At 41.6% G+C, this 71914-nt stretch overlaps 2 protein-coding genes across 2 annotated transcripts; one reads left to right on the top strand and one right to left on the bottom strand.

Moving 5' to 3' along the window:
* Positions 1-30470: 30470 nt before the first annotated feature.
* On the bottom strand, positions 30471-63401 carry LOC309796257 (nuclear RNA export factor 3-like; the record flags this gene model as incomplete). The annotated part of the gene is made up of 18 exons (XM_082609303.1): positions 30471-30689; positions 31390-31571; positions 32107-32179; positions 32883-32925; positions 33021-33136; positions 33245-33303; positions 33410-33517; positions 33661-33716; positions 33802-33870; positions 34236-34272; positions 35151-35260; positions 35425-35532; positions 36074-36154; positions 36279-36383; positions 36491-36574; positions 37196-37349; positions 37570-37726; positions 63383-63401. 17 exons carry the CDS (start codon positions 63399-63401, stop codon positions 31409-31411), a joined length of 1542 nt encoding a protein of 513 aa, XP_082465429.1. The 3' UTR covers positions 30471-30689; positions 31390-31408.
* A 249-nt stretch (positions 63402-63650) lies between these two features.
* LOC309796745 (melanoma antigen preferentially expressed in tumors-like) lies at positions 63651-66428 on the top strand (the record flags this gene model as incomplete). Its single annotated transcript, XM_082610059.1, is given in 4 exon segments — positions 63651-63940; positions 64395-64997; positions 65831-65984; positions 65988-66428. Coding segments are annotated over 4 exon segments (1401 nt in total). The 3' UTR covers positions 66342-66428.
* Positions 66429-71914: the final 5486 nt, after the last annotated feature.

The raw sequence follows: 71914 nt of genomic DNA, 5'->3' as shown, positions 1-71914 counted from the left end.
AAAAAGTAGATGGGCAGATAAGCTACCTAACACCTACAGTGACCCCCAGACAGAAAAAATCATATGTGTAACCAGTGCTAAAGCCAGTGGTGTGCTGATAAACTAAATGTTAAACAACTGGATTTCCAGTAAACTATGTGTAGTGTTAGTTTATCTCCATTGTGTAAATACTCCTATTACAGCTGATTTTCAGCTACTAACATGATGTCACTTAATGCAAAGTTCAGAAGAGATATGTATAATTAACTGTCCTGAGCCAGTAAGAGCTGGCTTTAGCACACCACTGGCTGAGAGCTTCCCTTATCAAGGTGGATAAAACAGAGACAATACTATGCAATGAAAATGAAAGATAAGAATGGGAAAAGGAAATGTGTTTTGGAAAGGAGATGTAAGATGAGCATAAAGGAGAGAAAGATAAAAGAAAAAGAAACAGGGGCTTCCCTGGTGGCAGAGTGGTTGAGAATCAGGGGACACAGGTTGGAGCCCTGGTCTGGGAGGATCCCACATGCCGCGGAGCAACTAGGCCTGTGAGCCACAACTACTGAGCCTGCACGTCTGGAGCCTGTGCTCTGCAACAAGAGAGGCTGCAATAGTGAGAGGCCCGCACACTGCGATGAAGAGTGGCCCCCACTTGCCACAACTAGAGAAAGCCCTCGCACAGAAACGAAGAGCCAACACAGCAAAAATAAATAAATAAAATATATTAATAAATTCCTACCCCCAACATCTAAAAAACAAAAAAGAAAAAAAAAAGAAACAGAGGATAAGAGAAAAAGGACTAGAGGAGTGTGTGTGTGTGTGTGTGTGTGTGTGTGTGTGTGTGTGTAGAGAGAGATAGAGGGAGGGAGATTGGTAGATTACCTAGACATGGATACTCCTAGGCGATTTAAAGGAGTGTTTGTAAAAGCACAGACTGGAGTCAGGCAGACTTTTGTTCAAATATTGGCAACATCACTTACAAGTTTTGTGACCTTAAACAAAGTTGGTCAACCTCCCTTAATTTCATTTCTCTCATTGGTAAAATGTGGAAAGTGTTTAGCAAGATGCCTGTCATATACTAAGCTCCCAGTTAATGTTAGTTGTTAATGTTATAACACATGTAAAATGGAAAAAAAAAGGTTTAAGTCACCAAAAATGAGTAGCCTAATGTTTCAAAGTTAATAAAATTAGTGGATTTTTGAAAGTATGTATTGATCCCAGTACTCAAAAGTTGGCATACAAAGGATTACATTTGGTAAAAACAATTTGTCGCACAAGGTGCTGTTCAATTTTTGAATCATTATTGATAATTAATAATTGAGAAATTGCACAAGAAAATCCAGAGTTTAAGTTTCCATGAAAACTCAGTAAATCTGTCAACCCTGAGCCTGCATTCCCATGTTGCACCAATTGAATAGAAGGAGCTAGTGGTGGCTTCAATTCTTTAGAAAGACACGTGCTTCAGTTTAACTTTTTGTACCCAGATTTTCTTATTCAAATTATATAGTTCCTCTCTGGCCCTTAGAGGCACTTCAGTTTGTAGCCCCTAATCCATATCAACTGCATTTCAAAAGTAATTTGAAGCAGTGGTTCAGCAGATGAGTAGGATTTAGCCTAATTTGGGACTCAAGACATGTTTATGTTCCAAGTCTGCAGTGTCCAATATGATAACCATGAGCCACGTGTGGCTATTGAGAACTTGAAATGTGATTAATGTAATCTGAGACAGGTAAAAGTGTAAAGCACACACAGGATTTCAAACACATAGTATAAAAAAAGTATGTAAAATATCTTATCAATAAGTTTTATATGGATTATATGATAAAATGATAGCATTTTGGATATACAGTGTTAAATAAAATATACTTTAAAATTAATTTCACCGGTTATTTTTTCTTTTAAAAAATCAGATTACTAGAAAATTTAAAATTAGATACGTGGCTCACATTATCTTTATATTGAAACACACCATTCCAAATCATTTTTAAGATACAACACATTTTTTAATTAAAAAATAATCTTATTTTTTAAATTTCTGATAGCAAATGACACAGATTCATTTCGGAAAACACAAAGGAGCATAAAGAAGAAATTTTAAAAAATCACCTTAATCCTGCTAAACTTTGTTAAATATTTCAGTTTCTTTTCTTTTAGTCTTTTTTCTACACAAAATATTCACCAATGAAATCTAGTTTTATAAAAATTGAATAATACTGTATACACTGTTTTGTATGCTCCTCTTTCACGTAACATTTTAAGATAATCCTTTTCCACTATCCTTAAGTATTATTTGAAACAAAGTTGTTACTTAAATGGATTGCCAAATTGAATATAATAATAACAGAACTGGTAGAAAATAGATGATTATTTAACTTAAGCATGCTAAAGACATTTCTCAACATATAACCCAAGGCTGAAATTATGCAGAAAAATAACTTTTATTACTTTAAAAATAAGCCTTTAGAGACCTTCAAGATGGCGGAGGAGTAAGACGTGGAGATCACCTTCCTCCCCACAAATACATCAAAAATACATCTACATGTGGAAAAACTCCTACAGAACACTTACTGGACGCTGGCAGAAGACCTCAGACTTCCCAAAAGGCAAGAAACTCCCCACGTACCTGGGTAGGGCAAAAGAAAAAAGAATAAACAGAGACAAAAGGATAGGGAAGGGACCTGCACCAGTGGGAGGCAGCTGTGAAGGGGGAAAGGTTTCCACACACTAGGAAGCCCCTTCACTGGCAGAGACGGGGGTGGCGTGGGGGAAGCTTCGAAGCCACAGAGGAGAGCACAGCAACAGGGTGAAAAGGGCAAAGCAGAGAGATTCCCACACAGAGGATCGGTGCCGACCAGGGCTCACCAGCCTGAGAAGCTTGTCTGCTCATCCACCTGGGCAGGCGGGGGCTGGGAGCTGAGGCTCGGGCTTCAGAGTTCAGAGCCCAGGGAGAGGACTGGGGTGGGCCATGTGAACACAGCCTGAAGCGGGCTAGTGCACCTCAGCTAGCCGGGAGGGAGTCTGGGAAAAGGTATGGAGCTGCCGAAGAGGCAAGAGACTATTGTTTCAGGGTGCGCAAGGAGAGGGGATTCAGAGCACTGCCTAAACGAGCTCCAGAGATGGGTTCAAGCTGCAGCTATCAGCGCAGACACCAGAGATGGGCATGAAATGCTAAGGCTGCTACTGCAGCCACCAAGAAGCCGGTGTGCAAGCACAGGTCACTATCCACACCTCCCCTCCCAGGAGCCTGTGCAGCCCACCACTGCTAGGGTCCCGTGATCCAGGGACAACTTCCCAGGGAGAACACACGAAGCACCTCAGGCTGTTGCAACATCACACCGGTCTCTGCCATCGCAGGCTGGCCCCACGTTCCATATCCCTCCCTCCCTCTGGCCTGAGTGAGCCAGAGACCCTAATCAGCTGCTACTTTAACCTCGTTCCGTCTGAGAGAAGAACAGACGCCCTCAGGCGACCTACACGCAGAGGTGGGGCCAAATCCAAAGCTGAACCCTAGGAGCTGTACGAATAAAGAAGAGAAAGGGAAATATCTCCCAGCAGCCTCAGGCGCAGCGGATTAAATCTCCACAATCAACCTGATGTACCCTGTGTCTATGGAATACCTGAATAGACAACAAATCATCCCAAAATTGAGGTGATGGACTATGGGAACAACTGTAGACTTGGGGTTTGCTTTCTGCATCTAATTTGTTTCTGGTCTTATGTTTTTCTTAGTTTAGTATTTAGAGTTTATTATCATTAGTAGATTTGTTCATTGAATTGGTTGCTCTTTTCCTTTTATTTTAATATATATATATATATATATATATATATTTTCCTTGTTCTCTTTCTGTGAGTGTTATGTGTATGCTTCTTTGTGTGATTTTGTCTGTATAGCTTTGCTTTTAACATTTGTCCTAGGGTTCTGTCTGTCCCCCCTTTTTTTTTAATATACTTAATAGTGCTTGTTACCATTGGTGGATTTGTTTTTTGGTTGGTGTATCTTCTTTCTTTCTTTCTTTTTATTACTTTTAAATTTTATTTTTAATAATTTTTCAATTTTTATTTTAATACATTTATTTTATTTTATTTTATTTTGTTCTTTTTTTCCACCCTTTTCTTCTTAGCAGTGTGGCTGACAGGGTCTTTGTGCTCCAGCTGGGTGTCAGGCCTGTGCTTCTGAGGTGGGGGAGCCAAGTTCAGGACATTGGTCCACCAGAGACCTACCAGCTCCACATAATATCAAACAGTGAAAGCTCTCTCAGAGATCTCCATCTCAGCACTAAGACCCAACTCCACTCAACGACCAGCAAGCTACAGTGCTGCACACACGATGCCAAACAACTAGCGAGACACAAACACAACCCCACCCATTAGCAGAAGGCTGCCTAAAATCATAATAAGGTGACAGACAGCCCAAAACACAACACCAGATAGAGTCCTGTCACCAGAAAGACAAGATACAGCCTCATGCACCAGAACACAAGCACCAGTCCACTCCACCAGGAAGCATTCACAACCCACTGAATCAACTGTACCCACTGGGGGCAGACACCAAAAACAATGGGAACTATGAATATGCAGCCTGCAAAAAGGAAACCCCCAAACATAGTAAGTTAAGCAAAATGAGAAGGCAGAGAAACACACAGCAGATGAAGGAGCAAGGTAAAAACCCACCACACCAAACGAAGAGGAAATAGGTAGTCTACTGGAAAAATAATTCAGAGTAATGACAGTACAGATGATCCAAAATCTTGGAAATAGATGGAGAAAACACAAGAAACGTTTAACAAGGACACAGAAGAACTAAAGAGCAAACAAACAGTGATGAACAACACAATAAATGAAATTTAAAATTCTCTAGAAAGAATCAATAGCAGAATAACTGAGGCAGAAGAACAGATAAGTGACATAGAAAATAACATAGTGAAAATAACCACCACAGAGAGGAATAAAGAAAAACGAATGAAAAGAATTGAAGACAGTCTCAGAGAACTCTGGGACAACATTAAACACACCAACATGCGAAATATAGGGTTCCCAGAAGAACAAGAGAAAAAGAAAGGGACTGAGAAAATATTTGAAGAGATTATAGTTGAAAACTTTGCTAATATGGGAAAGGAAAGAGTCAACCAAGTCCATGAAGCACAGAGAGTCCCATACAGGATAAATGTAAGTGGAAACATGCCAAGACACATAGTAAGCAAACCATCAAAAATTAAATAAAAAGAAAAAATATTAAAAGTAGCAAGGGAAAAACAACAAATAACATACAAGGGAATCCCCATAAGGTTAACAGCTAATCTTTCAGCAGAAACTCTGCAAGCCAGAAGGGAGTGGCAGGACATATTTAAAGTGATGAAATGGAAGAATCTACAACAAAGATTACTCTACCCAGCAAGGATCTCATTCAGATTTGAAGGAGAAATTAAAACCTTTACAGACAACAAAAGCTAAGAGAATTCAGCACCACCAAACCAGATTTACAACAAATGCTAAAGGAACTTCTCTAAGCAGGAAACACAAGAAAAGGAAAAGACCTACAATAACATGTCCAAAACAATTAAGAAAATTGTAATAGGGACATACATATCGATAACTACCTTAAATGTAAATGGATTAAAGGCTCCAACCAAAAGACACAGACTGGCTGAATGGATTAAAAAACAAGACCCTTATATACGCTGTCTACAAGACACCCACGTCAGACCTAGGGACAAATACAGACTCAAAGTGAGGGGCTGGAAAAAGATATTCCATGCAAATGGAAATCAAAAGAAAGCTGGAGTAGCAATTCTCATATCAGACAAAATAGACTTTAAAATAAAGACTATTATAAGAGACAAAGAAGGACACTACATAATGATCATGGGATCAATCCAAGAAGAAGATATAACAATTGTAAATATTTATGCACCCAACACAGAGGCACATCAGTACATAAGGCAAGTGCTAACAGCCATCAAAGGGGAAATCGACATTAACACAATCATAGTAGGGAACTTTAACACCCCACTTTCACCAATGGACAGATCATCCAAAGAGAAAATTAATAAGGAAACACAAGCTTTAAATGATACATTGAACAAGGTGGACTTAATATTTATAGGACATTCCATCCAAAAACAACAGAATACACATTTTTCTCAAGTGCTCATGGAACATTCTCCAGGATAGATCATACCTTGAGTCACAAAGCAAGCTTTGGTAAATTTAAGAAAATTGAAATCCTATCAACTATCTTTTCCGACTACAACACTATAAGACTAAATATCAATTACAGGGAAGAATCTGTAAAAAAAAAATACAAATACATGGAGGCTAAACAATACACTACTAAATAACCAAGAGATCACTGAAGAAATCAAAGAGGAAATCAAAAAATACCTAGAAACAAATGACAATGAAAACACGATGACCCAAACCTATGGGATGCAGCAAAAGCAGTCCTAAGTGGGAAGTTTATAGTAATACAAACCTACATCTCCAATAAACAACCTAACCTTACATCTAAAGCAAGTAGAGAAAGAAGAACAGAAAAACCCCAAAGTTAGCAGAAGGAAAGAAATCATAAAGATCAGATTAGAAATAAAGGAAAAAGAAATGAAGGAAACAAGAGCAAAGATCAATAAAACTAAAAGTTTGTTCTTTGAGAAGAAAAGCAAAATTGATAAACCATTAGCCAGACTCATCAAGAAAAAGAGGGAGAAGACTCAAATCAATAGAATTAGAAATGAAAAAGGAGAAGTAATAACTGACACTGCAGAAATACAAAGGATCATTAGACATTACTACAAGCAATTATACGCCAATAAAATGGACAACCTGGAAGACATGGACAAATTCTTAGAAAAGCAACCTTCCGAGACTGAACCAGGAAGAAATAGAAACTATAAACAGATCAAACACAAGCACTGAAATTGAGACTGTCAATAAAAATCTTCCAACAAACAAAAGCCCAGGACCAGATGGCTTCAAAGGCGAATTCTATCAAACATTTAGAGAAGAGATAACACCTATGCTTCTCCAACTCTTCCAAAATATAGCAGAAGGAGCAACAAACCCAAACTCGTTCCACAAGGCCACCATCACCCTGATACCAAAACCAGACAAAGATGTCACAAAGAAAGAAAACTACAGGACAATATCACTGATGAACATAGATGCAAATATCCTCAAGAAAATACTAGTAAACAGAATCCAGCAGCACATTAAAAGGATCATACACCATGATCAATTAGGGTTTATCCCAGGAATGCAAGGATTCTTCAATATATGCAAATCAATCAATGTGATACACCATATTAACAAACTGAAGGAGAAAAACCATATGATCATCTCAATAGATGCAGAAAAAGCTTTCGACAAAATTCAACACCCATTTATGATAAAAACCCACCAGGTAGTAGGCATAGAGGGAACTTACCTCAACATAATAAAGGCCATATATGACAAACCCACAGCCAACATTATTCTCAGTGGTGAGAAAGTGAAACCATTTCCTTTAAGATCAGGAACAAGACAAGGGTGCCCATTATCACCACTATTATTCAACATAGTTTTGGAAGTTTTAGCCACAGCAATCAGAGAAGAAAAAGAAATAAAAGGAATCCAAATCGGAAAAGAAGAAGTAAAGCTGCCACTGTTTGACGATGACATAATACTATACATAGAGAATCCTAAAGATGCTAACAGAAAACTACTAGAGCTAATAAATGAATTTGGTAAAGTAACAGGATACAAAATTAATGTGCAGACATCTCTTGCATTCCTATACACTAACGATGAAAACTCTGAAAGAGAAATTAAGGAAACACTCCCATTTACCATTGAAACAAAAAGAATAAAATACCTAGGAATAAACCTACCTAGGAAGACAAAATACCTGTATGCAGAAAGCTGTAAGGAACTGATGAAAGAAATTAAGGGTGATACAAACAGATGGAGAGATATACCAAGTTCTTGGATTAGAAGAATCAACATTGTGAGAATGACTATTACCCAAAGCAATGTACATATTCAATGCAATCCCTATCAATTTACCACAGGCATTTTTCACAGAACTAGAACAAAAAATTTCACAATTTGTAAGGAAACACAAAAGACCCAGAATAGCCAAAGCAATCTTGCGAAGGAAAGACTGAGCTGGAGGAATGAGGCTCCTGGACTTCAGACTATACTGCAAAGCTACAGCAATCAAGACAGTATGGTACTGGCACAAAAACAGAAATATAGATCAATGGAACATGATAGAAAGCCCAGAGATAAACCCACGCACATATGGTCACCTTATTTTTGATAAAGGAGGCAATAATATACAATGGAGTAAAGACAGCCTCTTCAATAAGTGGTGCTGGGAAAATTGGACAGCTACATGTAAAAGAATGAATTTAGAGCACTCCCTAACACCATACACAAAAATAAACACAAAATGGATTAGAGACCTTAATGTTTTGCCAGTCACTATAAAACTCTTAGAGGAAAACTTAGGCAGGACATTCTATGACATAAATCACAGCAAGATCCTTTTGGACACACCTCCTACAGAAATGGAAATAAAAACAAAAATTAAAAAATGGGAGCTAATGAAACTTAAAAGCTTTTGCACAGCGAAGGAAACCATAAAGAAGATGAAAAGACAACCCTCAGAATGGGAGAAACTATTTGCAAATGAAGCAACTGACAAAGGATTAATCTCCCAAATATACAAGCAGCTCTTGCAGCTCAATATCAAAAAAACAAACAACCCAATCCAAAAATGGGTAGAGGATCTAAATAGACATTTCTCCAAAGCAGATATAAGATTGTCAACAAACACTTGAAAGGATGCTCAACATCAGTAATCATTAGAGAAATGGAAATCAAAAGTACAATGAGATATCATCTCACGCCGGTCAGAATGGCCATCATCAAAAAATCTACAAACAATAAATTCTGGAGAGGATGTGGAGAAAAGGGAACCCTCTTGCACTGTTGGTGGGAATGTAAATTGATACAGCCACTATGGAGAACAGTATAGAGGTTCCTTAAAAAACTACAAATAGAACTACCATACAATGCAGCAATCCCACTACTGGGCATGTACCCTGACAAAACCATAATTCAAAAGAGTCATGTACCACAATGTTCATTGCAGCGCTATTTACAATAGCCAGGAGATGGAAACAACCTAAGTGTCCACTGACAGATGAATGGATAAAGAAGATGTGGCACATATGTACAATGGAATATTACTCAGCAATAAAAAGGAATTAAATTGAGTTACTTGTAGTGAGGTGGATGGACCTAGAGTCTGTCATATAGAGTGAAGTAAGTCAGAAAGAGAAAAACAATTACTGTATGCTAGCACATATATATGGAATCTAGGAGGAAAAAAAGTTCTGAAGATCCTAGGGGCAGGACAGGAATAAAGACGCCGATGTAGAGAGTGGAGATGAGGACACGGGGAGGGGGAATGGTAGGCTGGGACGAAGTGAGAGAGTGGCATGTATAAATATATACTACCAAATATAAAATAGATAGCTAGTGGGAAGCAGCCACATAGCAGAGGGAGATCAGCTTGGTGCTTTGTGACTACCTAGAGGGTTGGGATAGGGAGGGTGGGAGGGAGTAATATGCAAGAGGGAAGAGATATGGGGACATATGTATATGTATAACTGATTCACTTTGTTAGAAACTAACAGACCATTTTAAAGCAATTATACTCCAATAATGATATTTTAAAAAAAGAAAGAAAAGCAGTCAAGAAACAATAGTGCAGTGATAAAGCAGAGTACTAGTTTCTCTGCAAGGGATAACAACTTCATACATATCTTTGAGCTGTTATGCAGAAACTAAGATCCCCTGCCCAGGTGGAGGATGGTGACTCCATGCTGACCACAAGCACACTGACCCCAGACTGGTTAGAACCAGAATGCTGATGATTAAGATCCCTGAAACAGCACCCTGTTTCCTCACCAACAAACAATCAGAGGAAAGTCATGCACTTCCCTGAAAGTCAGCAGGGAGTTAGAGTCTTCTGAACACAAGCAGCCAGTTCTCCTTGCTTGGCACCCAGAAAACAAACACTGTACTTTCCTTCACCGACAACCCAGCGTCAGTAGATTGGCTTTGCTGTGCAGCAGGCGAGTGGACCTAAGTTCTGTCCTGTAATGCAACTGTAACTCTTTCACCATTGTGTGCCATGGAACACTATGATTCATCCTCTGTTACCAACTGGGTCCTTACTATCTTCAGATCCACCTAGACTGGATAACCTATCCCCGATCCCCACTTCCTTCAGGGCCCTTTGCTTGAAACCAGTTTTGGTGTCAAGTACTCTATTAATCAAAGTCCCCACTTCCTTATGCCAGATATTCATTCTAGCTATTTTATAAAAATAAGACATCTTTAATAAAACATATCACACAGCTTACAAAAATTCTGTGAGGGGCAGAAAAGTGGGCTTGGATGCTGCACACCCAGGAGAAGCCCCCTCATGCCGTGGGACTGGTATAGCTGAAACACCCCTGCTGCCTATGAGCTCAGCAACATGTATGACAGAGACTGAATTCCAGGCACTCTGCTGTGGCCGCCCATAAAAACCAGAGACCTCTCCCATCATATGTAGCTGATCCTGCTTGTGGCTCCCACATTACTCAGTTCTACCTCCAAGTTTCACTATGGTGCATAGGCTTGATACACAGAGGTCTTCTTTGGGACCCTAGACAAAAGGGGTTCTAGAAAACATACACACACACACACACACACACACACACACACACACTAATGTAGGTCTCCATTCTTGTTTTTAGCTTTCCAGTTCTCCACAGTACAAGAAAACATGTAAGAGTGTTTATGAGTGTTGGAATACTTGCCAGCTGAGCCAACTTGAGGTATATTCCACAGGACCAATTTTTTTGCTATCGTAAATGGTATATTAACAATGAAAATATTATTTTCTATTTTGTGTATATTAGTCTTACATCCAATAAACTGGTTAATCACTATTATTATAATTTTCCATAGATCCTCTTGAGTTTTATATGAAGACAATTATACTCACAGTTTTGTTGCTTTTCACTTTTACACATGTATTAATTAATGTACGTATGTATTTTGGCTTACTGCAATGCCTAGGAGACTCAGTAAGATGTTGAACAGAAGTGATTATATGAATCATCTTTGCCTCTTATGATTTAGAATGGAATGCTTTCTTTGTTTTTTGCAGTATGCGGGCCTCTCACTGTTGTGGCCTCTCCCGTTGTGGAGCACAGGCTCCAGACACGCAGACTCAGCGGCCATGGCTCACGGGCCTAGCCGCTCCGTGGCATGTGGGATCTTCCTTGACCGGGACATGAACCCGTTACCCCTGCTTCAGCAGGCGGACTCTCAACCACTGCGCCACCAGGGAAGCCCAGAATGGAATGCTTTTAATGTCTCACTATTACGTATGGTGTGTGTTGTAGATTTTTTAAAGTAAACATTATCATTTTAAATAAATATCTTTCTATTCCCAGTTAGCTAAGAGTTATTTTTGTCGTTGTTTAATCTTGATTGGTTGTTGAATTTTATTGCATGCATACTTTTTCTGGAATCTTTGTGACAATCATCCTTTTCTTGCTCCTTTATCCTATGAATGTGTTGAACTACATTTTGAATCTCCTAATGTTAAACCAACATTGCAAGTTTGGTATAAACACAACTTTGCCCTGCTGTATTATCTGTTTTAGCCATTGCTGGATTAAGTCTGCCATTATCTTATTTCTACTTTTTGCATTTTTATAACTAATTAAGATTGACCAGTATTTTGCCTTCTCATGCATGCTTTGACAAGAATAAGCTTAATGTTTTGTTTCCCCAATATAATGTTCTTTTTTCTAGAATTTACCCATTTAGTATTAATTTTCAAATTATCAGCATATCTTTTTCATAATATTATCTTTTAAATCTTTACTGTACATACAAGCAAGACACTTTCTTCAAAAGTGCCTTATCTGTGTCTTCTAAATTTCTTGACCCATATTGCCAAAGGTTTCCTTATTTTTTATATTTTGAAAGCACTAACATCTAGCATTTTTATTCAACTCTTCCATATCTGTTATCAATTTCATTAACTTTTGCTCTTATTTTTATTATTTTTTTCTTGCCAATATGGAAATGCATGAGATGATTTTTATCAAGTATGTGACAAATCCACAGTCTTTTCATCTACCATCACGTTTTCTTTTATAATTGCTATCCTCGAATAGCATGGATATCCAAATATCCAGCACATTCAATTACTTGGAAAAGACCTGTGGCTTACCGATGGGGGGGTTTAACTAAATCCATTGTTGGAATATCAGATGATTAAGGGAGATGGAACTGCAGCATTGAAGCAAAGAAACTTCTATGATAAGTACATATGAACGTCATTGAAGAGGACAGCATACAATATAGAAAGGAGTAGGAACAGAAAGAGGACGGACTTTGAAATCTTATATCCAGAATGTGCTATGTCCCTTACTGTGTATATGATTTTAGGCGAGTATTTTACCTCTCTGAGCCTCAGTTCCATCATGCGGTAGTGCTGTTTGCCATGTGTTTCCATTTGTCCCTGTTCCGGCGAACTGGAAGAGCTGTACTTCTTGACCTCCTTGGTTTGGGCAGGGCTGTGTACATGGCTGGTTCTGGCTAATGGGTTGTGAGTGACATGTGCTATTTCTGGGCCAGAACATATGGTTGTTGGATTGAGACCTTGCAGGGTCCTCTTCACCTCAGGCACAGGGACTGACAACTATCTAGATGATGGTTGCTCTGTCACTTTGGGTCTCCAAGTCATTCCAGTAAGAATGGCTCAGACCCCCAAAGTCCACCATCCTGTGAGGGGCATGCGCCTGCCATGGACATGTAGTTGAAGTGAGGAATAAGCCCCTGAGATACGGGGACTGTCTATTACCACAGCATAATCTAGCCTATCTTGATTCTTGTATCTTATCTGTAAATTAAAATAACATCCTCTCAGGATTTTTCTGAGGATTAAATGAGAAAACTGGTATGACAAGGTTGCCACAGTGCTTGACATATAATAGGAACTCAAAAAATGGCAGCTATAATGATTAAATAATAATAGAAAACTAGTTTTGAAAAAGTGTGGAAAATTGCTATAAAAGGAGAGCTATTTCATCCACTCATCCTTACGGGTAAGTTGTATTATCTTTTCAAGAGTGGGGCATTTTATTTTATTTTTAAGACTTCCTAATGACTAGCACTTATGCACTTATTTCTTGCCATCATGATATCAGAAACATAAATTGAGGTTATATGTAAAGAATGAAAAAGTGGAAAGATTAAGCAAAAGAGAGAATGACTAATGACATAAGATAAAATGAGTTAGCAATAAGTAGTTTCTCAATGAGAAGAACAGATTATAATTATTAGTAAGCATACATTCTACTTAGTAAACAAAGGTACAAGGAATTAATGTGGCAGAAGAGATTTAGTTTGAACAGGCTTTCCCAAAATGTTTTCTGAGGAACACTAGTACTTCCAGTGGACTGTGGGAAAATGTTCCATCCCCATATAGCTTGAGGAAACTACCTGCTACAGACTGACTGTTTATGTACCAACCTAGGCTCCAAGGTGACAGTATTTGCAGATAGTCTTTGGTATGTGAACAGGTCATGAGGGAGGTGCCGTCATGAATGGGATTAGTGCCTTTATAAAAGAGGACCCAGAGAGCTTCCTTGCCCTTTTTGCCATGTGAGGACACAGCGTGAAGACAGCCCTTTATGAACAAAGAAGCAGGATCTCAACAGATACTCAACCTGCTGGTGCCTTGATTTTGGACTTCACACTCCAGAACCGTGAAAAATAAATTTTTGTAATTTATAAGCCACCATGGTGTTCTACTACAGCAGCCTGAACAAGCTAAGACACTACCCTTCTGTTTGAGATACAAGTGGCATATTATCTAAAAAATATGACAATACAGAAATCCTTTTTACCTTCATTTTTGTATGTCCCATATTTCTTCAATGAATAAAAGCATTTTTGTTGTTGCTGTCTCTCATAGTGTCTTGTAGAACAAACCGGAAACTGCTGAAATGAGAGGAAAGAAATGGCTATTATATAATTTAAAAAATATGTCACCCATTTAACCGTCTCTCAAACAATATTTTAATCCCTCACAAATGTGAACACCTTATTTTACTTGCTGCATTTTACTCATTAAGTACCATCTACGTGATTTTTATGAAATGTATCATCTATAATTTTACTTAATATGGTTTTCTTAAGTAAATTCACTGCTTTTTCCCACCTGAAGGAAAGGGGAGAGCTTTCAAGGAATGTAACAAGGAATGATTAGAAAATCAGGAGGAAAATCAGAAGCCAATAGTGTCTGGCTAGACTAATTTAAGCCGTTTAGAGAGTCCAAGCAGAAAAAGATTATGGCATCCCACCCCACACACACTTTGAAGAGTCCTGATCGGCAAAGCAAATACAGAAAACAAATTCTGACCTTAACGTGCTGGCTACTTTCACACTTTTACTGAAAAAATATCAAATTAAAAAAAGTCTCTCTCCTTGCCTCTCTCCACAGAACAAATTAAGAGACAGAAATTCAGATCAGATTTGAAATCATCGATAGGAAGTGGCATCTAGGAGTTCTCTGCTGTTCCTAATAACAAACGTGGTCAGAGGAGCGCAGAGGACGCCATCACATGGCAGGTAGTGAATACAGATAAGAAACAGAGATAAGCAAGAGTAGGGCTTTAATGTGGGGGTTGGGAAGGAAGGGGGCAGGGAGGGGTCCACCCAGTTTCCCGAGCCTAGCTGCCGAAAGCAGCCCATGAACGCCTGCCGCCCGCTGTCCCGCCGATTCTGACTGAACCTCTAGTACTAGCGGTCGCCCCTCCTCCACAACTACCGCCTACCGTGTCAGAATATGAATGTCGGTGGAAACGTTGGCATCGGAGCCAGAGCCTCATCAAGTTCCCCCTCAGCCAGGACAAGTACCTTAATTCTAAAGGTCTTCTTCACCTCTCGGTCTGACTCCTCAGAAGGCTAAGCCGAGCTACCCACCGTTCAGCAGGCTCTCTGCACACTATAACGGCGCCTCCCTAGGTCGCGACCTTACGGCGTCACATGACTGCGGGAGCTACGTAACGTAACGCGCCGCTGTGGGGCCCTACCTGACTTCCAGGGGCTTGGCTGGCAGAGGCCACAGAGTAGAAGGATGCATGTGACGTCAGGATTCAGGAGCCCTCAGTTGTGAACTGTGACCGAGAGAACTGAGCCGCAGGAGACCACAGCATGTCCCATGACCGTAGAATATACACGACCAACAGCCGAAGGGAAGGTGCGGTGTTCACATGATGGCAGGCGCTTTGCCTGCCATGTGATGGTAGCGGCCACATCCCTGTTGACTCAGGGATCTGAAGATTCTGGTAGGCAGCAATCTTCACGAGATAGAGATGGCTGAGCCTGATGTGTGACCAAGGGGGATATGTGACGGACCATAACATCCATACAACTCTCAGAAGCACGTCACCTTTGTGACTTGGAGGGCTGAGGCTGCCACATGCCACTAGCTCCTGAGGGCCACATGACAGGATGAATCCACATGATGGGCAGGGTTTAGGAGTCTGCCATGCTCTAGTGACTTGAAAAGCTGGATCTACCACATGATCATAGTGGCAATAGGTCCAGAGAGACTACACGAGCTCAGGGTTTAAGGGCTCATGGTGCTGACATGGCCAGTAGGTCTGGGCCTGCCACATAACTGTCTGGGCCTGCCACTTGATGGCCGCATCCATGTGAACATAGCCATAGGAGCCCACGGTGCTCAAAAGCTGCGTCAGCCTCCTGAGTGTAGCACAGTGACAGTAGGGTTCTCCCGGCTGCGTGTTTCAGGAGCCCGTTCTCTTCACGAGAGCTGGAGATCTGAGATTGCCCACATTCCTGGGCTTCCCGTTGATGGTGGTGCCTCCGGATGATCTTCCTCAGAACACAAGCTGGCTTCACCTGCCCCAACCCCTTTTTAATGTGCTAATGTGCTTCTTTCATGTGTTAATTATTTTTCCTAATAACACGTGAAATTTAACACATAAATTAACACATAGCAATGAACTAGGTCCTCCCTAAATCCATAACAATTGCCATATTTTAGGGACTACTTCAAAAACCTAAGCGGTGGGTACAGGTAAGCTCTGTTGCCATAATTTCATGCACGTCTAAGAGAAATTAAAGCAAACTCAGTAAGTGAATTTTAGCTGTTAATTTGAAAAAAATATGTATATAATGATTACTATGTGTCAGGTACTTTAAAACGTCAACTCCTTTAATAGTGGCAATTCTATAAACTAGGTACTATGATTATTATTCAAGTTTTCACAGATGAGAAAGTGGAAGCACAGATGTGTTAAGTCACTTGCCTAAGAGGTAACTGAAACTATAGGTGCCAAACCAGGATTTACTCCCAGGCACCCTGGCTCCAGACTTTGTGTTTGGATCACCCACAACAGTCTCCAAAGAAAATGAAGAATAATTCAGTCTTCCTTATTCAGACTAACCTGAAAGCCATCCGCAGTTACTGAAAAGTTGAGATCATAGAGGACCTCTTTAAAGTGCCATTTAAATAATTTCCAGTACTGCCAGTAATTAGAACTAATTGAAGCTGAAGCCAGTTAAGGCCCTCAGGTTCATTTTAAGGTATAAATATAAACTTATCCTTAATAAGTGAAGTATATGTGTATATAAAAGGTTGTATAAAATGCTAGACGTTAGTTGAAAACGTTTCCTTCTTTTATTTTTAAACACTCTAAAGAGAAATATTTCAGATTTTATGGCTCTTTATGGAATTCCAAAAGTTAAAAGTAAGCAGAATCTAAATTAGATATTACTGCACTTATATTTTGTTTGCATCTTCCTAGAAAGGACAGAGAAAGGGAAAGGGGAATATACAATATAGTTTTTTTTTTAATTGCAGTTTTACAAACACCTCTTTTGCTGATTTGTGTGGAAAACTGAAGATCTGTCTGTATATCTAAAAGAGGTTTGATGTGATCTTGCCCGTTTGCTGGCTTAGGCAAACTTAATGCTATACAAGCGGTGCGATTATTTTGCTGGCACCCTGCAACGTGGCATGGCTACATAAATAAACTGAAGAAAACACAAGAGACCAAATTTTGCACCATGGTTAAATTTGAATATACTAGTAAGGACAACAGACTGTGTTTGTAATTCTAAGCTTATTGAAGGAAGTAGTGATTTTTTGGAGTGACTCTGTTTGGGCACATTGGTGTTACTTAGATAATTTTGGTAAATTATTTATGGGACACATGTAAATGCAGGGAATGAAAATGGAACCACGTGGTTACAATAGAGCCTATTATGAAACCTCAGGATGGATTAAGGAAGTATCGGTATAAAATGACAGGATGGAATCCGCCATCAAGACCTGATGTCTGCCCCAACTGTAGCTTCTGTAATGGACAAATCCACTAATGGTGATTGAGGTCAACTTCTTTCACCAAAAGGCAAACCCTGGAGTTCTAATTATAACTTTTCTTGGGAAGGGTCAGATATTCTCCTGTCAGAACTAATGGTCGTATCATTTATTCTTGCCCTGCGATGATTACCAGGAGCTATTTTAGGATTAAAAAATATATTTAGTTACACCAGTGGGTGCCTGTCAGGTCTTCCTTACATACATTGGGGAAGGGACGCTAAGGCTATGGATAAACACCTGTATGAACACAGCTTATGTGAGCTAGGCAGTTTAGGCACTGCATGTATCAGGTGCTGTGTCTGTTTAGGTGAGGTAGTCTGATAAGCTATTCTTCTTGAATGTTGTTTGGCAAGGTTTACTGGGAACAACTTTTACTTCTTTTATATTTCTGTTTTGGGGTGGACGTTTTGGAGGTCAGTGCTAGTGGCTTTGTTTAACACAGAGAAATGGGAAAGGAGAATAGCAGACATTTGTGATGCTGCTAAATTAAACACAAATACACAAATGCTTTTGGTTCAAACACAAATATGTACAACTCAAGTAGAGGTCCTATGTGAATTTACTTTCAGAAAGTAAAATTGACGTAATCTGGTACCATTATCCAAGAGAACTTATCAGATATTGCTGTACCTTTATAGAAATGGTAATCAAAACATGTTTTTCTTTGTTCCTTTAAGAACCTCGTTAGTTAACTAGAAGTGACTTTACTGTCAGTGTCAAGCAATGGGAAAGAAGAGAAACAATTGTAGATAATGCTCCCTGTCAGAGTACTCAGTGTGCTCCCTTCCCCCAGCACAGTGTAAATTTTAACAGCTCTAGGTGATGAGCTCATTCTTGGGGACTACCACAGCGTGGAAACAGAAAATTACATCCACAGTGAAAACTTCTTTTGAGGCCAAAGGATGGAAAGGGGCGAGAAGGCAGGGATTCTTTACACGGTTATTGCTCATAAACTCTGTCATTTGTGATGGTATGATTCTCTGGTACTGTTTGAAAATCCCATCCACGTGAAGACCATTTAAAATTTAAATAAGTGTGTTTCAAGGCTTTAAAAATTATTAGACAGGGAGAATTGAAGTGGTCCTAGCTTGGCTCTTGTTATCCACTCATTGTAACTATTTTTTTGCCACATCCCCCAAATAATTCTAACTGTAGTCTTTAAAAGTATTGTGAGATGGGTTTTTACGTAAACAGACACATTGTTTTCTTGTTATGATATCACACTGCCATCTACTGCTGGTGGATATGTTCCCATATGATGTAAATGAGTGACCTTTGCCAGTTTCATTTAGAATAAAAGCAGGCTTTGAGGACTAAGTTATATCAATGAACTTTGCATTTCCATAACATCACCAGATGATGTTATAATTATCTACTTCATATAGCCTGTTTGGGTCCAAAAAGCATTTAAAATGTACATAATTCTCTACCTTTTTTTGCCACAAAATCTGGAAATACATGGCATATCCTGTGCTCTCTAAAAACTGACAGGCACTAGAAATAGTTGACTATCACTGGATTCTGAAATTCTAATTTAGTCTAGTGTACCTGTTTTTATATGGGACACACTGATGCAATTCAATGTCTCCCAAATAGGGAGGGGGATCAAGATGGTGGAGTAGAAGTATGTGGAGCTCACCTCTCCCCACAAAGACATTAAAAATACCCCTACATGTGAGGCAATACTCACAGAAATCCAACTGGAAACTGGGAGAAGATCTCCTACACAACCAAAGCTGCAAGGAATATCTCTACATATCCAGGAAGGACAGAAAAAAACTTTTAAAGACATGAGGACGGTCCTGGCGCCACTGGGAGAGATTATAAAGGAGGAAAGGTACACACAGGCAGACCGTTGCCCCGGGGAGCCCCATTGCCTGATGGAAAAGCCGCTGGGATAGATGGAGGGGCTGGAAAAGCCTAAATTCTACTCACAAGGAGTACATGCATGCTGGCTTGCTAACAATCAGGGCAGAGAGAGACTGGCACTGTCGGCTGTTTCCTTGCTGCACTTCCCAATCCAAAGCACACACAAGGTGGTGGGGCCACAGATGCACACAGCAGCTGAGCATTGAATCTTAGGTAGACAGGTCCAGGAAGAGGACTTGATCTAGATGTGTGGAGACAGCCCGGAGGGCCTGGGGTATGATCTGGGCCAAACCAAGGAGCCCATTGTCAGCCTGAACATAGTGGGGGTAGGTCCTGCCACAGTGCCCATTGTCAGTGTGCTCACAGTGGGGGCAGGTCTGGCCATGGTGGACTTCGCCAGCACGTGCACCAGATGGCACCATGGAAAGGCACAGCAGCTGGGCACTGCATCTCAGTTGGACGGGCTCTGGGCAGGAGTATGCAGCCGCTCATTTCATGGTGGGAGCACACTGCCCTGCTCACTCTACCCCATAGCTTGGAGCCAGATCTGGAGCTGACAGGTCCTGGGAGAGGTCTGACACAGAGGCAGCCCAGGTTGCAGGCAACGGCACAACCACCTCAATTCCTGCTACCACAGGTCCCCAGCCCCCAGCACCAGCCTACTCCACACCACAGCCCAGCACTAGGTCTGGGGTGAACACAACAGAGAAAAGGATGCAACCTTGGGCTACTTCTGGGCAGAACCATGGATGCCTGCACGGGAGGCACGTAGGCTTGCGGTGACCACACGGGCCACATTAGCTTCAGTGGTCACCTCCTTTGCATCAGGGCATGGGCTCAGGGGCAGTGGAACCTGACTGAACCTGACCCTCAGGGCTTCTACTCCAACAGCTGGGAGGAAGACCCCAGCCCCAACAGGGCTGTGACAGCCATAGAGCAAAGAGCAGGCCCCAGCCAACAACCAGTGCAGGCTCTGGTCAACACAACTTCAAACACACCCCCTATGAAGGGAACAAGGGCCAGCACACTTTAAGGAAATACGTGGCAAGCACCCACACCAAAACCAGCCCATGCACCAAAAATATTGGACTCATACCTTCTACACAGGGATCCTCCAACCTAAAAACACTCCCTCAAGAACACAGTAGATTCATGCTTCTCCTAAATTCAGAGACAAAGAAAGTTAATTAGAATGAAAAACAGAGGATCTATTCCCAATGAAAAGAACAAGAGAAATCCCCTGAAGGAACAAATAATGAAAGATACCTCACCAGTCTACTAGACCCCAGATTCAGAAAGGAGGTAAGAAAAAGGCTAAAGAAATTAAGGAAGATTATTGATAGAAATGCAAATCACTGCAACAAGGAACTAGAAAATATAAAGAGAAATCAATCAAAACTAGACAATTCAATTTCCGAGATAAAAAGAAAACTAAAAGTAATCAATAGCAGACTAACCAAAGCAGAAAAATAAATAAGTGATCTGGAAGATAGAATAATGGAAATCACCACATCAGAATAGCAGACAGAAAGATAAATTTTTAAAATGAAGAAAACATATGAGATCTATAGGATAATATAAAGCATACGTAATATGCATAATCATATGCATAATGGGCACAGTCATATGCATAATAGGGGTACCAGAAGAAGACGAGAGAGAAAAGGGGATAGAAAATGTATTTGAAGAAATTATGGCTGAAAACTTCCCAAACCTAAAAAAGAAAACCGATATCCAGATACAGGAAGCACAGAGGGTCCCACCCAAGAAGAACCCAAATAGAGGGACACCAAGACATAGCATAATTAAAATGCCAAAAGTGAAAGATATAGAGAACTACAAAGTCAACTGGAAAACAAGGTTTAAAATGGCAGTAAGTACATACTTATCAATAATTACTTTAAATATCAGTGGACTAAATGGGCCCATCAGAAGACAGAGTGGCTGAATGGATTAAAAAAAAAAAAACCCAAGAACCTACGATATGCTGCCTATAAGAGACTCACTTCAGGGCACAAGACACAGACAGATTGAAAGTGAGGAGATGGAAAGCTATTTCATGCAAATGGAAACAACAAGAAAGCGGGGTGAGCAATACACATATCAGACAAAATAGACTTAAAACAAAGTCCATAAAGACAAAGAAGGACATTATATAACGATAAAGGGATCAATAAAGAAGAGGATATTACACTTGTTAGCATATATACACCCAATATAGGAGCACCTAAATATATAAAGCAAATAGTTACAGACATAAAGGGAGAAATTAACAGGAATACTCTAATACTAGGAGACATTAACACCTCACTGACATCAACGGACACATCTTCCAGACAGAAAATCAATACGGCAACAGAGGCCCTAAATGACACAATAGACCACTTGGACTTAATTTATATCTACAGGACACTACATCCCCCAAATAAACAGAATACACATTCTTTTCAAGCGTGCAAGGCACGTTCTCTAGGAGAGGCCACATACTAGGACAGAAAACAAACCTCAACACATTTAAGAGGATAGAAATGACTTCAAGCATCTTTTATTATCAAAATGTTATGAAACTAGAAATCAACCACAGAAAGAAAAATGGGAAAAGAATGAATACATGGCGACTGAACAACATGCTACCAAAAAACCAGTGGGTCAATGGGGAAATCAAAGAAGAAATCAGGAAATACCTCAAGACAAATGACAATGAAAACACAACCTTCCAAAATCTATGTGATGCAGCAAAAGCAGTTCTCAGAGGGAAGTAAAAAGCGATTCAGGCCTTCCTCAAGGAAAGAAAAATCTCAAATAAACAAAAAGAGAAAAAGAATTAGAAAAAGAAGAACCAAAAAATTCCCAAAGTCAGTTCTTTGGGAAAGATCAGATGGAAAGAAATAAAAGAGATAAGAATAGAAAAGATCAATAAAACCAAGGGCTAGATTTTTGAAAAGACAAACAAAACTGACAAACTTCTAGCCAGGCTCACCAAAAAAAAAAAGAGAGAGAAAAGGCCCAAATAAACAAATTAAGAAATGAAACAGAAGCAACAACCAATACCACAAAAATACAAAAAAAAATAAGCCCACAAAAACCAAAACACATAAGAGAATCCTATGAACAGTTAAATGCCAACAAATTAGACAACCAAGAAGAAATGGACAAGTTTCTAGAAATATACAGCCTGCCAAATTTGAGTCAAAAAGAAACAGATAATTTGAACAGACCCATCACTAGAAGTGAAATAGAATCTGTAATTAAAACAAAACAAAAAAACCTCCCTGCAAACAAAAGTCCAGTACCAGACAGCTTCACCAGTGAATTCTACCAAACATACATATAACTTATACCTATACTTCTCAAATTCTCCCAAAAGATTGAAGAGGAGGGAACAGTCCCAAATTCATTCTATGAAGCCACCATCACCCTGATACCAAAAGCAGACAAAGACACTATCAAAAAAGATAATTACAGGCCAACGTCTGTGAAGAATATACATGCAAAGATCCTCAACCACATATTAGCAAACCGAATCCAACGCTACATTAAACAGGATCATACACCGTGATCCAGTTGGATTCATTCCAGTTGCTCTGATAGCCTTATGGGAGTTCCCTTGTATGTTATTTGTTGCTTTTCCCTCGCTGCTTTTAATATTCTCTCTTTACCTTTAATTTTTGCCATTTTAACTCCAGTGTGTCTTGGTGTGGTCTCCTTTGGCTTGACCCTGTTTGGGATCCTCTGTGCTTACTAAACCTGGATATCTCTTTCCTTTCCCAGGTTAGGGATGTTTTCAACTATCGTGTCTTCACATATGTTCTCTGCCCCATTCTCTTTCTCTTTCTCTTCTCCTTCTCAGACCCCTATAATGCAAATGTTAGTACACTTGCTGTTGTCCCAGAAGTCTCTTAAACTGCCCTATTTCTTTTTCTCTTTTTTTCTTTTTTCTATTCTGCTTCAGTTATTTCTACTACTCCATCTTCCAGCTTGCTCGTCCATTCCTCTGCATCATTTCATTTACTGTTGATTCCATGTAGTGTATTTTTCATTTCCGATAGTGTTCTTCTCTGTGTGGTTCTTCCTCATATTTTTGAAATCTTTGTTAAAAACTTCTCACTCTGTTCATCCAATCTTCTCCTGAGTTCTTTGAACATCTTTATGATCATTACTCTGAACTCTTTATCAGGTAGATCTCCTATCTGCACTTCACTTTGTTCTTCTTCTGGGGTTTTATTGTGTTCCTTTGTTTGGAATAGATTCCTCTGTTGCCTCATTTTGTCCAATTTTCTATTTTATTTCTCTGTGTCTGGTAGGTTGGCTATATTTCCCAAACGTAGAGAAGTGGCTTTTTGTAGGAGACGTCCTGTGTGTCCCAGCCGAGCTCTCCCCTCTGGTCACCAGAGCTATATGCTCTAAGGGTGCCCCCTGTTAGGGCTGCGTGTGTCCTTCTGTTGTGACTGGCACACTACTGTGGGTGGTGTGGTAGGTGTGGCTGGCCCCTGGTCCAGTTGGTTGCCAGGCCCTGCGAGGCCCTGACTGTGCAGAGGCTGGTGGCCACTGGCGAGTGAGGCTGGGTCATGAGGCTGCTGGCTGCAGTGCCCCAGGACGTCCCGGGATTAGCGCTGGCCCACTGGTGGGTGGTGCTAGGCTCTGCAGTGGGTGGTGGTGGGTCTAGACGTCCTATATCTAGTGTCAGCCTGCTGGTGGGCAGGGCCAGTTTCACATGGCTGGCTGCCGGGTTTGCAGGTGTCCAAGAGCTTGTGTTGGCCCACTGTTGAGTGGGGCTGGATCCTACGGCAGCTGGCTGAGGGGTCCAAGGTGTCTTGGAACTGGTATTGGCCTGCTGGTGGGTGGGGCTGTGGCCCAGTGAGTCCTGGAGCTAGTGCTGTCTCGCTGGTGGGCACAGCCAGGTTCCTGGGTCTCTGGCTGCAGTTCCTTGGAGTCCTGAAACTAGTGTCAGTTTGCTGGTGTGTGGGGCCAGTTCCTGACATGGCTGAGTATGGGGTCTGGTGTGTCCCAAAGCTGGCGTCATCCCACTGGTGAGTGGGGCCAGAACCAGGAGCAGCTGGTTGAGGGGCCCAATGTGTCTCAGAGCTTCTGCCAGCCTGTTGGTGTATGGGCTGGGTCCTGGTATGCCAGGCGGCAGGGCTGCCGTGGTTCTTGGGCTAGTGTTCCCAGAGCAATGCTCCTTTTTACATATTTACAAATATGTACATTAACAGAAGATGTTCTTTAATTTTATTACCTTTTTATAAGACTGAATTTCTTCTAAAAGCTTGAAGGTTTTTTTTTGCGGTATGCGGGCCTCTCACTGTTGTGGCCTCTCTCGTTGTGGAGCATAGGCTCTGGACACGCAGGCTCAGCGACCATGGCTCACGGGCCCAGCCGCTCTGTGGCATGTGGGATCTTCCCGGACCAGGGCACGAACCCGTGTCCCCTGCATTGGCAGGCGGACTGTCAACCACTGCACCACCGGGGAAGCCCCATTGGTATTTTTTACCATCACTTTATTTTCATCCTTTCTGACAGTCTACTCTACCTGCTTCGTGACCTACTGAAACACGTTCATAATGTCTGTATTAGACTGTTCATACTGCCACAACAAAAATACCACAGACTAAGTGGCTTAACAACAGAAATTTGTTTCTCACAGTTCTGGAGGCTGGAAGTACAAAATCAAGGTGTGAGCAGGGGTGATTTCTTCTAAGGCCTCTCTCCTTGGCTTGAAGATGGCCATCTCCTTGCTTCTTTTTCACATGGTTGTCCCTCTGTGTATACACACTTCTGCTGTCTCTCTGTGTGTCCTAAACTCCTCTTCTTATAAGCACACCAGTCAGATGGGATTAAGGTATCCCGTAACAGCCTTAAATTAACTTAATCCCCTTTTAAAGGCCCTATCTCCAAATCCAGTCACGTTCTGAGGCACTGGTAATTAGGGCTTCAGGATATGAATTTTGGAAGAACACACTTCAGTCAATAACAAAACCTAATGTTAAGATGACGTTACCATAGAAAACAAGAGAGCAGAGGCAGGAGCAATGATGCGGAGCAGGCAGGAGGATGGCATGTTAGGCTTTCATTTTCCTGTAGCTTCTCCAGTTCCTAAAATTCTCTAATGGCCAATGAATCCCAGGCCTTTGACTGGGAAACTTGCATTGCTACTACCTCAGCCTGGACCTAAAGGATGGGAACTAGTCATCCACACTAGTTAAGAGCTCACAGCTTAAAATCTAACACTTTCCTATTATCAGTAGATCTGCTGTTTTCTTCCAAGATACTTGACCCTTCTTAACCTCAGCTTATTAATTAGCCACAGAGACAAAATAATTACTCATACAACTCCAACTGTGAGAATTAAATGAAATTGAGATCTACTTCTACACATCATCAGGGCTGTTTGCTGGGTGGAAGGTTTGGAAAGCTGTTTCCTCAGCCATTTATGCACAGCATGTTCAGGCTCATTCTATTCTAACAGCTCTATATTCTAGGTCATGCCACAGCATTGTGTATGAGACACGCAGAAGGGGAAGAGTTGTGTCTGTACACTGGGGTTAGACCTTTTGGGGGCCCAATTATCTCACCAAATACCTCCCTTACTATTTAGCAAACAGAGCCATTTGCAGTTCTCTATTTCGACTCCTAAACTTCAGGAAGACAGAGACATTGTCTGAATTTTTTCATGGTCCTATCTTCCCTTCTTAGCACAGTGCTTGACATGCACTAGGGGCATGAATGAATGAATAGGTGGGTGAATGATAGTTATATTCCAGACATACATCTTTCTTCTCTGACACTTAGTAGCCCCTGGCAGGCCAGAGCCTTAGCCTTATAGCTAAGTCCAGTGGTTACGACTCGGCACTCTCACTGCATTGGGCCCAGGTTCAATCCCCGGTTTGGGAACTAAGATCCCGCAAGCCGCGCAGCACAGAAAAAAAAAAAAGATGGATGCATTATGTTGAACATAAATTATAGCTCAGTGAAGTTGGTTTTTAATATGTCGTTGTATCCCTTCCAGAATCTAGACCTGCGTCATGCTCATATGTGAAATCAACCTGTATTTTCAGATTGAACTGTACAGTTGGGTTTTTCATTTGTTTGCTTGCATGCTTGTTTTTTTGTTTTGTTTTGGGTTTTTCTTTTTTTTTTGCCACAACCAAAAATATTCTCAGGATCTCCTGACTTATACATCCAACCACATGCTCCCCAACCAGATTTTTCATAGGCTCCACAAACGACATGGTCAAAACAGAACTGTCAGTTTCCTGGCATTGCACTGAAGCTGGTCCTCCGTTCATTTCCCCATCGAAGAAAACCGCCCTAACCCAGCTGCCAAAATCTACATTGCAAGAGACACACTTACTTCCTCTCTATCCCTTACCACAAACGTGGACTTCATCAACAAGTTCAGTACTTCCAAGATACATATCATTTCACACCCATCTCACCCCTTCCATTGCTACGACTGTGGTCTACGAGACTGTAACCTCTCACTGTCATGTGTGTCGTAGCCTCCTAATCTTGTCCCTTGATCTTACAGTTGCTCTAGTTCAGTCTGTCCTCCAAGGAACATTTAGAATGAGCTTTAATAAAGTAGATTATAAAAATAATTTCCCTTCCTTTCAGAAAGCACCCAATGGCTCCATCATAATAAGATCAAAAGCCAGAGTCCTTACCATGGCCCACAGGACCTTCTGTTATTGGGCCTCTCCTACCATTCTCACCTCATTTTCTAACGCTGTCCTCCCAATATACACTGGCATACAAGCTGTTCCCTAAAACTGCCAAGCTTGCCCATATCTTAGGGCCTTTCGTCTTGCTCTTCCCTCTGCCTCGAGGGCTCAGCTCCGATATCTTCCCACTGCTGACTGTGTACTTCTTGTTATTTGAATATTAAATCTAAGTTACGCCTTCAGAAAATCCTTCCTTGCCTTCCCCACCCTAGTCATTCTCTGTCACATTTTCCCATATTATTTTCTTAATGGCTTTTAAATCTTGAGTGAATCAACCCCTGTAGAATGTGAGCTCCATGAGAACCATGACCCTGTCTCTCAGCTTCTCTGGTTTATCTCCAGTGCCTATCACAGTGCTTCACATATCATTGGTAACCAATAAATATTTTTTGAATGAATGAATGAGTGAGTGAATGACGTAGATTAAGCACACTAAGTTGTGAGGACTCAGGCATGGTCTGGGACATGGGATTTGGGGGGATGGGAGAGGGACCGCAGGTGTCTCTGAAGCCGCAGTTTTGTTTGAACCCATGAAATCTGTGGTTGGAATACTGGGTAGAAAGGACATGATAATTGAGGTAGTGCTTCTAGCTGCCTTGGGTATGAAAGTGTAGCATGTGTTCTATACCAATTCTCCTTCTTTCTTAAAAAAAGAATCCCACATTTATTTGGTACAGTAATATTTCCAGTAAAAGAACATATTTATAGCCTCCTTTGCAGGCAAGAATGGTCACATGACCAACTTCTACCTAATGAGGTGATGGCAGAAGTGTTGTATAGTAGTTCCAGGAAGGTGGCTAAAAGGGAGACGAATTTCCCAGGCCAAGGTATTTCTTTTTTTTCTTTTTTTTTTTTTTTTGCGGTATGCGGGCCTCTCACAGTTGTGGCCTCTCCTGTTGCGGAGCACAGGCTCCGGACGTGCAGGCTCAGCGGCCATGGCTCACGGGCCCAGCCACTCTATGGCATGTGGGATCTTCCCAGACCTGGGCACGAACCCGTATCCCCTGCATCGGCAGGCAGACTCTCAACCACTGCGCCACCAGGGAAGCCCAGACCAAGGTATTTCTCATACCATCTACTGTGGACTGAACTGTGTCCTACTCAAATTCATATGTTGAAGCTTTAACCACCAGTACCTCAGAATGTGACTGTGTTTGAAGATAGGGCCTTTAAAGAGGTGATTAAATTAAAATGAGCCCCTTAGTGTAGACACTAATCCAATATAATTAGATTCCTTATAAGAGGAGTTTAGGACACATAGATACCAGGGTGTGTATGCACAGAGGGACAACCATGTGAAGAAGGACTAAGAAGGAGGCCATTTGCAAGACAAGAAGGGAGTCTCAGAAGAAACCAAACCTGTGGACACCTGGATCTTGGACTTCCATCCTTTAAAATGTGAGAAATAAATTTATGTTGTTTAAGCTACTCAGCCTGTGGTATTTTGTTATGGCAGCCATAGCAAACTAATACACCATCAGATAAGGTTTTCAATTTTGACATCTGATTAGAATCAACTGAGGTGAACCTTGAAGATCCTGATGACTGGGCTTATCCCTAGAGGCTCTGATTCAGTTGGTTGAATCTGCGCATTAGAGGGGATCCTAATGGATATCCAGAGTTGAAAACCACATGTCTAGCAGAAGAGTTTTGTGCACTCCATTGAGCAGGCTGAGAGTGATGAATCCAGCATCATTTAGAAGGCATCCCCCTGTATCTCCCTCCTTCCACTGTTCTTCCTCTCCCCCATATCCCCCTTCTTTTTCTGACCTATCCAGATCTCCACAGATGGACCCAGAGATGCCCCCACCTCTTAATCCTGTTCCATATCCAAGTTCAGTCCTAATTTGAGGAACATTTAATAGCTTCAGCCCCACTTCTGCCCTCCCTGTCAAGAAAAGTGAGTCTCGAGGGGCCTCACATTCTCTTACTCTGCCTGTTAGCCAGAGCCAGGGCAGCTCTCTAGAGGTAACTTCTTGCCTCTTAATCCAATTATAAAATCGATGAAAGACATGAACAGAGGGCAAATAGGCTTAGGAAAAGCTATTCAACATCTTTAGCCCTCATGCAAATGCAAATTAAAAGCACAATGAAATGTTAAACCCACCTATCCAAATGGCTGAAAAAAAGTGACAAAACCAAATGCAGGCGACACTGGATAAACTGAGTCACTCATACATTGCCAAAGGGAATGCAAAATGGTACAGGCCGTCTGGAAAACAATTTGGCAGGTTTTTCCAAACATGCAATTACCATACGGTACAGCAGTTGCACTCTGGGCAATTTACCCAGAGAAATGAAAATTTATGTTTACACAAAAACCTTTACATGAAGTTCATCACAGTTTTACTCACAATAGTTAAAAAGTGGAAATAGCCCCGATGGCTTTCAATGGGGGAATGGCTAAACAAACTGTGGTACATTCACACCATGGAATCCTATTCAGCAATAAAAAGGAACAGACTATAGACACACCTTACAACTTGGATGGATCTCAGGAGAGTTATGCTGAGTGAAAGAAATCCATTCCTACAGGTAATGTACTATAGGATTCCATTTCTATGACATTTAGGAAATTATACTACTGTTTGACAGAGTTCAGGAATGTGGGATCAGGAAGAACGTGGGTGTGGCTATAAAGGCTAACATGAGGGAAACGTGTGGTGATGAAACAGTTTTTTATCTTGTTTGTGGTGATAGTTAGAACACTTACACAGCTGGTAAAAGTGCATGGAATTATATATATAAGTATTATACACAAGTGTTCTAACACACAAATGAGTGCATGTAAAATGGCAAAATTATGGTAAACTCAGTGGATTGTACGAATGTCCATTTCTTAGTTTCGATACTGTACTAAAGTAATACAAGCTGTTATCATTAGGAGAAGGTGAGTGATGGGTATACATGACCTCTCTACACATTTTTTTGCAACTTTTGGTAAATCTATAATTATTTCAAATTTAAAAAGTAAAAAAAAACAGCACAGGATTTGTGGGGAATACAGTCTTAGGTACAGAGCCTAAGAACCTAATAAAAATGTTAACAAAGCTTTAGACCTGTTAAATGATTAAGAAACCCATAATTATTGCAGTAAATATGGTACTTTACTTGCTAAATACATTATATTTGTTTATAGAAGTGAACATCAGAACGGTCACAACTTGTGAGTACTGAAGTGGTGGAGAGAAGGTTATCAGGAGGCAAAGTGTGGATTTTAGGGTAGTCCAGGAATGGAGTTGTTACTGTATAATTTTCAAGCACTGTGTAGGTCAGATATAAATGCTAGAGACTGCCAGGGATGATGTGGGAGATGGGACCTTTTGGTCCTGGCCCCACTAACTCATGGTTGGGTCAGGGGAAAAGCAATCCAAGACACACAACATATAATGTGCAATGTTACTCTTTAATATAAAGATAAACAAGGATCATGCGTGGGAAAAATATAGAGCAACGGGCAGGCCTACATGGTAAACTTTGGCTTCGTGATTAGCTGGACTGCAAGCTAAGTCATGGATATGGCTTCAGTTAAGAGAAGAGAGGTAACAAATATGATGAGGATGAAAATGACATCTAAAGGCTCATTTGCAGAGTTTTGTTCTCAAGATCCCAGGTCAGTGGATGAGGGTCTCATCTGGAATTTTGCCCTTGGACTGAAGAAAGTAAAGAGAAAGAATTGGGATGTCAGCAGAGCCAGCAGCCGTGAGTGTCAACCCCAGGGCACCTGACTTCTGTCCGCCTTCACCTTCCTGAAACCCTAGAGGTCTATTTCGTCTTATCTCTGAATTCTCAGAATTCACTTTTTGATGAGTAAAGAAATGTTTAGTTCTGGTATAGTCTAGTCATTGTACTGAAAGCACCTGTAGTGGGGGAGGATAGATGACCTCCCTTAGGACCAAACTGGAGACACTTGACCACACAACTTCACTGCTAAATCTATGCTACAAGAGCAAGCCTTCAAGTTTACCAACATGTATGTACCAGAATGAGCAGATGCCATTGCATGTAATGCTGAAAAAGAGGCGAAAAGGTAAATGGCTCTCAATAGTAGCTTATGGCTTCCAGGAATTCAATTGTTTGATATATTGATCTTAGAAAGAGTAATGTAGCTTCACATATACTGAGAAGAAACTATGCTGGTACTAATAATAAAAGAAGTTTCAAAACAGTATATAAGATAGGAAACCTATATTTTATAGTACACGGAAATGTATTAGTGTGAAATTAGGGACTTTTTCACAAGTAAACATTTGTAAGAAAAAATAGATTTAAAATAATGACCTGAAAATTCCCTTTAATCCCTCCTCTACTCGTCCCAGCTCCCTCCTATCCCCATGCAAACTCAGCACTCACTTCTGAGACCACTAGAGGTTCATCTCAGATGGGGTGGAGGATGCCTGCATGATGTCCTGCTGCAGCTGGGAGAGGGTATACATGGAGCTGGAGGTGGGTGTAGGCACTGGGATGCAGAACACCGCTGGGTCTCACTGGGGTTGGCATCCCTCACAAACAGCTCGTCATTCACGATGCACAGACTGAAGGAAAAATGGACCCCCAGACAACTGATGGATGGACACCCTCACCCCCAATACTGACTCTGCTCCCAGTGGCACTCAGCAACCAGATTCCTTCCACGTCCCTCCTGTGTCTGTCTCCCAGGTTCCTTGACCGGTACCTCTGCCCCTCCCCACAGAGCCCACCTTTGGAGAGACTGTCTACCACCTTCACTCGATTTATAGGTTTATCCCCAACTCACGGGCAATTTCACATTTACCCTTTACCACAGCCCAAGGGCTGGACACTCTGATCCCCATTCTCAGAAGAAGACACTGAGTCACACAGAGGTCATATGACTTGACCAAGGACACAGCGAGTGAGTGTTGGGGAAGGAGTGAATGCATAGGCCGATTTCAGAGCCCATACTCTTCTTAACCACTAGGCTAGACTGCTCCTGGGATCTCACTGCTGGCTTTCCACAATACCGAGTAAACCTAAGGTCTGTGCCACCACATTCCCACGCCCCTGAGCCCAGGCGAGGATGGGTATTCCCACCCACGACAGGGCTCTCACCTGCAGTAGCTGGCAGGGGTAGCGATGAAGGTCCGGGTGAAGGCACGCACACAGCCCTGAGAACTTCCTTCCACTTCAACAGCAAACAAACAACAGTACCCCTGAGAGCCGCACGTGCTGTACATGCTCACACGGCGGTCCCCAGTCAGGGAGTGACTGGACACTCATGCTAAGAGGGCAGTTGTTAACGGGGGCCAGGGTGTCGCGAATGGGGAGGGCAGCTATAGGAGCAGACTGCGCCCAGTGACATGGCCGCTGACAACCACTACACAAGTTCACGGGATGCATTCTTCACAGCCGCCCAAGAGGTGGATACTTCTACCCCATTGTGCAAATGAGGAAACTGAGAGGTTCAATAGCGGCCCAAGTTCTCACAGTAAGGATCTGGGATGAGAGGCACCAAACTCCACAGCCTATGTCCCCAACGCCCAGGGTGTGCAGGGCAGACAAACATGGACACAGCTCAGACCTGGGTTGTCTGTGGGAAGCCTGAGGGCTGGAGAACATAGTGGGGGAGGGGAGGGAACGGAAGGGAATGGAAGGGGAGGGAAGGGAAGAGAAGGGGAAAGAAAGGGGAGGGGGAGTGGAGGAAAGGGAAGGGATGGGGAGGGGAGGGGAGGGGAGGGGAGGGGAGGGAAGAGAAGGAGAAAGAAAGGGAAAGGAAGGGAAGGGAAGGGAAGGGGAAGGGGTCAGGGAAGCTAGGTGGTTCTGGGAGTGAGCCTGGCCAGGGGGAGGCAGCAATGAGACATCAGGGGTGGGGGTCTACACACACTTACGTTCTTCGAACACCCCGCTGACGGAGAAGCAGAGCATCGTTTCCTGAAAGGGAAGAGCCCAGGCGCCCAGTCACCACCTCCACCTCCTACCCACCTGTGGCTTCCTGGGCCCGCCCGAGGGAGGAAGCAGGCGCTCACCATCTGGAACCAAATGTCCACCACAAAGGAGCTGAAGTCATGCTGAGTCTTGGGCAACCCACAGAGGGTGTGCACAATGACACGTTTTGTGTGCTTCAGCAGCTGGACCCGCAGGTCTGTGAGGGGAGGGGAAGCGAACAAAGGTCAGGGGCTGCCACGCCCTGGGCCCTATGACTGACCCCTTCACTGCCCTTTCCCACCCAGTCTTCCCATCGCACACTCACAGGGGTCCTTGAGCTTCTTCATATTCCTGCTGTCCTTGAAGTACTCGCACAAGCTGCTTCTAGGAGACAAAGAGCAACAGTGGGTGGTGGGTGTTTGCAGGAGCTGGCCTGTGTCTGCTGGGGAGCCACACGGCCCAGGAGCAGAGCCTGTGCTGTGATACTCACGGGGCTGGGTCCTCGGGGTGGAAGGGAATGGTCATGGAGAAGCAGGCCTCCTCGTGATAAGCCCCTGCGAGAACCTGTCGGTCTCCGTAGTCATGGATCAAGTAGTACCTAAGGGGGGGCAGTGAAGACAGTCTATCTCTGTGGTCTGGACCTCAAATGAGACTTGAAAACTCCCCTGAGCAGACCTGTGCTTAGGTGGCCTCACCTCTCATAGCCCTCCTCCCCTTGCTCAGCTTCCAAGAGGTACTTACTGCTTCAGGAATTGCAGGACTAGGCTCTTGAGTTCATCAGATCCAAAGTAGCTTCCCTGGAATCAAAACAGTCCTCAGGACCAGGGCTGACACACCCTTCTCAGGCACCACTTAAAACCCGGCTTGATCCTCCATCCTCACCTTGCAGGTTGGTAAGCGCTTGCAGGCTTCAATACCACACTTCGCCTGTGGGGATGTCTCCTGGCCATCCTGGGGAAGAGAAGAGGATGTCAGCAGTGCAGACCAGGAGGTGGTGTTGGATGATCAGGGAAAAGGATGGGCCCAAGAGAGGGTGAGGGTCAGAGGTCAGGGGTGAAAAGGCCCTGGAAATTCCATGGGCAGGACTACAGTTTGGATCATCACCGTGGGTTCCCCAAAGCCTGTGAAGAACGTGGTTGAAGAAGATCCAGAGCCTTTGTCACGTTCCCACAGGGGCTGTACCATCCCCCTCCGCCCAGGACGTTTAAGGGTCAGTTTCAAAACTGTAACTGTGGCAAGACCTAATGGGGTGCAGAGTAGTTTGTGGGTGCTGTCAGTGCCAGTTAGAGGAGTCCGTGAACAAGGAATGCACTTACCAAGGTTAGTAACTTGGGGAACAATTCCAGGATGGAGCTGCCAAAATCAAGACAAAACAGAAAAGTCAGCGAAACTGTGGAGGTGACCCTCTTCCTCATGGGAGCAAGTACACCCACACCCCAGTGTCCCAGCCTTCCAGGGCCCTGAACACGTCCCCCATCGACTGACACAGAGGGAGAGCATGCCCTGCCTCCCTCCCCGCCTCCCTCCCTCCCTTCCTCTCCTTCCCCTGGGTAGCTCCGCGCAGAATGCGTGGACTTCCCTTCTGCAGTGCCACCATCACCAGCATTTCAAACTCATGCTGCAGGGCTTCCTTCCCCTCCCTTCCTTCCTCCAGGGCCCGGCTGAAGGCTGTGGGGAGAAGAGGGAATGGGGTGTGTGCCCGAGGCTCTGCCACCTCACTTAGGGTCCTGCACTCTGCCAAGACCTGGACCAAGACCTGGACTCCCCCCATGGGTGGCCCAGGATGCTGGGGCAGGGATGTGAGTGAGGTGGGGCTCAGGGAGGGAGATGGAGGGGGATGAAGACAGAAAGGGAGTGAAGGTACGAGGGGTGACATGACAGAGACATACGGGCCTAGAGACAAGGAAGAGAGAGAAAACAAAGGGAAGGGAAAGAAGCTCTCCCGTGGTGGGGGTCAGGGAAGAAGAGAGAGGAAATGTGAAATGGCACCCCTTTTGCAGCTCTTCACCTGCCCCAGAATGGCTCAGACAAAGCAGGTAAGAATGTAAAATATGCACATGTTGGGCTGGGGGCCCATATGGATTGTGGTTGAAACTCTGTCCACTTTGTGATGCAGAGAGGAGAGCATAGGGTCTATAGTCCTCCCTGAGGTCCACGTCAGCTGCCCCTTGCAAATGGGCACTTTCGGGAGTAGCTCAGGCTGCCAGCGGGTAACAGAGGATACATCTGACCTTATGTTGGTTGACTTATCAGGGAAGGTGGTGCACAGGGGGTTTCTCTCTGCACACATCCCTTCTGGTTCCAGCCGCTCACCCTTGTCCATCTCCCCTGCAGACTTCACCTGTGATTATGAGGAGGAACCACATGGGCCAGAGAAACAGAGCCAGGATGGCCGTGCACCCCTAGTCCCTTCCTTTTCCTACAAATCCATTTCCCTTTCTCTGTCTCCATCACATGAGCCTTCCCACCTTCCCTTCAAAGATGGATCTGGGTACCACACCTCACCTCAGTGTTGGACAGGTTCAAGTTCTTGGTGTTGGAAGCATTCGGCATAGTGTTGGACAGGCCGTGCAGCTGGTAGGGTTTCTTATCGCTCAGGTCCAAGGCCAAAAGCTATGATGAGGAAAGAGTTAGAGTGAGGACCCCAGCAGGGGATACCTGAGACCAATCTGCTTCTTCTACCTAATCTCTCCCACCATCACCACCAGCCCCAACATTGGGTCTAAGGTCCTCATCTTGGGCACATTCCCTGGATGGATCTGCAGAGAGGCAGCCATGCCATTTCTAGGGTTTTGCGCCATTCCAGTATCACGGGTCATCAAGTCTCCAGGGAGCCAGGAGGAGGGAATCGGGGGCTGAGAGGCTCCTGGCTGGTACAGCTCTAGCACCAACCCCTCCCCAATTTACCATTCCTGAGTATCCTTCCCAGCTAGACCCCTCTGCTCTCCCCTGCTCTACAATTGCTGCTGTCGCCATACCAGGGTCAGAGCGGACTCTCTGGATGTCACGAGATTGCTGGGAGGCATCATATCGTTCCTTCACGGGCAGCTGCTGAGTTAGGGATGGGGTTCAGGGGCTCTGAGTCTGAGCTGGTGATCGGGGGCAATAGGTGGGTCTGGCTGTGAGTGCACAGGTTGTGTTGAGTCTGCATTACCTTTATCTGCTCCACCTTTTCTGACCTCAGCTCCTTCAGTACAGAGTGGGGTGCATCACAGGGATCAACAAAGATAGGTATCTGTTGAAAACACGAGAGGGGCTGGGTAAGCTCCCGGAAATCTGAGCCCTTGGATCAAGCAAGACCATGCCCCTGCCCTGCCCTCTTACTCCCAGCTAGCCCTGCTCATGCCCTTGACACACACCCTTTCATTAGCCTCATTGTAAATCTTGCCGTTGGCATTCTTCTGTGCGAAGGCAATGTTGGCATTCTGAACGAAGAACTGGGCCTCCATTTTCTCATAGTGAAACTGTAGGGAGAGTGACAAGAGAAGCATAATATGAGACCAGAGCCATTTCTCATCTGGGCCTGCCATCTACCCCGTTTCCTCTCATCGGCCTCAATGTCCTCTCTTACTTCGACAGGGGTGAAGGGGACACTGCGTTGCTTGTGAATCAAATTCAGCAGCCGCTTCTCATCATATTTAATACCGAAGGGAACCTAGGAGGCAAAGAAATAATTGGGGAAAGAAAAGTGATACAATGGAATCCAAGGTTAAGATAAGACCCAGTTGTGTCTTGCTTTAGGACCTTTTTTCAGGCTTTAGGTAATTTCTTAAGATAGGACAATATCTGTTATCGCTAACTTTTACACCAGACATGGACTTCCTATATATCCTTTCTTTCCATTTAAGTACTTTTCCTGAAATAATCGACTTCATATCTTTCACACGTACTTACTCTTATAAAGTTCTAAGAGATCCTACCTAAGGCAGACCTGGCCTGCCCCTCTGACGAGGACCCCAGAGACTCAACCTCCTCCCACACTCAGCTTGAGCCAAACTGCGTCTTCTGGTGTGGAGTTGCTACATCTCCTTGGCAGTAGTTTCCTCTTTTGTTTTAGACAGCGTCTCCCATGCTCCCTGCAGTCAGTCTGCTCCCTTTATATTGCTTCTCTGAACCTGCCCTCACATGATCTAGGAAGTTAACTCCTAGTAATAACAAGACAGATTACCAGCGCCACTGCCATGAGAGAAAAGTCCCAGCATCTCTACATGCGCCCAACATGACTCTCTCTGTCATCTTCTTCTACATGTTAGGTCCATTTAGCCAGCACACTCACTCTGATCTTGAACCAGCTCCCCAAGGTCTCATCCTGCCTGTTTCTCTCCATTCTTCTCTCTGGAGGCTTTTGCTCTGTCTCCTTGTTAACAGGGGTTTCGTCTTGTTCCTGAAAATTGCCTCTCCAATGACAGGATGGAAGGGCATAGGGAGCACTGTGGGGAAGTGGAGAGAAGAAAGTGGTCCGTATAGTCTTGGGAAGTCCTCTCTACATTTTCCCCAATGATAGCAGAGCTACAATAAAGATTGCTCAACCGTTATCCTGATCCCATCATTCCTCACTCCTCCAGGTTAGAGAGAAGAATGACATATTTAACTACAAGGTTTTGTTTTTCACTGGTTGATACTTGTCAGCCATGCTGCCTTGTCACTTACTATCTTGCTTGGATGTCCACGTGAGCATCACTTCGCAGTGATTCTCTATCTTGCTGCTGCTGGGATGTGGCCTGTTGAGACCAAGAGCTCTGTCTCCTTCGGTAGATACCCCTGCATCTTGCTTTTCTTTGTAAAGTGTTCACTTGATCAATGTTCTCTGAAATTGAGAACAACACATCAGTGGGCCCAGTACCAGAAAAATTCCTGGGAAAGTTCTCATGGCTAATGAAGAAATATCACTGACTTTATAATCTAAAGAGAAATGTATCACAGTGCTAAAAAAAGGCTTAGAAACTTCACTGTGGTTCCACTTCTCAGGAAATGAGAGGTGGGGAGCATTCACAGCCAAGAAGAAAACAAGCACAGAGGAAAGGGTCTGGACCCAGGGTTTAGTCTGTGATGTTAGTCCCTGCTCTGCTTGGTTCAGGTTATGTGACCTGGGACAAGTGGCTTTTCACCTCTAACTCTCTCTTCTCTGCTTGGCTCTAGGGGCACAATAAAACCTACCCTGAAATCTACCCTGGTGTGATGGTTCAAGGGTCAAAGGTGACCTCCCTGCCTGACGGAAGAATTAGAGATATGAATGATAAGCCCGATGAAAAGATCCAGAATGGAGCCTGGAGAGACATAACATGGAGAATACCAAAAGCGAGGGGGAGATAATTAAAGGTGATGCAGTGAACATAGCTAACACATGGTTAATGAGTCCTGGAAAGAAGAGGAGGGAACAGTGGAGAAGTGGTATTTGAAGAGATCTTTGTTGAGAAGTTTCCAAAAGTAACAAGATATCAACTCAGTGTAACAGTATTATTGTAATAGGAGAAAAAGTATGCTTTAAGGACAAACAGTCCTAAAATATGCATTCATTTCATCATCATGTAACAAAAACTCGGAAAATATGTGACCAGAAGACTCAAACTCAAAGAAATGTTACAGGTTCTTCTTTGAGCAGAAGAAATATCCTCCCAGGTGGAGGCACATAGATACAGGAAAGAAAGACTAATGACATTTGTGAATATGTAGGCAAATTTAAATGAGTGTTGACTATATAACACAATGATAGTAATTTCTTCTGGGGATTTAAATATATAGACAATGAAAATGCATGACAGTAAATTTGGAGGGTATATGGAATCAAAGTGTCTCAAGGTCCCCTAACTGTCTGAGGAGTTTTAAAGAACTAATTAACTAACACTAGACTGAAAGGGCAAAAATGTACATTGTAATCTGAAGGGTAAACACTACAAGAATGGCAAAAGAATGTTTATCTAGCCACTTGAGGTAACAATTTAATAGTTATAAAATGTTAATCATTTCAAAGGAAAGGAAAGGAAAAAGAACTTAGAAGAGACAAAATAAATATACAGTAGGATAGTATATATAAACCAAATTACATCTACTTTTACATTAAAAATTTCAGATTATTATTCCAAATAGAAAGACAGCTATTATCAGACTGGACAAGAAACCTTCCATCAAATGCTCCTGAAAAGAGACACATGCAAATTTTAATCATCTAGAAAATTTGAAAATAAAAAAAATGGCAAAATGTATACCTTTTCCACAGTAACCTACAGAAAGCTGGTATAACCCTATCAGTAAAAGAAAAGGTACACTTTAAAGAAAAAAGCATCACTAGAGAAAGAAGGAGATTTCTTTGTGATAACAGGTTCAATGCAATAAGGAGATATTAATATAAAATTCTAAATTTGTATGCATGTCCTAAAATAGCGCCAAAATATGCAAAGCAAAATCTAACAGAAATAGAGCATGGACAAAGTCACAGTCATAGTGGGAAATTTTAACATAGCTCACTGAGTGATGCACAAAATGGCAGACAAAATCTCAGCTAGAGGGAGAAGCTTTGTTATAAAGCAGAAACTAATAAAAAAATACAATACTAGTTTAGGAAGATTCAACATCATAAAAAACGTTAGTTCTGTTTAAGTTGATCTGTGAAATAATAGTATTCCAATTAAAATAACAAGGAGATTTTTTAAATTAAAAAAAACAACAAAATGTTACTTAACAAATGTATTTAATTGACATAGAACAATGCTCATAAGAACTACTCATCGCCGCGGCCCGCCGCCGCCGCCCGCCGCCGCCGCCGCCGCTGCCGACGCGGCCCGCCGCCGCCGACGCTGCGGCCCGCCGCCGCCGCCGCCGCCGCCGCGGCCCGCCGCCAACGCCCGCCGCCGACGCCGCTGCCGACGCGGCCCGCCGCCGCCGACGCTGCGGCCCGCCGCCGACGCCGCCGACGCCGCGGCCCGCCGCCGATGCCCGCCGCCGACGCCGCTGCCGACGCGGCCCGCCGCCGACGCCGCCGACGCCGCCGCCCGCCGCCGCCGCCGCCGACGCCGCGGCCCGCCGCCGACGCCCGCCGCCGCGGGGCCTGTGTGCGGGCGCAGGTCGCTGTCCGCCCCGCCTTCCGGGGGGCCTGTGCACCCCGCCACTGCCGGGGTCCCGAGACCCGGGGACGGCTTTCCCGGTAAAGCGCACGGAGCGCCACGGGCTACTGCAACGTCACGCCGACCTCTGCCGCCGCAGGCCCACCCCACACTGCGCGCCCCTCCCTCCCCTCTGCCTGAGTGAGCCAGAGCCCCCGAATCAGCGGCTCCTTTAAACCCGTCCTGTCTGAGCGAAGAACGGACGCCCTCCGGCGACCTACGCACAGAGGCGGGTCCGGGTCCAAGGCTGAGACCCGGGAGCTGTGAGAGCAGAGACAGGGGAATCTCTCTGTGCAGTCTCGGAGGCAGCGGATTAAAGCTCCACGGTCCATTTGATGTGCCCTGCGTCTGTGGAGTGCATGAATGGACAGCGAATCATCCCAAATTGAGGAAGTGGACTTTGAGGACAAGATTTAAGACTTTCCCCCCTTTTCCTCTTTTTACAACGAATTATTCCAAATTGAGGAGGTGGACTTGGAGAGCAAGATTTTTGATTTTTCCCCCCCTCCTGCTCTCTTTTTGTGAATGTGTATGTGTAATCTTCTGTGTAAGATTCTCTCTGTATAGCTTTGCTTCCACCATATGTCCCAGGGTTCTATCGGTCCGTTTTTTTTTTTTTTCAATAATTACTTTCTAATTTTAATAACGCTACTATATTTCATACTTTATTCTAATTTACTTTACCTGCTCTTTCTTTTTTTCCTACCTTCCCTTCCTCCCTCCCTCCCTCCGCTCCTCCTTTCCTTCTTTCTTCTTTCCTCCCTCCCTCCCTCCCACCCTTCTTCTTTCCACTTTCTTTTTCTTTCCTTCCTCCCTCCCTCCCTCCTGTCTTTCTTTCTTTCTTTCCTTCCTCCCTCCCTCCCTCCCTTCTTCCATTCACTCTTCCTTTTGCTTTCATTCCTCCCTCCCTTCCTCCTTTCTTTCCTTCTTTCTTTCCATCCTTCCTCCCTCCCTCCTTTCTTTCTTCCTTCCTTCCTTCCTTTCTTCCCTTCTTCCTTTCTTTCCCTCTCTCTTTCTTTCTTCTACTAATTCTTTCTCTCTACCTTTTCTCCCTGTTATTCTGAGCCGGGTGGATGAAAGGCTCTTGGTGCTGCAGCCAGGAGCCAGTGCTGTGCCTCTGAAGTGGGAGAGCCAACTTCAGGACACGGGTCCACAAGAGACCTCCCAGCTCCACATAATATCAAGCAGCGAAAATCTCCCAGAGATCTCCATCCCAACACCAGCACCCAGCTTCAGTCAACGACCAGCAAGCTACAGTGCTGGTCACCCTATGCAAAGCAACTAGCAAGGCAGGAACACAACCCCACCCATTAGCAGAGAGGCTACCTAAAAACATAATAAGGCAATAGGCACCCCAAAACACACCACCAGACGTGGACCTGTCCCCCAGAAAGACAAGATCGAGCCTCAACCACCAGAACACAGGCTCTAGTACCCCCCACCAGGAAGCCTACACAACCTACTGAAACAACCTTAGCCACTGGGGTCAGACACCAAAAACAACGGGAACTACGAATCTACAGCCTGCAAAAAGGAGACCCCAAACACAGTAACATAAGCAAAATGAGAAGACAGAAAAACACACAGCAGGTGAAGGAGCAAGATAAAAACCTCCCAGACCTAACAAATGAAGAGGTAATAGGCAGTCTACCTGAAAAAGAATTCAGAATAATGATAGTAAAGCTGATCCAAGATTCTATTTCCAAGATCCATAATCTTGGAAATAGAATAGACAAAATGCAAGAAACAGTTAACAAGGACCTAGAAGAACTAAAGATGAATCAAGCATCGATTAAAAACACAATAAATGAAATGAAAAATACTCTAGATGGGATCAATAGCAGAATAACTGAGGCAGAAGAACGGATAAGTGAGGTGGAAGATAAAATAGTGGAAATAACTGATGCAGAGCAAAATAAAGAAAAAAGAATGAAAAGAACAGAGGACAGTCTCAGAGACCTCTGGGACAACATTAAACGCACCAACATTCGAATTATAGGGGTTCCAGAAGAAGAAGAGAAAAAGAAAGGGACTGAGAAAATATTTGAAGAGATTATAGTTGAAAACTTCCCCAATATGGGAAAGGAAATAGTTAATCAAGTCCAGGAGGCACAGAGAGTCCCATACAGAATAAATCCAAGGAGAAATACACCAAGACACATATTAATCAAACTGTCAAAAATTAAACACAAAGAAATCATATTAAAAGCAGCAAGGCAAAAACAACAAATAACACACAAGGGAATCCCCATCAGGATAACAGCTGATCTCTCAGCAGAAACTCTACAAGCCAGAAGGGAGTGGCAGGACATAATTAAAGTGATGAAGGAGAGAAACCTGCAACCAAGATTACTCTACCCAGCAAGGATCTCATTCAGATTTGATGGAGAAATTAAAACGTTTACAGACAAGCAAAAGCTGAGAGAGTTCAGCACCACCAAACCAGCTCTACAACAAATGCTAAAGGAACTTCTCTAGGCAAGAAGCACAACAGAAGGAATATACCTACAATAACAACCCAAAGCAATTAAGGAAATGGGAATAGGAACATACATATCAATAATTACCTTAAATGTAAATGGACTAAATGCTCCCACCAAAAGACACAGATTGGCTGAATGGATACAAAAACAAGACCCATATATATGCTGTCTACAAGAGACCCACTTCAGACCTCGAGACACATACAGATTGAAAGTAAGGGGATGGAAAAAGATATTCCATGCAAATGGAAATCAAAAGAAAGCTGGAGTAGCAATTCTCATATCAGACAAAATAGACTTTAAAATAAAGACTATTAGAAGAGACAAAGAAGGACACTACATAACGATAAAGGGATCGATCCAAGAAGAAGATATAACAATTGTAAATATTTATGCACCCAACATAGGAGCACCTCAATACATAAGGCAAATACTAACAGCCATAAAAGGGGAAATCGACAGTAACACAATCATAGTAGGGGACTTTAACACCCCACTTTCACCAATGGACAGATCATCCAAAATGAAAATAAATAAGGAAACACAAGCTTTAAATGATACATTAAACAAGATGGACTTAGTTGATATTTATAGGACATTCCATCCAAAAACAACAGAATACACATTTTTCTCAAGTGCTCATGGAACATTCTCCAGGATAGATCATATCTTGGGTCACAAATCAAGCCTTGGTAAATTTAGGAAAATTGAAATTGTATCAAGTATCTTTTCCGACCACAATGCTATGAGACTAGACATCAATTACAGGAAAAGATCTGTAAAAAATACAAACACATGGAGGCTAAACAATACACTACTCAATAACGAAGTGATCACTGAAGAAATCAAAGAGGAAATTAAAAAATACCTAGAAACAAATGACAATGGAGACATGACGACCCAAAACCTATGGGACGCAGCAAAAGCAGTTCTAAGGGGGAAGTTTATAGCAATACAATCCCACCTTAAGAAACAGGAAACATTTCGAGTAAACAACCTGACCCTGCACCTAAAGCAATTAGAGAAAGAAGAACAAAAAACCCCCAAAGCTAGCAGAAGGAAAGAAATCATAAAGATCAGATCAGAAATAAATGAAAAAGAAATGAAGGAAACGATAGCAAAGATCAACCAAACTAAAAGCTGGTTCTTTGAGAAGATAAACAAAATTGACAAACCATTAGCCAGACTCATCAAGAAAAGAAGGGAGAAGACTCAAATCAATAGAATTAGAAATGAAAAAGCAGAAGTAACAACTGACACTGCAGAAATACAAAAGATCATGAGAGATTACTATAAGCAACTCTATGCCAATAAAATGGACAACCTGGAAGAAATGGACAAATTCTTAGAAATGCACAACCTGCCAAGACTGACTCAGGAAGAAATAGAAAATATGAATAGACCAATCACAAGCACTGAAATTGAAACTGTGATTAAAAATCTTCCATCAAACAAAAGCCCAGGACCAGATGGCTTCACAGGCAAATTCTATCAAACATTTAGAGAAGAGCTAACACCTATCCTTCTCAAACTCTTCCAAACAATATCAGAGGAAGGAACACTCCCAAACTCATTCTACGAGGCCACCATCACCTTGATACCAAAACCAGGCAAGGATGTCACAAAGAAAGAAAACTACAGGCCAATATCACTGATGAACATAGATGCAAAAATCCTCAATAAAATACTAGCAAACAGAATCCAACAGCATATTAAAAGGATCATACACCATGATCAAGTGGGGTTTATTCCAGGAATGCAAGGATTCTTCAATATACGCAAATCAATCAATGTGATACACCATATTAACAAGTTGAAGGAGAAAAACCATATGATCATCTCAATAGATGCAGAGAAAGCTTTCGACAAAATTCAACACCCATTTATGATAAAAACCCTGCAGAAAGTAGGCATAGAGGGATCTTTCCTCAACATAATAAAGGCCATATATGACAAACCCACAGCCAACATTGTCCTCAATGGTGAAAAACTGAAACCATTTCCACTAAGATCAGGAACAAGACAAGGTTGCCCACTCTCACCACTCTTATTCAACATAGTTTTGGAAGTTTTAGCCACAGCAATCAGAGAAGAAAAGGAAATAAAAGGAATCCAAATCGGAAAAGAAGAAGTAAAGCTCTCACTGTTTGCAGATGACATGATACTGTACATAGAGAATCCTAAAGATGCTACCGAAAAACTACTAGAGCTAATCAATGAATTTGGTAAAGTAGCAGGATACAAAATTAATGTACAGAAATCTCTGGCATTCCTGTACACTAATGATGAAAAATCTGAAAATGAAATCAAGAAAACACTCCCATTTACCATTGCAACAAAAAGAATAAAATATCTAGGAATAAACCTACCTAAGGAGACAAAAGACCTGTATGCAGAAAATTATAAGACACTGATGAAAGAAATTAAAGAAGATACAAATAGATGGAGAGATATACCATGCTCCTGGATTGGAAGAATCAATATTGTGAAAATGACTGTACTACCCAAAGCAATCTACAGATTCAATGCAATCCCTATCAAACTACCATTGGCATTTTTCACAGAACTAGAACAAAAAATTTCAAAATTTGTTTGGAAAAACAAAAGACCCCGAATAGCCAAAGCAATCTTGAGAACGAAAAACGGAGCTGGAGGAATCAGGCTCCCTGACTTCAGACTATACTACAAAGCTACAGTAATTAAGACAGTGTGGTACTGGCATAAAAACAGAAAGATAGATCAGTGGATCAGGATAGAAAGCCCAGAGATAAACCCATGCACATATGGCCAACTTATCTTTGATAAAGGAGGCAGGAATGTACAGTGGAGAAAGGACAGCCTCTTCAATAAGTGGTGCTGGGAAAACTGGACAAGGACATGTAAAAGTCTGAGATTAGATCATTCCCTAACACCATACACAAAAATAAGCTCAAAATGGATTAAAGACTTAAATGTAAGGCCAGAAACTATCAAACTCTTAGAGGAAAACATAGGTAGAACACTCTATGACATAAATCACAGCAAGATCCTTTTGGACCCACCTCCTAGAGAAATGGAAATAAAAACAAAGATAAACAAATGGGACCTAATGAAACTTCAAAGCTTTTGCACAGCAAAGGAAACCATAAACAAGACCAAAAGACAACCCTCAGAATGGGAGAAAATATTTGCAAATGAAGCAACTGACAAAGGATTAATCTCCAAAATTTATAAACAGCTCATGCAGCTCAATAGCAAAAAAACAAACAACCCAATCCAAAAATGGGCAGAAGACTTAAATAGTCATTTCTCCAAAGAAGATATACAGACTGCCAACAAACACATGAAAGAATGCTCAACATCATTAATCATCAGAGAAATGCAAATCAAAACTACAATGAGATATCATCTCACACCAGTCAGAATGGCCATCATCAAGAAATCTAGAAACAATAAATGCTGGAGAGGGTGTGGAGAAAAGGGAACACTCTTGCACTGCTGGTGGGAATGTGAATTGGTACAGCCACTATGGAGAACAGTATGGAGGTTCCTTAAAAAACTAAAAATAGAACTACCATATGACCCAGCAATCCCACTACTAGGCATATACCCTGAGAAAACCATAATTCAAAAAGAGACATGTACCAAAATGTTCATTGCAGCTCTATTCACAATAGCCCGGAGCTGGAAACAACCTAAGTGTCCATCATCGGATGAATGGATAAAGAAGATGTGGCACATATATACAATGGAATATTACTCAGCCATAAAAAGAAACGAAACTGAGCTATTTGTAATGAGGTGGCTAGACCTAGAGTCTGTCATACAGAGTGAAGTAAGTCAGAAAGAGAAAGACAAATACCGTATGCTAACACACATATACGGAATTTAAAAAAAAAAATGGCATGAAGAACCTAGGGGTAAAACGGGAATAAAGACACAGACCTACTTGAGAATGGACTTGAGGATATGGGGAGGGGGAAGGGTAAGCTGTGACAAAGCGAAAGAGAGGCATGGACATATATACACTACCAAACGTGGGGTAGATAGATGGTGGGAAGCTGCCGCATGGCACGGGGAGATCAGCTCGGTGCTTTGTGACCGCCTGGAGGGGTGGGATGGGGAGGGTGGGAGGGAGGGAGATGCATGAGGGAAGGGATGTGGGAACAGATGTATGTGTATGACTGATTCACTTTGTTATAAAGCAGAAACTAATAAAAAATTAAAAAAAAAAAAAAAAAAAGAACTACTCATCGAACATTCCAGAATAGATCATATGCTGGGCAAGAAAGCAAGCCTCAGTAAGCTTCTATGGACTAATACAATTTACCCTGACTAGTTAATGTAATATTCAGTGGTAATGGTGGGTTTTCTGCCCCTCCTCCACCTCGTATAAATCCAAGGAATATTAGTTTACACAATCCCACGCCCCACCTAGATGACACTCCCTACTCTCCAAACCCTAGCCCTGAGAAGATCACATGACTTTTGCCTTTTCGTTAGCCAGGGGAAATAATTCACCTCAGCCAGGGCCATTTCCGTAAGAGGGGAGGTTTTCTCTTTTTTTTTTTTGCGGTACGCGGGCCTCTCGCTGTTGTGGCCTCTCCCATTGCGGAGCACAGGCTCCGGACGTGCAGGCTCAGCGGCCATGGCTCACGGGCCCAGCTGCTCCGCGGCATGTGGGATCTTCCCGGACCAGGGCACGAACACGTGTCCCCTGCATTGGCAGGCGGACTCTCAATCACTGCGCCACCAGGGAAGCCCGAGGGGAGGTTTTCCACATGGAATCAGGAGGGGTGTGTCAGAGCCCACTTGGCCCATTTCCTCAAGAGAGTGGGAAATAGTGAGCCTGAGCCCTCTGCATGCCTTCTCTAAAGTGGGGTCAGCTTGCTGGGGGTCCTGTGGGTTGGGGATAGGGAGGGAACCCAGAACCCCTCCTGCCCTGTGGGGATCTGAGGACAAGGTCTCATGCTGACCAACTCACCCATGGGGTGGCCTGAAGGCAGTGGTCTGTCACCACCCACCTCGCAGGCTGCTCGTGAAGAGAATCTGTGGGTCTGGAGCTGGAGGTTGGGAGAATATCAGGAAGGGCTGCCGAAGAAGGAGAGTGCAAGCCCCAAACCACTTTGTCGGAGCCACACAAACAAGATGGAGTCCTAACAGGAAGTCCCTTCCCCAAGAGCATAGAGGAGGAGAGTCCTGGGGGCCAGAGGAGACTTCACTTCCTTTAATTACTGCCCCCTGAGTTTGCTACCAGCCTAACACCCAGGGAACTCTTTCCAACTGTACCACCCTTGCAGAGGAGGGCATCTGGAATCAGGAGGCTTAGGGAACCTTGGTACTTCTGGTTACAAACACAGGGAGCTCTGTATGCCAGACTCTGGATCAGCTACACTACATTGTGTTCCTTCGTTCGGCAAACCCAGAGAACTCTGTGTGCCAGCTGTAGGCCAGGCTCTGTACGTGCTACATTGCCTCTATTCTTCCATGAATTCCTCACAAGGGGACTCTGATATCAGAATCACCAACTTTCCAAGGTTGCTGAGGCTTACTGAGGTGCTGGAGCTTGTCTAGTGTCATTCAGATGCTACCTGGGGAAACAGAGACTGAAATTGAGCTCCACGGAATGGAAGATGACTTCTCCAAGCAGAGATTTACTAAGTTATTGCTGTAGTGTGGGAGATTGTCTTAAGTTAGTACAAAGTAACAGAATTTTCTGAAAATAGTCAAATGGCTGGAATTAACCTCAGCCCACCTCAGAGAGATAATACCAAAAAACAAAAACTTCCAAAAACCAAACAACAAAGAACAGACCTGAAAACTATAAACGAAATAGCAGTCAGAGTTTTGTGGGTCCCTGTAATGACAGTAAAAGAAAACAAATCATGTATTTTCCTTTAAAAAAAAAAAAAAGCCCTCAATGTAGATAGATGCCCCTATGGTCAGAGCCTGAATTGTAGCTCTGAAAGTTCCAGACCAGAGAGGTTTCAAGGCAGAGGGAAGGAGAGAGGAGATTGGGCTCCAGTGCATTAGTTGGACATTTCTGGAATTTTCCACACCATGTCTATAATCCCTTCCTGGATCTCAATGCCCTGAGAAAAGTCCAGCCACTGAGAGAGGTGAAGAAAAATCTGCACATAAGTGTGTGAACATTTGGGGGTAAAAGAAGTGTAAGACAGAAATGCACACACCACACAGATAAACTGTCAAGTCTAAAATTGAAATTTTTTATTTTTTATGAAACAGTGTCATGTGAACTCTTTGATAACATGGTAAATATATATGAACTTTTTTTGTTAGTTGCTTACTAGATATTTTCAAGTATTCCATCTCAACAAATTAGCCTAATCACAAAATATTAAACATTAAAATTAAAAACATTAAAAAACATTAAAAATGCCACCAGGGAAGCCCGCCACTCGTTTTTAAGTTCACACCCTCTGTTGTGTAGCCTATGAATTTGGATGTCAGTTCTCTAGGTCTGAGAGCCGCCTGGCAGAAACCCTGGCCAGGCGGTGCCCAGGCCACAAGGAGAGACACTGGGCCAAGGAGATGCAGGAGGGTGGGGCTGGTGCCTGAGAAGAACCCTCTCACCCATATGGCTCTCTCCCCTCGGTCCCTCTGGGTGGGGTCGGGAATCTGGCCCCGCCTCCCAGTACCTTATACATTGAGCTATAGGGGGTCACGTGACCGGGGCTGCACCAATCCAAGTCCTTTTCCGGCGAGCTTAACTTTGAGAGGGAGCCATTAAGACACCACGTGCCGCCAACACTGAGGCGGATGGCAACACTGAGGCGTGTCCGCTGTGATCTCCGGAGAGGGAGGAAACTGCCCCTACTGCTGGGGTCTTGGACAGCTCAAGTTTTTTCCAACTCTTGTTCCAATCAGGTAAATTACAACAGCATTCTTTCTATAAATTACGCCTCTATTGACCTAAATTAAATTACCCAGGATCAAGGTTTGGGGGTTAATAAGAAAGGCAGTCGAACGGATTGCTGGGTCCACTGTCCTGTCCACGCGCCGTGCGTTCCTCTTTCCTCAGCTGTGATTCGCTTCAGTTGTGTGGCTAATCATTTCGCACTCTCTCTTTGAAATCCCTCAATCAGCCTCCCCCTTGTTAAAAAAAAAATTGTTTCTCCTTTGCACCTCAGTTTTGTTTGCGGTTTGTTTTGATACTTCAGACTTTAAATTGTAAGTATTGAAATGTTTGTCTCTCTCTCCCCCCTCCCCCACCTCTATCTCTCTCTGGTCTCTCCTTATCTATATATATATGGTATTTCATTGCTTTTATACTTAAAATGGTTATCTTCTGAAGAGCAGATAAATACTCATCTACATCTTGGAGATGACTGCACTTTCATTTATTTTAATGGGCTCTCTAAAGCAGTTTGAAATAGTTTCTTGCTGGATGATGTGGCACGAGCATTTATCCATCCTCCTAACCGTATTTCAATAAGTTAAACTATTATTAAACAGTGTCGTTTATACAATAACCATTCCTTTAACCACTGAACTTTTAAAAAATTCTTTATTTTGAAATAATTTTAGGCTCACAGAAACTTTGCGAACAGTATAGAAATCCTTCACCCAGCTTTCCCTAATGTTAACATCTTATATAGCCATAGAAAAATTATCAAAATTAGGAAATTAACATTGATGCAGTGCTATTAACTAATTTACATACTTTATTTGAATTTCACCATTTGTCCCAGTAATCTCATTTTTTATTCCAGCATCCCATTCTGGATACCACATTGCATTTGGCCATCACTTCTTAGTCTCCTCCAGGCTGACAGTTCCTTAAGCTTTTTGGGTGTTTCCCAGTCTTGACGCTTTTGAAGATACTGGTCAGGTATTTTATAGAATGTCTGTCAACTTAGGTTTCTCTGATGTATTCTTGTGATTTGATTGAAATTACAAATTTTTGGCAACAATACCGGTTTTATTCTCCTCCCCTTCATCCCATTGATGATGGAGGAATTTCCACCCTAGTGTTATGGGGGTGGCTGAACACATGACACCTGACACTGGACAGATACTACCCACAGCAGCTTATTAGTAACATTTACTCACAGCCTGGGGAGGAGGACACTACTGGCCAGGTAGATCCCCACAGGAGTCATCCTCTGGAAGAGAGTGAACAAGCAGGAGCTGTGGGGGACAGTCTGTAGTAGCAAGAGGACGAGGTGACCCTTGGTTCACATGGAAGGATATGATTGGCTTGTTTGAATACTTCTGTGAGCTGGTAGGGAACTGAAACCTGATAGTCAGGGGCGAGCAGGCACTGTGGCTAGTTCCCATGATAAGGCTGGTTCTTTGGCTAGGGGACCTTCTTCCTGGGAGCACAAAAGGGGAATGGGAACTTGTGGTGAGTCCATTTGAGACCCTCTGGGTTTTCCCCCAAATGTCAAGGCATACATGTCACTGTGCCTTAATTTTAGGTCTTATACCATGGCGCTGCAAAAGCGATTCTGTTCCCTTCTCCAAGCATCATGTGAGGGGGTACATGATGTCCATATGTTGTATTAATGATGCTATTCATTTGCAACACTTGATTAAGGTAGGGACAACTGTGTGGCTCCATTGTAATGGTACTGTTTTCCTATTTGTAAGTAATAAATATCGTGTAGGAAATACTTTCAGACTATGAAAATATCCCATTTCTTCTCAGACTGTTATTCACGACTTTTAAAATCCATCTGTTGATCTTGCCTACAACAATTATGACTTAATGGTGACTTTCTATTTCCTTATTCCTACTACATTGGTTCATTGGAATTCTGAAGAGCTGTCTTTTCTCCCCCATTTATTTATTTATAAACTTTCAAGTTGTTTATAAAAATTGTTTTATTTCAAATTATTGAATCAAATAACTAATCAAATTATTTATGTCAGTATTGAATCATGAATAACTATGTTACATTGTGACTTATAATCAAATTATATCATTATTTAGTTTCTTGAATTGTTCCAGCTTTGGTGACTGCAAGCTTCTTTTGGTGGGGTCTGTGTTCTTTCAGCAAGACCTGATCCTTTTTTGTGTACTTCCTTGCTGACACTGTAAGGTATTCGTGTTCATCTTGTGTTTTTGTCCCCACCACGGCCCTGAAATAAAAACAAAAAACACTTCTGCAAAGAGCCAAGCTTCCTTTCCTTGGAAAATGACATTTAGAAACCAATATCTCAGTGTGTGTTCATTGCTATTGCGGTTTCATTGCTGCTAAGTCCTCCCTCTCCATCCACAAATGAAGGAAATATATTGTATGCATATACTCATGTTTACAGATACTTCTCAGTTTCTCTACCTATATGTATAGATATTGAAAGCCAGGAGCTCATACTGATACTTCTTATGTTAATCCATTGTAGCCTTGTTTGTAACTTCTTTGTGTGACCTGGCTCTCCTTATCTTCAATATTTACTTACTTGTTCATTCCTGATATATACATGAAGTACTTGCAGAAATGCTACCCAATACACCTGTTAGAAACAGATTTGATAACTTGTGTTTGTGTACAGTTCTTTATGCCTTGGGCCTCAGAGGATGCAATCAAAGAAGTACTATTTCCCCACATTGCTTAGCTTAGCTATTTTCTTTCTCACCTCTTCAGCTGTGGTTAAGACATTCATTTGTCATATAGTTAGGTTAATTTTTTGGTGTTTGTATTTGAGCTTGCCTCCTCCCCACATCTTAGTTGATTTTGATTTTTTATTTAATTCTGGGGTATGTGAAATATTACTGTGATTCAAAGAGTCAGGGCTGCACAGAAACATCTTATTAGACAAGTGTCACTCTTTCGTCATGCCTTCTAACCCCTTCCCGTTCCCCACTTATTTCCCACACTCCCCCTGTAGATAACCAATCTCTTTAGTTTCTGGTTTAATCTTTCCTGTGTTTACTCTGCACAAATGAACTGATCCATATATGTTTTCTTATATTCCCTTGTTTATTAAATGAAGGACGGCACCTTATAATGCTCCTTTGCACTTTTCCTTTTTCAGTTAGCAGCATTCCATAAAAAAACTCTTTATGCCATAGAGGGCTTCATTGCTTTTTTGTTTTTGTTTTTGTTTCTGTGTTTTTTACAGCTGCATTGGACTCCGCTGACATATGTAGGGGCATTTAACTTGTTTTCAACACTCTGCAACGACAAACAATGCTGCAGTGAATAACCTTAGGCATAAGTACTTTTGTGTTGGTGGAAATGGATCTTCAAGTTTTATTCCCAGCAGTAGTATTGTTGGGCCAAAAGTGAAGTGCATGTGTATTTCTGTTAGGTATTTCCAAATTTCTCTCCAGAAGGGTTGTACTGGTTTTCACTCCCACTAGCTACTGTGACTGTTTCCCCACAGACTCACTAACAGAACATGTTGCCCTACTTTTGTGACCTTTGTTGATGTGGTAGGTGAGAAGTGATATCTCGGCATTGTCTTAGTATGCATTTGTCTAATTATGAGAAAGTTTGACTATATTTTGAGGACTGTTTTATATATTTTTTGTGAATTATCTGCTCATATCTTTTCCCATTTTTCTGTAGAAATATTAGCCTTTTGTCCTTCCGTACTTCAGAGTTCTGTATATACTTGGACTATTATTCATTTGTCCGGGAGGCATGCTGCAAATACTTTATCTCAAGTTGTCAATTGCCTTTTGATTTATTTATGATGTGTTTGCCGTACATTAAAAAAAAATCCTTTGTAGTCACACAGATCATTGTTTTCTTTCATTGCCTCTGGAAATTTGAGTCACAGTTAGAAAGCCTTTCCCTATGCTGAGGTTAAGGCAAGGTCCTGCCATATTTTCTTAAAGATTTTGTTATGGTTTCATTTGTTTAGATTCCTAACCCGTTTACAGTTTATTTTTGTGTATAGTGTGTGATATGGATCTACACTGATTCTTTTCCCAAATGTCTCAGTTGTTCCAGCATCATTTATTGAACGTCCATCTTTGCCTCAGTGATTTTAAATGCCCTTTCATCATATACTGAAATTTCCATATATTACGGTTGTTTTTCTGGGATTCCTATTCTGTTTCACTGGGCTATTTGTCTATTCATGTACCAGTACCACAGTGTTATAATTACCGAGGTTTTATAGCGTGCTTTAATGCCTGGTATCATTACTCCCCACTTATAGGTTTTCTTTTTCACTTATATCCTGGCTATTCTTGCATGATTTAAAAAAATATTAATTTTACTATCCATTGATCTACAACATAAAAACATTTGCTGATATTTTTGAGATTATATTAAATTTATACATTAGTTTAGGGAGAACCGACATCTTTTTAATGTTGAGTTATTCTGTCCAAGAACATTGACCAATGTCTTTGTGCTTATTTAAGTTTCCTTCTATGTCGTTCAGGAGTGTCTAAAATTTTTCCTTGCATAGATGCTCTCATTAAATTTATTTCTATGCATTTAAGGTTTGTTTTTGCTATTGTATATGGAATTTTCTCTACTAAAGTGTCCTCTAGCTGTGTGTGTGTGAGTGTACACAAAGACCATTGACTTTTGTATGTAACTTTATATCCTACTACCTTGCTGATCTCTCTTATTGTTTTGCTTAATCTGTCGCTTCTATAGGGCTTTTCAGGTGTACAGTAATATCATCTGCACACAGAGGTGGCTTTACTGCTTGTTATTCATTCTCATAAATCTAATTGATTTCTCTAGTCAACTGACTAATGCTTGTAGTTGAAGACTGAACAGGAATGATATAATGGGTCTACTTTTCTTCTTCCTGACCTTATTGGAAAACCTCTGGTAGTCCCCCACTAAATAAAATAATTGCATGAGGAATTAATTATATGTCTTTTATCATGTTAAGAATGCATCCCTCTTTCCCATTTCTTGAGGTTTTTCTTTTCTTAACATGAATGGATGTTGAAGTTTATAAAAGATTTGTTTGGCATCTGTGGTTTTAATCATATGATATTTGTCCTTAATTTTATTACTATGGTGAATGACATCAATGGAATTCCTAATATAGATCCAGCCTTGTATTAATGGGATAAATTGCACTTGCTCACAGTATATTAGTTTCTAAATGTATTGTTGGATGTTTGCTAATATTCTATTTAGTATTTTGGTATCTACATTTTACCTGTTAGCATCCTACTGGCTTCATAAAAGAAGTTCGGGAAGTTTCCTTCCTTTCTAATGTACTTACATAACTCATAGAGCATTGGTACTATTTGATCTTTGATGGTTTACTAGAATTCACCTGAAAAACCATCTGAGCAAGGTGCTTCTTGGGGGTATTGCTGTAATAACTTTATTTCTTCTATGAAAATTACATAATTTAAGCTTTCTAACACTACAACCAGAATTTTGTTAATCTGTATTTATCTAGGAATTTACCTATTTCATATAGATTTTCAAGTTTATTTGCCTAGAGGTTGGCAAAGTAACCTCTTATTTTTTTCTGTTTCAATGATTATTTCTCCTTTGTCATTTAATATTTTGTCTATATGTGATCTCTCCCTTTCTTCCTTCATCAAGCCAGCTAGGGGTTCGTCCATTTTGAAAAACAAGATTTTGTTTTACTATTTTGTATCTCATTCATTTCTGCTTTTATGTTTTGCTTTCTTTAGTTGTTCCTTTTTTCCTAGTTATTTTTGTTCGTTTTTTGAGGCCATACTTTAATTCATTTATCTTCATTCTTCCATTTTTACTCATAAAAGTGTGTACTGTGTGAATTTGCCTCAGGTCACCACGCTAAATGTATCCCATAGATGCTGATATGTAGTTTTTCATAGTCATTCTTTTAAAAAATTTATTTACAACCTCAGTTTGCATCTCCTCTTATATTCAACATTTTTAAAGAGAAGCTTTAAACATTCTTTTCAGGTGGAAATACCTTTCTGTTTTCAACTTTTGTTACTAACTTTTACTGCATTGGGGTTAGAGAGGATTGTTTGTACTATTTCTACTTTAGCGAAATTGATTATCTAATCTCTGTGAGATATTTATGATCCATTTTTGAGAAGAATTTATTCCCTATATAACATTATTGATTAGCTTTCTCTTTTTTTATATGACTTGATCAGCCTTAGACTGAGTTTTGTGTATTAAATCTCCTACTGTTACTGTTTCCTGTTATTATTATTATTTTATCTACGTCTCCTTGCATTTTTGGTTTATAAAGATGTTTGTTTGTTATTGGTGCATAAATATTCCTAAGGGTTATATCTTCATTGCGAGTTTTGGCTTTTATCATTAAGACATGTTTTTCATCACGTTTAATGCTTTCTTAAAATCATCCTGAACCACCTGTTTTCTTAACACTTTACTCTCTGGTCTATGCATTTTTTCCTCTAGTATCATTTAATACTCACCTACAGCATTATGATAAAATGTTTGTTCTATTTTCTTCTACTTCTCTCCCTTCTCTCACTTTTAGTTGCACAGTTTCTGTGTTTTTTTTTTCACAGCATAAATCTTTTGTACATTAGTCTTCTCCCCTTTCCTCCACCTTGATTTTACTATTGTATGTAAAATACTCACCATTAAGTATTTTGGTGAAGTTTTCCTTCTCATCGCAGTGGGATCACAATCCCAGTTCCTCTTTTAGATTACTTGGCAAACATTCTGTAAAGAGAAGTATAGGAAGTATTGTAAGTTCCTGGGTCACAGTGTCACTGTCTCTCTACTCAACTTTGCTACTGTAGTGCAAAAGCATTCATAGACAATACATAAATGATTGATCATGGCTTTGTTCCAATAAAACTTTATTTACAAAATCAAGCAGTGGGCTGGATTTGGATCATTGGGCCAGTTTGCAGACCCCTACTCTAGTAGCTTCTTTAGGAAGGGCTGAGTGGTGCAGAATTTCCTAAGTTTCTACAAGTTCAAAAGGTTTTTCAGTAGGCTGTGATATTTAAAGGACACCCCAGTTGGTTATGAAATCTATGCTTCAGCCTTTCATTGTAGTCAGTCTTTCTGTCTTTTGATTTTTTAAAAATATTCTATTTAAGGTGGGTTCCATATCCTCCAATGCTTGCTTGAGTATAATTAATTTTGTTTGGAGTGTTGACTTCCAGTCTTTTTCTCCTTCATGGTTGTTTAATATGTATGCACTTTTGTTTCCTCATCTATTTTTTTTTACAAAGTTTTGTATGGAATTCCCTTCGTTTTGTTCATCTGTATGATATTGTTTTTTTCGACAAGATTCCTAGTTTAATAATGTGAATTTTTGTTAGTATAGCAAAGTCCAGATCCTTTTTATTTTGTTTGTTTGTTTTGGTGATGAAGGGAGAAACCCTGAATGCTCTGATTTTGCGGTTCTCTTATGTCTTGCAAGATCCTTAATTTTCCCTTTTGTTTATTTTCTCTGTCATTACCCAAGCGCCAACGGATGCTTCTCCCTAACTCTTTACCTTTATTCTTATGTAAGAGTTATATCTTTCAAAGACTGCACTTTAAATCATCCCTGTCCCTTCATAAGCTCCGATTTTGGAGTGCCTTCCCTGTAGTCCGGGCTCTCTAGTACATATTCTAGTACACCGTTTTGGTACTTTTATATTTATTCTGGGCTTAGTCATTCTGCTGTAGTTTTAGATCAGCTTTCAGCCCGTTTCCACCTTCTTTCCTCTCTCTTGGCAGCATTTCTTTGTCTGTCTTTTTGCTTTCCACAAAGCCTAGTAATGGGAGTGTGACAAATCTTATGCCAGAATTCATGATTTTTCTTTTTTTACTCACAATTGTTTTGAATTTTTGGCCTTCTCCATTTTAAAATAGTGATGAGGGTGTGGCTTTTGTGTAGATGTACATTTTCCTTCTTATTGGTTTGTATCCTTTTTGGAGAAAATATTTTTTTAACATCTTTATTAGAATGTACTTGCTTTACAATGGTGTGTCAGTTTCTGCCTTATAACAAAATGAATCAGTTATACATACACATATGTCCCCATATCTCTTCCCTCTTGCATTTCCCTCCCTCCCACCCTCCCTATCCCTCCCCTCTAGGTGGCCAGAAAGCACCGAGGTGATCTCCCTGTGCTATGTGGCTGCTTCTCACTAGCGATCTATTTTACGTTTGGTATTGTGTATATGTCCATGACACTCTCTCACTTTGTCCCAGCTCACCCTTCCCCATCCCCGTATCCTCAAGTCCAGCCTCTAATAGGTCTGCATCTTTATTCCCACCTTACCCCTAAGTTCTTCCGACCATTTTCTTTTTCTTTCTTTTATCTTTTTCTATTTTATTTATTTATTTTATTTATTTTTTTTGGTGGCTTAAAATGGAAGAAATTTATTCTTTCAGAGTTCGGGAAGCCAAGTCTGAAATCAATATCACTGAGCTGAAATCAAGGTGGGGGCAGGGCTGTTCTCCTTCTGGAAGCTCCAGGAGAGAATCCATTCTTGCTTCTTCCAGCTTCTTGGCTGCCAGCATCCTTTGGCTTGTGGTCACATCACTCCAACCTCTGCCTGTGTGGTCACATTGCCATTTCCTTTTCTGTGTGTGTCAAATCTCGTTGTGCCCCTCTTTCTTTCTTTCTTTCTTTCTTTATTCACTCCTTTATTTATTTATTTATTTTAACATCTTTATTGGAGTATAATTGCTTTACAATGGTGTGTTATTTTCTGCTTTATAACAAAGTGAATCAGTTATACATATACATATGTTCCCATATCTCTGCCCTCTTGCATCTCCCTCCCTCCCACCCTCCCTATCCCACCCCACCAGTGAGTCAGAGACCACCTAGCTGATCTCCCTCTGCTACGCGGCTGCTTCCCACTAGCTATCTCTTTTATGTTTGGTAGTGTATATATGTCCATGCCATTCTCTCACTTTGTCACAGCTTACACATCCCCCTCACCATATCCTCAACTGCATGCTCTAGTAGGCCTGTGCTTTATTCCTGTCTTACCCCTAGGTACTTCATGACCTTTTTTTTTTTCTTAGATTCCATATATATTTGTGTTAGCATACGGTGTTTGTTTTTCTCTTTCTGACTTCACTCTGTATGAGAGACTCTAGGTCCATCCACTCACTACAAATAACTCAATTTCGTTCCTTTTTATGACTGAGTAATATTCCATTGTATATATGTGCCACATCTTCTTTATCCATTCATCAATTGATGGACACTTTGGTTGCTTCCATGTCCTGGCTATTGTAAATAGAGCTGCAATGAACATTTTGGTACATGACTCTTTTTGAATTATGGTTTTCTCAGGGTATATGCCCAGTAGTGGGATTGCTGTGTCACATCATAGTTCTATTTTTAGCTTTTTAAGGAACCTCCATACTGTTCTCCATAGGGTCTGTATCATTTTACATTTCCACCGACAGTGAAAGAGTGTTCACTTTTCTCCGCCCCCTCTCTAGCATTTTTGTTTGTAGATTTTTTGATGATGGCCATTCTGCCCGGTGTGAGATGATATCTCATTTTAGTTTTGATTTGCATTTCTCTAATGATTAATGATGTTGAGCATCCTTTCATGTGTTTGTTGGCAATCTGTATATCTTCTTTGGAGAAATGTCTGTTGAGGTCTTCTGCCCATGTTTGCATTGGATTGTTTTTTGTTGTTGTTGTTATCGAGCTGCATGGGCTGCTTGTAAATTTTGGAGATTAATCCTTTGTCAGTTGCTTCATTTGCAAATATTTTGTCCCATTCTGAGGGATGTCTTTTGATCTTCTTTCCTTTGCTGTGCAAAAGCTTTTAAGTTTCATTAGGTCCCATTCCTTTATTTTTGTTTTTATTTCCATTTCTCTAGGAGGTGGATCAAAAAGGATCTTGCTGTGATTTATGTCATAGAGCATTCTGCCTGTTTTCCTCCAAGGGTTTTATAGTGCCTGGACTTATATTTAAGTCTTTAATCCATTTAGAGTCCATTTTTGTGTATGGTGTTAGGGAGTGTTCTAATTTCATACATTTATATGTCCCTGTTCAGTTTTCCCAGCACCACTTATTGAGGAGGCTGTCCTTTCTCCACTGTATATTCCTGCCTCCTTTATCAAAGATAAGGTGACCATATGTGCATGGGTTTATCTCTGGGCTTTCTATCCTGTTCCATTGATCTGTATTCCTGTTTTTGTGCCAGTGCCATGCTGTTTTCATTACTGTAGCTTTGTAGTAAAGTCTGAAGTCAGGGAGCCTGATTCCTCCAGCTCCACTTTTCGTTCTCAAGATTGCTTTGGCTATTTGGGGTCTTTTGTGTTTCCATACAAATTGTGAAACTTTTTGTTCTAGTTCTGTGAAAAATGCCAGTGGTTGTTTGATAGGGATTGCATTGAATCTGTAGGTTGTTTTGTGTAGTAGAATCATTTTCACAATGTTGATTCTTCCAATCCAAGTACGCGGTATATCTCTCCATCTATTCGTATCATCTTTAATTTCTTTAATCAGTGTCTTATAAATTTTTTCATACAGGTCTTTTGTCTCTTTAGGTAGGTTTATTCCTAGATACTTTATTCTTTTTGTTGCAGTGGTAAATGGGAGTGTTTTCTTGATTTCTCTTTCAGATTTTTCATCATTAGTGTACAGGAATGCCAGAGGTTTCTGTGCATTCATTTTGTACCCTGCTACTTTACCAAATTCATTGATTAGCTCTAGTAGTTTTCTGGTAGCATCTTTAGGATTCTCTATGTATAGTATCATGTCATCTGCAAACAGTGACAATTTTACTTCTTCTTTTCCAATTTGGATTCCTTTTATTTCTTTTTCTTCTCTGATTGCTGTGGCTAAAACTTCCAAAACTATGTTGAATAATAGTGGTGTGAGTGGGCAACCTTGTCTTGTTCCTGATCTTAGTGGAAATGCTTTCAGTTTTTCACCATTGAGGATGATGTTGGCTGTGGATTTGTCATGTATGGCCTTTATTATGTTGAGGAAGTTTCCCTCTATGCCTACTTTCTGAAGGGTTTTTATCATAAATGGGTGTTGAATTTTGTCGAAAGCTTTCTCTGAATCTATTGAGATGATCATATGGGTTTTCTCCTACAGTTTTTTAATATGGTGTATCACGTTGATTAATTTGCATATACTGAAGAATCCTTGCATTCCTGGGATAATCCCCACTTCATCATAATGTATGATCCTTTTAATGTGTTGTTGGATTCTGTTTGCTAGGATTTTTTTGAGGATTTTTCATTTATGTTCATCAGTGATATTGGCCTGTAGTTTTCTTTCTCTGTGCCATCTTTGTCTGGTTTTAGTATCAGAGTGATGGTGGCCTCATAGAATGAGTGTCGGAGTTTTCCTCCGGCTGCTAAATTTTGGAAGAGTTTGAGAAGGATAGGTGTTAGCTTCTCTAAATGTCCGTTAGAATTCACCTGTGAAGCCATCTGGTCCTTGGTTTTTGTTTGTTGGAAGATTTTTAATCACAGTTTCAATTTCAGTGCTTGTGATTGGTCTATTCATATTTTCTATTTCTTCCTGATCAGTCTTGGCAGGTTGTGCATTTCTAAGAATTTGTCCCTTTCTTCCAGGTTGTCTATTTTATTGGCAAAGAGTTTCTTGTACTAATCTCTCATGTTCTTTTGTCTTTCTGCAGTGTCAGTTGTTACTTCTCCTTTTTCATTTCTAATTCTATTGATTTGAGTCTTCTCCATTTTTTTCTTGATGAGTCTGGCTAATGGTTTGTCAATTTTGTTTATCTTCTCAAAGAACCAGCTTTTAGTTTGATTGATCTTTGCTATCGTTTCCTTCATTTCTTTTTCATTTATTTCTGATCTGATCTTTATGATTTCTTTCCTTCTGCTAAGTGTGGGTTTTTTTTGTTGTTGTTGTTGTTCTTATTCTTTCTCTAATTGCTTTATGTGTAAGGTTAGGTTGTTTATTTGAGATGTTTCTTGTTTCTTGAGGTAGGATTGTATTGCTATAAGTTTCCCTCCTAGAACTGCTTATGCTGCATCCTATAGGTTTGGGTCGTCGTGTTTTCATTGTCATTTGCTTCTAGGTATTTTGTGATTTCCTCTTTGATTTCTTCAGTGATCTCTTGGTTGTTTCATAGTGTATTGTTTAGCCTCCATGTGTTTGTATTTTTTACAGATTTTTTTTCTGTAATTGATATCTAGTCTCATAGCGTTGTGGTCACATAAGATACTTGATACGATTTAAATTTCTTAAATTTACCAAGGCTTTATTTGTTACCCAAGATATGATCTCTCTTGGAGAACGTTCCATGAGCACTTGAGAAGAATGTGTATTCTGTTGTTTTAGGATGGAATGTCCTATAAATATCAATTAAGTCCATCTTGTTTAATGTATCAATTAAATCTTGTGTTTCCTTATTTATTTTCATTTTGGATGATCTATCCATTGGTGAAAGTGGGGTGTTAAAGTCCCCTACTATGGTTGTGTTACTGTTGATTTCCCCTTTTATGGCTGTTAGTATTTTCCTTATGTAGTGAGGTGCTCCTATGTTGGGTGTGTAAATATTTACAATTGTTATATCTTCTTCTTGGATTGATCCCTTGATCATTATGTAGTGTCCTTCTTTGTCTCTTGTAATAGTCTTTGTTTCAAAGTCTATTTTGTCTGATATGAGAATTGCTACTCTAGCTTTCTTCTGATTTGCATTTGCATGGAATATCTCTTTCCATCCCCTCACTTTCAGTCTGTATGTGTCCCTAGGTCTCAAGTGTGTCTCTTATAGACAGCATATATATAGGTCTTCTTTTTGTATCCATTCAGCCAATCTGTCTTTTGGTTGGAGCATTTAATCCATTTACATTTAAGGTAATTATAGATATGTATGGTCCTGTTACCATTTTGTTAATTGTTTTGTTTTTCTGTATTGTAGGTCTTTTCCTTCTCTTGTGTTTCTTGCCTAGGGAAGTTCCTTTAGCATTTGTTGTAAAGCTCATTTGGTGGTGATGAATTCTCTTAGCTTTTGCTTGTGTGTAAATCTTTTAATTTCTCCTTCAAAACTGAATGAGATCCTTGTTGGGTAGAGTAATTTTGGTTGTAGGTTTTTCTCTTTCATCACTTTAAATATGTCCTGCCACTCCCTTCTAGCTTGCAGAGTTTCTGCGGGAAGATCAGCTGTTTATCTTATGGCGATTCCTTTATGTGTTACTTTTCATTTTTCCCTTGCTGCTTTTTATATATGTTCTTTGTGTTTAATAACTGATAGTTTGATTAATATGTGTCTTGGTGTTTTTCTCCTTGGGTTTATCCTGTATGGGACTCTGTGTGCTTCCTGGACTTGGTTAACTATTTCCTCGCCCCCTTCTCTGGAGCTCCTTTAAGCAGCGCTCCAAAACCCCTCTCCTTGAGCAGCAGGAAACAATGAGGCAAGTAAAAGTCTCTTGTCTTTTCGGCAGCTCCAGACTTTTTCCCTGAGTCCCTCTCAGCTAGCCGTGGAACACAATACCCCTTCAGGCTGTTTTCATGCAGCCACCCCCAGTCCTCTCCCTGGGATCTGAACTCCGAAGCCTGAGCCTCAGCTCCCAGCCCCCGCCCGCCCCGGCGGGTGAGCAGACAAGCCTCTCAAGCTGGTGAGTGCTGGTCGGCACCAACCCCCTGAGCTGGAATCTCTCCGCTTTTTCCTCTGCACCCCTGTTGCTGCGCTCTCCTCCATGGATCCAAAACTCCCACCCTCGCCACCAGCAGTCTCTGCATCCTAATGTGTGGAAACCTTTCCTCCTTCACAGCTCCCTCCCACTGGTGAAAGTCCTGTCTCTATTCTTTTGTCTCTGTTTTTTCTTTTTTCTTTTACCTAACCAGGCCCTTGGGGAGTTTCTTGCCTTTTGGGAGGTCTGAGGACTTCTGCCAGCATTCAGTAAGTGTTCTGTAGGAGTTGTTCCACATGTACACGTATTTCTGATGTATTTGTGGGGAGGAAGGTGATCTCCATGTCTTACTCTTCCTTCATCTTGAAGCTCCTCAAGAGGAAATAATTTGACGAAGTCAGCTAGGTGGTAAGCATTGTCTTCTGCTAACTTACCTCTGATTTCTAATGGCATTTTATCTCATGTAAATGTGTGTGTGTGTGTGGGCGCGTGTGCGTGTGTGTACACATATATAATTAAATTACACAAAAGTCCATTTTCATTCTATTCCTATAGTAGTGGTCACTTGAGTTGGCCCTATGATTGACCACATACTTATTCAATAAGTGTTTTTTCCATAGCTAACCCTGGAAGCAAACAAGTGACTATAGATATCTTCTCAGGATTTCTCAATATTCTCCACTCTGAAGCAGGTTTTTGAAGATGGACCAAAAGACCACAGTCACCCTCCTTGAGCTTGCTGCAAAGAGTCTGCTGAATAATGAGCCTGCAGCTATCCATGCCCTGGACGAAATCCCAAGAGACCTCTTTGTTCCATTGTTCAACGCTGCCTTCTTGGGTGGGCATAAGGCGATGCTAATGGCAATGGTGAGGGTTTGGCCTTTTCGCTGTCTCCACATTTGGTCATTGAACACACGGGAGTCATACTATGACATCTTGGAAGCCATGACTGATGGTCTGCAGATCCTCCCTGCCCAAAACTCAACCTCTTGGTAAGACTATGACGAGTGGAGACACAGGGAGTCAGCAGGAGGGTATGCTGTAGCCTGGGGCAAGGGAATACCTAACCATCTCCCAACAGTAGCCAACGGTGAACACTGCAGTCTTTGCAGAGCTGTCGGTCAGCACTTGGGGTCACCTTCGGGACTCTATTGCCTTATACAGTTGATTATAGAATAGAGGTGCTTGAGGATACTATGAATGGATTTGAGTGTGTTTACACACAAGTGGAATATGGGCATTGAGACAGGGAAAGCCTGGAGGTGAAGGAGGGGGTGGGGAAAGGATGAAAGACGCTGCATTTGTGTGGAAAGAACTTCTTGGTGAATGGCAGTGAAGTGAAAACCAGGGTTAAAGTGCTCCGTCCCTGCTTCTCATCATTGATCTTTCTGGGTTATATTAAAATCAGCTATCTCTCATGTGTTCTGTCTCTTCCTTTCCTTCCAGGGGGCCCAGACTGAGGATCCTAGATTTAAGGCATGACCCGGACTGTAAGACAATATGCTCTGAGATTGGGACCGCATTCCCTTTCTGTTTTAAGTCATGCAAATACTCTCAGCACTCTATCCTTAAGATAGAAGAAGCTCAGCATAGTGTCAGGTGCCTCGGGATTGGTAATTCCGGGTCTGAGACTCAGTCAGCTCAGGAACCCATGGAATTACTAGTGGATATTTCCCTCAACAGTACCTTGAGAACAGAGCAATTCCTCTCTTTCCTTTGTAGTAAAATTCAGCAGAACTTTGGGTCCTTGCACGTCTGCTGCAGAGATTTGCAAATCGATAGAATGTCTGGCCACAGAAATATCCTGCAGTTTCTTGATCTGGGGTGCATTGATCACCTGGAAATGGATCAGGCTGATCTGAGTGAAGTCCTCACCCTTTTGGCTCGGGTGATCCACCTGAACAGCCTTACTCTGTGTAACATCCCCTTTAACTCTTATAAGAGAAGGAATTTCATATCTATTCTCCTCTGCCTTGGGCAGGTGGACAACCTCCAGGAGCTCAGCTTGCCTTTCGTCTGCCTCACAAATCAACTGCACAAACTGCTCAGGTGAGGGGAAGGGGAGGAACCTGGGTTCCTTGAACACCTCATTGTTAAGACAGAAGAGACCATGCTTGGATCTTCCTAAGCTCCTTGTAACCCATTTCTCTTTCTGCCTCAGCATAGGCACTGCTGGGACTTTGAACCTAGCCAGGGGAGAGAGGGATACCTTATGGTGAGCAGCAGATGAGGTTAGAAAAGGAAGCTGTGCTCATACATTCATTCATTCATTCAGTGGCCGTGGGCAGACACTATAATAAGTCTGTAAATATATTGGTGAAAAAGACTCAGTCCTTCTCCTATTGGACTTTACAGCTCTCTGGAGAGGAAGGGGAGGCATTCAGATGGAGAAACATTAAGCTATAGGACTAATGCACATGCCCATGGATGGGCCCCAATAGTTAACACTGCCAGATAATTTTGCTCCTGTATTTCCCCCAAGCCTTAGACCCTGAATGGAGAGCTTGTCATCTGGGAACTAGTCAAAGGAAACCCTCAGTTGGCTGCTTTCCCAGACCCATCCTCGCCAAATAAGTGAATCAGATCCAACACTGATTATGTCATATATACTAAGTGCATGCAATTTCTTCACTTAATCTTTCCTGCAGTTCTTTATAATAATTACTACCGTGCACATTTTCAAGATTAAATCCCTGTACCTCAGAGTTGTAAAGTAACTTTCTCAAGGTCACAAATCTATAAAGTCTGATCCCAAAGTCCACATTGTTAACCACCTATTGCAAACCGTGAACACAGTACTTTATTCTAGAGCCTTAGGTACCTATAATTTGGGGCTCATTGCCCTCATTCTTTGAAATAACCTTATGTTTTTCTCTCTATAGAGTTGTGCCACGTCAGTTGGATACACTGTATCTACCTTACTGTAGCCTTTCTAACAGAGATGTCACTGTCCTGTCCGAGAGCTCTCAGGCCACCCACCTAAACGAACTGAGTCTCAGTAACAACAAGATCTTCTCAGAAGTTTATGAGCCCTTCTAGGCTCTGCTGGAGAAGGTTTCAAGCACCCTGCAACATCTGGAGATAAACAATTGTATGATAACTGATTCTACTCTGTCTGCCGTCCTCCCAGCCCTGAGCCACTGTACCCACATCCGTGTCCTTAGCTTTGCCTTCAATCCCATTATGATGCCTGTGTTCAAGAGCCTTCTGCAGCACTTGACATCCTTGATGAAGCTGAAGTATGTGATTTATCCTGCCCCTCTCCATTGCTACGAGGAAGGGAATTTTCATGACAGTTTGGACCGACAGAAACTTGCTGAAGTTCAGGCTCAGTTGGAGGCGATGCTGCACGGGGCACAGCGGGATGACATGAATTGGGCCACTTGTTCATAGTGATTTCCACAGTACAAGGAGGTGTTTCAACACTGATGTGTGGCCATTAAAGCGTTCACTTTTTTCTTTTTTCTTTTTTTTTTTTGCCTGAAACCCAAGTTTGTAGAGACACATATGTAAAGTTCTAATGTTCTAGGAAACTGGGTTAGGAACAGTGGATAGGTAAACTGATCTCCATAAAAGCGGAACTTTAAAAAGGAAATAGAGGAATTTGAAAGGTCCACTGGGTCTCTTGCCCACTGCCCTCTACATCTTCTGGTTACTAACCACAGTGCTGGGTATGTGATGTAAGCTGACCCAGTCATGGTACATCAATTCCTTATCCACACTGACTGGTTCACTTATCCATTTTGGGCACTTTACACAAGTCAGATCAATTGAAACTCTTCCTAGAGGTGGTAGTTTTTGAATAATTTTACCCTCTAGGGACCTGCAGTCTTCTTGTGTTTCTGATTACCTCAGGTGGCTTATGAGAAACTATATGCAACTAAAAGGAAACAAACAAACTATGCCCACTACCTACTGGTATCTTCATCAGCATATTGCTGCCTGATTTCCCAGGTCTCAGATCCCTGGCTCCATTATTCCTTATTCCACACACATTCACCAAGCATCTGTTATGATTTAGGTACTTTTCCAGGTGCTAAGAAAGATAAAGTCCCTGATCTCACTCAGAGTGTAGACATTCCTATGATTTATCAGTTTCTCTAGTCTTTCTTAGAGGACTTGGGAAATTACTTATTCCCTCACAACATAGTATTTTTTTCACTTTTTCCCCTTACATAGTCTGCTCAAATAATATTGGCCTTTTTACCCTGTTGGATAGCTGCTCAGGCCTCAGGTCATGGCTTAAATATTACCTCCTCAGGTAAGTTTTCTCTTACTTCCCCATTTAAGTAGATTTATTCTTCTACTGCTTTTTCTTAAGGTACCATGTGAATTTCCTTCATGGTACACATTGTTGCATATGTATTTGCTCCCTCTGCTCTTCCACTAGAGTTGCACTGCTCAGTATGGTGCACACTAACCATATGTGGCTTCTGAACTCTAGAAATCTGGCTACTCTCAAATGTGATGTACACTAGGTGTTGAACGCACACTGTTTATCCAAGAGTTAGCAAGAAACTAAGGATGCAGAATAACTAATTGCTAATTTACATGTATTGTTTACATGTTGAAATGATAACATACTGCATATCAAAGACAGTAAAGGTAAAAGAATGTAAATTAAATTCTTTATATCCTTACGTGTTAAAATGATAGCATTGTATTTCAAAGACTTAGCAAGAAAAATGTTATAATTACCTGTTTATATGTCAACGTGATAAAACATTGCATTCCAAAGACTAATTGATAGAAAATAAAGTTAATTAATAGGTTGTTCCTACTGTTTGTATGTTGAAATGGTAACATAGAAAATGTCAAAGATCTGATAACAGAAAAGAATGGAAAAATAATTAGTATTTTGTGTATAGTGTTTCCTGGTTGAAATGAAAACAGATTGCATTTTCCTTGTTGAAATGAAAACAGATTGCATTTTCCTTGTTGAAATGAAAACAGATTGCACTTTAAAGACTTAGTAAGAAAGAAGAATGTAAAAGTAATGAATGATGTTTACATTGTTTCCTTGTTGAAATGATAACACACACATTTTAAAGACTCAGTAAAAGATTTTTTACAATTATTTTTTCTTGTTGCTTACATGTTGAAGTGATAAACTGCATTTCAAAAACAGAGAAAATGATGTAAAATTTAATTAATACTTAATAAAAATAGTTAATAACTTGTTCTTACCTCCAGTTTGCTACTGCATTTCTGACTTAGAAAGACAAACATGTTAAATAAATTGTATAGGTTGTTGCTTTGTTGAAATGATAACACATGGCATTTCAAAGACATCATAAAATAAGAATGCAACAAGGCCACCAGTACCCTGACACAAAAGCCAGACAAAGACACTACAGAAAAAGGAAATGAGAGGGCAATATCTTTTATGAATATAAATGAAAAGGTCCTGGACAAAATATTAGCGAAACAAATCCAACAATACATCAAAAGGACCATACACCATAAATCACTTAGGATTTATTCCAGGGTCACAAGGATGATTCAACATTTGCAAATCAATCAGTGTGAGACACCACAGCAACAAATTGAAAGATAAAAATCACATGATTATCTCAATAGACGCAGGAAAACTTTTGACACAGTTGAACATCCATTCATGACAACAACTCTCAACAAAGTGTGTATAGATGGAACATGTTGCAACATGATAAGGGCATTTACGATAAACCCACAGCCAACATCATAGTGAATGGTGAAAAGCTGAAAGACTTTCCACTAAATTCAGTAGCAAGGAAAGGATGCCCACTCTCACCAGTTATATTTAACATAGTATTGGAAGTCCTAACCACAGCAATCAGACGAAAAAAGAAATAAAAGGTACCCACACTGCAAGGGAAAATGTAAAACCATTACTCTATGCAGATGACATACTTTGTATAGAAAGTTCTAAAGCCTCCAGCCCAAAACTATTAGAACTAATGAATGAATTCAGCAAACTTTCAGGATCCAAGATTAACATACAAGAATTTGTTGCATTTCTATACACTAATAATGAAATATCACAAACAAAGTTTTTTTTTTTTAAACTCCTGCACCACTCAGCCAAGCTAGGGATACTGCGGGGTCTCTGAGGCCTCTTCTGTGGATTCACCTACTCTGCCCCTCTTGTTCCATCTTGGGAAGGAAGTGTTTGGATGATACACGCCTTTTCTCAATTGCACAAAGCCAGGACACATGCTGACAGACGGCCTCCTGTTTATTTTCCCCATTTTGGTACCCTGAAGTTTTTAAGGTATGTCTGTTCTCACCATCCAGCAGAGTGGTGCCAGTTCTCTTTATGCACATGTGCATGATCTTTTGAGGCATGAGTGCACCTTCTGCAGGGGTGTCCATGAAATGCCGGTTCTGAGGGGGACAGGAACATGGAGTGCTGGATATGCTCGTGGGCAAATTCAGGCTTCTGTAGGTGATGGGTCCTATGAGGTTTGTAGGGTACAGTCTGTGAGGCAGTTAGAAGAACTGCAGCCCTTTGTTGAGCTTGGTGCCCTGTGTGCTGTGAGCCCTTGCTCTTTCCCCTTCTCCTTGCTATCCCAAGACTATTCAGCCATGCTCATCGCCTCTGGGTTCTGGGTTTGGGCAAGAAAGAAGTGGGATTCCTGGGCAGCGGCTAGCACCACTGGGTATTCAGGTGCTCACCACACTCTCACTAACCCCCATGGGAGGAATTGCAGGCCTAGTGCATCTATCGAGGCATTGATATGTGTAGCCTTGGGGGAAGTTTGATATTGGTAGGGTGAAGCTGTTCTTCCTACTCTTTTCAACGTGTCTGTCCTTGGATTTCTTTTTAATGGATCAGGGTGTTGGGGCTTCATCACTGGATACTGAGGCCCCCACAAAAACACACTGGCCCATGACTGATTAGGCAAAATGTTTATTTGGAGACTCCTATTCTGCCAATTTCCTGACGTCACACTCTAGAATTATGTTCTGAATGGGAAAATATTTGACTGGATAAAAAGAAGCAGCCCAGGAAAAAGTTCATTCTCGACTAGTACTATGAAAATCTATGAACCACAATTTTATTTTCAATTGTTTTTACATGGAAGGGGTTTCCAAATTGTACTGGAGAGTCATATCATGACAAACGACACAGCTCATGATTAAACACCCAGTACAGAATACGTATCTTCTCACTTCTCTCCATCCTTTGCCCGGAAGAAATTTTAATTGTGGATATAATTTCCTATTTCCATGACATGGTAATCCTCACAGGATGAGACTCTTTTCGAACTATTATATTCAAACTAGGACTGTTGAATTTTACATCGTGATGGTTGGTGGGGAGGGATATTCAACTCTTCGCCACAGGACAGTAACTGCAACCGTTTCTCTTCTTTCAAGGTGGATGGACCTAGAGTCTGTCATACAGTGTGAAATAAGTCAGAAAGAGAAAAACAAATACCGTATGCTAACACATATATATGTAATCTAAGGAAAAAAAAAAAAAGGTCGTGAAGGACCTAGTGGTAAGATGGGAATAAAGACACAGACCTACTAGAGAATGGACTTGAAGATATGGGGAGGGGGAAGGGTAAGCTGTGACAAAGTGAGAGAGTGGCATGGACATATATACACTACCAAACGTAAAAGAGATAGAAAGTGGGAAGCAGCTGCATAGCACAGGGAGATCAGCTCCGTGCTTTGTGAGCGCCTGGAGGTGTGGGATAGGGAAGGTGGGAGGGAGGGAAATGCAAGAGGGAGGAGATATGGGAACGTGTGTATATGTGGCTCGTTCACTATCTTGTAGGGCAGAGGCTGGCAAACCATTGTAAAGCAATTGTGCTCCAATAAAGAAGTTAAAAAAAAAAAACACTGACAGTAAACTTACTTCCATATATCTTAACGAATTTCACAAAGGAACAAAGAAAAACAGGTTCTGAATGCAACTTGCATAATGATACAGCCCCATCTGATGCTATCTCCTGTGTACTGTTTCTAGGTAAGTCAACTTTGCTTTCTGACAATAAAGTCACATAGGACATCTAGTTCAGTTGTACATAAGTGTGTTAGAACCAGAAGAATTTGAGTATTTACCTTTAGGGAAACAGCATCACAACTGTTCTCTTGCTCCCCTTTCCCACTTCTCTGTGTTACAGAAAGCCACTCCTCCTTCTAAAACCGCTGGCACCAACTTCCAATGTGGCCACCTCAAAACAAAAAAGATAAAAGAAGGAAATTTTGTTCCCATGAAATCCTGCCAAATCACATGCAAGAGAAATGGTTTATCATGCTGCCTAAACACAGTGCCTGATAAATGTAATGCCTAAACTGGACTCCAGATACACAGGTGTTTAACCATAGAGTTTCTTCCCTGCCCCCTTGATATATAGTAGAGGGTGGTGACAGGGCCCCACTGATGTAACTAAATGTTTTTAAAAGGTCCTGAGGAACTCCTGATCATCATCTCAGAGAAAGAATGATTGATTTGAGTTATCAGGTCTGACAGGAGCAAAATCTGACATAAGAGGGATAATGAGGAGGCCAGAATTGGTCTTTTGGTCAAAAAAGTTGACCCCAGTCACCATCAGGTGAGCATAGTTAGGCTCGATAAAATTGTTCTGCATCTTGCACTGTTGATCTGCTCATCTGTATCTAATTATAACAACTATATCAAGTCTTCGTGTCAGATTCCTTCCTATGACTACATGGAGATATTTCCTAAATCCAGCATAAAGTTTCATAATAGGCTCTATTTTAAATAAAGATATGCCTCCTTTATTGTCTCCTGAATTTATGTGTCCCACAAATAATTCTCCACAGTTACATGAGACACAGTGACCTGCACGAATAACAGTTTTCTCTTACTATTCTATACCCCAAACTAGGACATTTCTCAGTAGGCCTAGAACCACAGAGTCTCTTGTCTTTTCTAAATACCTCAACTTTAACCACAGTGGAAAATTTGATCTGTTGCATTTTCTTCAGCTCATTTATGCAGCCATGCC

The sequence above is a fragment of the Mesoplodon mirus genome (assembly GCF_964341445.2).
Source record: "Mesoplodon mirus genome assembly, chromosome: X".
NCBI classification, from domain to species: domain Eukaryota; kingdom Metazoa; phylum Chordata; class Mammalia; order Artiodactyla; family Ziphiidae; genus Mesoplodon; species Mesoplodon mirus.
This window is presented reverse-complemented; position numbering and strand designations above follow the sequence as displayed.